The sequence below is a fragment of the Ochotona curzoniae genome, unplaced genomic scaffold (genome assembly GCF_017591425.1).
Source record: "Ochotona curzoniae isolate NIBS_2020 unplaced genomic scaffold, NIBS_Ocur_1.0 contig_1811, whole genome shotgun sequence".
Classification (NCBI taxonomy): domain Eukaryota; kingdom Metazoa; phylum Chordata; class Mammalia; order Lagomorpha; family Ochotonidae; genus Ochotona; species Ochotona curzoniae.
In genome coordinates, this window is record NW_024465203.1 from 601,936 (window position 1) to 674,024 (window position 72,089).

A 72,089-nucleotide genomic window follows, 5' to 3' on the forward strand; every position below is an offset into this window, starting at 1 on the left:
TGGGCCATCCTCTGCTGCTTTCACAGACCACAGGCAGGAAGCTGTATTGCAAATGGAGCAGCTGTGAATTGGCACTCCTATAGGAGGCCAGTGTTGCGGATTGTGGCTTCACCTCTTGTGCTATAGTGTCATTCCTTGAATATATTTTCATGAGTGGGGTGTGTGTTAAGCTAAGTGCTTGATATGAATGGAAGTAAAAACAAAAACAAAGAAACAAAAAGATGAAAAAGAAAAAGTAAAAGGAAAAAGAATATAGCAAGGGGGTCAGATGTAAGCTTCATCAGGAAGAGATTCATGTCTGGTACTGAAATATCTGGTCTGACTCCCTGCTCTGGCTTCTAATTCCAACCCTGGCAACCGAAGCACCTGTGAGGGGATGTCATAGTTCAGGTGACTGGGATCCAGAGAGCCAGGGTGAGTCCTTGATTGAGCACCTGACTCTCAGCTTCAGACTGGCATGCTCCATGTGTTCTAGACCTTTTGGGTGATTACACAGCTAATATAAATTCTCCGCTATCCTCACCTTAGCACTAAGGTGAAATATCAAACACCACCATCAAATTCCAGTCTTTCATTTTGCCTTAATATTTATTTAGTTTTATAGGCAAAGTCAGTTATACAGAGGAAGAGAGAGAGAAATATCTTCAGTTTTTTGATTCACTTCCCAAGGTGGCCTCAGTGGCTGTAGCTGAGCCGATCTGAGCCAGGATTCAGAATCATTTCTGGATCTCTCCTGTGTCTGCTGCCTCTCAAGGGTTTGCACTGTCCTAGATGGCTTTCCCGGGCCACAAGCATGGAGCTACATGGGAAAAAGGACCACCAACATTTGAACCAGAAGCTTTATGGAATCCTGGCCTATGCATACCAAGGTCTTCGGCATCTAGATTAGCGTGCCATGACCTGACTTCCAATCCTGAGTCACTATCATTAACTAGACAACTCTGCTTTGGACCTAACCCTATGGTGAACATATGAGATATTATTTTCAGTGTGAATTGATCTACTGCCTTAAAAAATCGAACTGAATTAGCACTAAAATAAAACAGGGTACAGGTCTGTAACTTCTGACATACTGATCCCAGCTTCCTGCTAATGCACAGCATGGGCAGCATCAGGTGGTTGGCACAAGTCAATGGGCCCCTGCAACCCATGTGGGAAACCTAGATGAAGCCTGGTTTTTAATTTTGTCCTGGCCCAGCTCTGACTGTTCAAGTGTCTGAGGAGTGAACCAGCAAGTGGCAGAATTCTGGCATGTCTCTCCATCCAACCAGTGGGTAATGTAGGATGTATCAGCCGTTGCTGTGACTTTCTCCATTTGTTCTTTGGGTGTTAAGAGGGTATGTAAATATTAGAATAGTAAAATGCTTTGTTAGCATAATATATTAGAATGCTATAATACAATGTTTCTGTTGGGCAGTGTGAGATTCCTTTGTGCTGAAATAGCTGCTACTTTGCTAGATCAGGAGGCTCCTGGGCTTTTGAAGGATTCCAGTTTAGCTATAAACCTGTTCTTTGTTGCCTTGCAACTTTGTGAACCCAACTATAGGCAGGTGAGGGTGTAATTCTTGTCTGGTCCCATGAGCAAGAGGAAGACAAGGATGTGAGATTGGGATGAGCCATAAACATCCTGGGTATGGCAATGGAACAGGCTGCCTGCCCTTGAAGGCCATGAAAATTAGGTTGTCTAAGGTTATTACTTTGGATGTATTTCCCATCCTAAAAGGGCCTATATGATCTTCTGTCTTGGGCTCATTCGTGGTCTGACCTGCATGCTTGGTTGGCCTGTGGGTGCCAAGTATTATCTGACCCATTCACACTAGTGTAATAAACTCTCTTTGATGTTTGCATTACCAGGGAGACCTTTGTTGTTCTTTAGGGGTTGACTAGCTCACACCATGACACCTGGGGACTTTAGCCCACTCTCTAACATTTGAGGGCCCATGAGACTCTCCAACCCTTTTAGAGTGACCAAACGGTTGACTGGCATCAGAGTTAAGTATTCTTTGAGGGCTCAGGTTAGACACATGGGGAAGCAATAATCTCCAGGGGGAGTAGTGAGGCCCGAGGTACCCTACAGGACTTGATTACCCTGGAGGGGAGAGAGAAATTCCAAGAACCTCCACAGGACTTGATCACCCTGGAGCAGAGTGAGTGATGCTCCAGGAAAGTGAGTGAAGCTTCGAGGGAGTGAGCAAGTATCCAGTGAATAGGCTTCAAGGGAGCAACTGAGGCTTCAGTGATGAGGTTTCAGGGGAGGTCCAGTGACCACGTTGGGACTTGGCCATCCCAAGTAAGAAACATAAGAAAGACCTACAGGGCAGGAGAAGGATTTCACCCTGGAGGAAGTCATTAAGCTCATTAATCATCCACAGTCCAAGTGCACACCATTTGAAGCACTCCCGATTGAGGATCCAGATCTTGAGTGTGGTGAGTGTGTGGAGGAGTGTGTGAGAAGGCACAGTTCAAGTGAGAGTTGTATTGTTATGAAACTTCGTGGGCTTGCTGTATAGCTGGTTCTAGTGTTCTACATTTTTCTACCAGGCTTGATTAATTATATTAGGGAAAAATGTGGGGCAGAGTTTAGTCAACCCCAAGCCTCTGCTCATGAGCCATGTTTCAGATACAGAAGAGGGCTTGTAACATGGGTTTGGAAATCAAGAAGGGTAAGTTGACCACTCTCTGCTTCATAGAATTGCCTAAGTTCGTGGTCAGCTGTCCCCGGGAGGAGTTATATTCCCAAGACCAGTCACAACCAGATTGGGGAGATAAGGACAGCTGGACGAGATTGCATATATTCTCCAATGACAGGATTTAGTAGGGGAACCTCCTAATTGGCTTAGATATTCCCCTTTAACATCACAGAATGTACAAGTCATGCCTACCTCAGTACTCTCAGGCCAAGAGGCTGGAGTAGGAAGAGATTGCTGCTCAAAAGCAGCCAGTCGTCCAGAAAGACCCTGGATTTTATCTTTCCCTAATAGATTTAGATTTTAATGTCAGCCTATGGGGATGTGGGTGTGCGGGAGAGAATCCCCTCCCATATGTAGTCCCACTGCTTGCCCATGTGGGTAATTCTTCCTCAGAATGGGCCCCATGCAAACCCTTGCTCTTGGGGCTGGCTGCTGCAGAGGGCAACTACAAACTCCCCCTGATGCAGATGACTCCAGAAGCGGCTGTACCCACTCTGGCACCACTGGTAGAGAAGAGGAGTTTGAGACCTTGACTCCGGAGAAGGGAAGTCTGCGAGTGACCCGATTTTTTGGGTAATTATGTTTCACTGTTGCCTGTGTGCACCATTGTGCAAGCAAGCAGGCCAGAGATGGGGTAAACTTATCAGTACTGGCTCTTTTCCTGCAGTGACTTCTAAAACTGGAAAACTGAGAACACCCCACCCCCATTTTCCAAATACCTCAGAGTGTTAACTGACCTTGTGGAATCTATTATGGACACACACTGCCCTATCTGTGATGATTGCCAGAAGGTGCTCAAGACACTGTTCACCACTGAAGAGAGCGTATCCATTCTGAAGATAGCCCCCACCCCTAAAAATGGCTAACAGAGAGAATAGCAGACCCAAAGTCCTCCACAATATCATTGACAATGCCTTCCCCTTGACATGGCTGAATTGAGACTTTGTGGCTGGAAAAGGAAGGTAGGAAGAGTCTCTGAGCTTACCGCCAGACTCTAGTGACAGGGCTCAGGCACTGGAGTGAGGACCCATGAATTTGGCCAAGGTAAAAGGTATCAGAAAGGGAGGAAAATGAATGCAGGTCCACGTTCCTCAAATACCTATAATGACACTAGTAGGCAGTGCACTCACTTAGATCCTATGGCTGAAGAAAAGCAATTGGAGGTAATTATGACCTTAATACACAAGGCAGCCCCAGATGTCAGAAGAAAACCGTACAAGCAGGAATAGCTAGGAGGGATGAGTATTAGGGATGTAATGAAGATAGCGGAGACAATCTTCAATAGCAGAGAAAGCCTGGAAGAGAAGGCAGGAAGAATCAGAAAGGAAGATCATGAGTTCCAAAGGAGAGAAAAGAGAAAGTAGCAGAGGGGTAAGAGATGGACCCAGGCCTCCAAGATCCCAGGAGAAGGGAGGGAGTACCCACTGGAACAGGTCAATTTTAAACAGGGAAAAATGCTTTCAATAACGCAGCTTAGAACATTGGAGTAATGAATGCCCACTACACAGAAGGAATCAGAAGGAATCAGAGCGAGAGGGAGGAGGCAGAGGCACTGAACACAGCCCGAGTAATACTAGCGGGTGAAGATTAGGGAAGTCAGTGTGGGCTTGGCTCCAATCCCTGAATCTTTGTTAACATTCCATGCTCCTGGATAGGTAAAATCAACATCATTAAAATGTCTATACTACCAAAAGCAATGTACACTTTCAATGCAATGCCAATCAAATTGCCCCAAACATTCTTCATGAAACTAGACACAATGATTCAAAAATTCATCTGGAAACACAAAAAACAACGAATACCTAGAATCATCCTAAAGAACAAGAAGTTAGCAGAGGGAATCACAGTTCCGGACCTCTGGACATGCTATAGAGCAGTTGTTATCAAAACAGCCTGGTACTAGCACAAAGATAGAGAGGAAGATCAATGGAATAGAATAGAAGCAACAAAAGGGAACCCACACAGATACAACCAAATAATCTTTGACAAAAAGACCAATGACAGTCTAAGCAAGTGGGAAGGCCTCTTTAGGAAATGTTGTTGGGACAACTGGCTGATAGCCTGCACACACAAAAGGATAGACCCACATCTATCACCATACACTAAGATCCAATCTGCATGGATAAAAGTCCTAAACCTACATCCAGAAACCTTCAAACTCTTGCAAGAAAAAAAATGTTGGAAATACCCTGCAAGACCTAGCAGTAGGTCCCAACTTTCTAAGAAGGACACCAAAAGCAATAGCAGTTAAGAACAGAATAAACAAATGGGAACTCATCAAGCTAAGCAACTTCTGTACAACAACGGAAACCATCAGCAAAGTAAAAAAGCAACCCACAGAATGGGAGAAGATCTTCGCACACTATGTAGGAGATAGTGGGCTAATCTCCAGGATATACAAAGAACTCTAAAACAACCAAAAAACCAAAACCAACAAGCCACTCAAGAAATGGGACCTGGGAAATGGGCAAACATTTCACAAAGGAGCAAGTCCAAATGGCAAACAAACATATGAAAAATTGCTCCAGTTCCCTGGCAATAAGGGAAATCCAAATTAAGACATCGATGACGTACCACCTAACACCAGATAGATTGGCCCACATAAACAAGAATACCAACGACACTTGCTGGCGAGGATGTGGGGAAAAGGGAACCCTACTCCACTGCTGGTGGAGCTGCAGGTTGGTACAACATTTATGGAAATCAGTCTGGAGAACACTCAAACAACTCAAAATCTGCATACCATATGACCCAGCAATAGCACTCCTAGGAATACATCCAAAACATCTGTTTCACAACAAATCAACATGCATCCCTATGTTCATAGCAGCACAATCAGTAATTGCAAAAACATGGAAGCAACCAAAATGCCCATCAGCAGAAGATTGGCTAAGAAAGCTTTGGTTCATCTACTCCATGGAATACTACTCAGCTATTAAAAATTGAAATGCTGCTCTTTGTGGCTAAATGGGCACAACTGGAAACTATAATGCTAAGGGAAATGAGTGAATCCCAAAAGGTTAGATACCACATGTTTGCCTTGATTTAACCTGTAATTTTTGTTTGGTTGGTTATTACTTTTTGAATCTGTCATTGATACTGTCTCAACCCAGGTGTTTTGAAGAATTGAACTTGCTTGTGTCAGCTCTACTTTCAGACAAGTGATGGTCTCTCCAGGAAACTATTGAATTCATCTGACAATGCATGTGATATGCTCGCATCAAGAAATCATGACTGGATATGAACTGCTCTACTGCAAAAATCTGGAGGAATCCACCATGGATTGAGGGCAAGGGTAGGGTTGGGGAGATTCCCGGAGCCTATGAAACTGTGTCATGAAATGAATATTTAAAAATTATAATAAAATTTTAAAAAATAGACAGAGGAAATAAGTCAATCAACCACTCCAGCCATATGTTGGCACTGAAAATCTAGGCAAACACAAACTCTAATGTGGACTATGTCAACCAGTGGATTTGTCAGCGATCTCATCATGGGTGGAATAGTGAGATGGGCAGCAATTAATAACTGCAGAATTCTGACTTGAGTCCTAACTCTCATTCTTAATGACCCTCAGGATCACTCCAAAAACACCTCAAAACAAACAAACAAAAAACCAGAATAGACAGAGAACAGCAAGGGAAGCTTAGAAAGAGACAGGAAATGGTCAGTGGTAATGCACTTATAACTCACTGGGTAGGACACGAACATTACTTACTACTCACTAGGGTATTGAAGATTTCTCTGCACACCCCTCCTGAAACTCTTCACCTAAAAGGTTGACATATGTTTTGTTAGAGCTATAGAGTTAGACTACCTGAAAAACAGCTAGGTTCAGCAAAATCATACTTCAACGCTATAAACCGCGAAACATTAAAAGAAAATAGATGCGAGACAGCTGATTAGTAATCTATAACCATTTTAAAGTGTATAGAAACAATTTATACATAAAGTAATAATTGAAATGTCAATGTAGAAGTTACAGGATGTGGTTCAGACTTGCATTCTTTTTCTCTCTCTCTCTCTCTTTTGAAATATTGGTTACTGAATAGCATGTTAACTAATTCCATAACGTTCTAAAATGTTACTGCTGTTATGTCAAGCCTTTGGAATGATCAGGATGATACTCTGCCGCCTCTACGTTCAGACCAGAGATGGTCTCCCAAAAAAACCAATAAACTCATCTGGAGTATAAGACGCAGCACTTTACACTTGGTACATGCTTGCAGTGAAAGAATCTCAACTGAATTTGAACTGTGGTAATGCAACAAGGTGGAGAAATCTACCATTTGGGGTTAAGGTTTGGGTCAGTAATGCCAGTGCCTATAAAACTGTGTCACATAATGCAATATAATCAATAAAAAAATAAATACATAAATACAGTGAAAGATGTGGTATAGATTGGGCTTTTTGAAATCTTTTCACACACATGGTGAATATAAATTCATATTTATAATTATACCTATATGAGTAAGAAAACTTTATTTTAAAGAAATTTCTCATTTTTAAATCATGAGTCATATAATTATATTCCTTCCTAAAAGTACAAGGGGTCCTCCAGCACATATTCTATGGCCCTGATAAAAATTTAGCATTGTTATAATTTCTATGCTCATTGTGATACTTAACACATCTCTTGAATTCAATTTTTCACTTTAGCTGAATTCTTATGAGGTTTTGACAAGGTAAACACATTGAAATTTGTAACCTTCTCTAAGTTAAGATTTCATTTTTTTTTCATTTTAGAGAATTCTCTCTATGATTTATCTTATTCAAAAGGTACACATTTAAATATTAAATATAGGTATTTCCTCTTTGATTTCTCTCCTGCAATGTTCTCACTTATTCTGTTTCACATTTTCACTTTTTCCTATCTGGCAATAAAATTTCATTTCTTTCTCATTTTAATTGTAAAGAATTGATTCATCAGAGTTCGCAAAAGTACCCATTCACTGCAACACAGATCTGCCAATGTGATTTTAATAGAGAAAATAGATTTCACAACCCATACGTGCAATTATAATACTACAAATTAATGGCTTAGAAGATGAAAATGAGATCAATACCACTGCCAGGAGGAATCCAAGTGAGAGGTATAACCTCACTCTCATAGAAAGTAACACATGCACAGTCTCCAGAATTCAAGGAAACAGGATCCACTAATTCCAAGGTTCAAAGGGAAAGTCCCTACCTCAGAGACCTGCCTCCAATAAAACAATTAACACATTGCCCCTAGCCTTTCAGAAAGCAGTATACATGGAGAGGTGCTGAACACAAAAAATATGCATTAGTTCAGATGCTGAGATTTCAGAAAATAGCACACATGTACACACTGACCACCATCACACGCATAGACACTGCCCACCAAAAACCAACCTACATGTGCTTCAGCTCAATTGAACAAAATGCACAACATGAATTTTGACTTTTCTGCTTCTACCTGGAGTTCAACTATTGAAAGCAAGTCTTCATTAGGTTCCAGAATGGTCCAGCAGGAATGCGGCATCCTGAAGTTGAAGCTTGACTTGAGCTTGACTCATGCAGGTCTTATCATTCACTGAATAGGACACAGTTTTGTTGTGCATAGTGCAAAGATTTGAGTGCTTATATGCTCAGCTCCACCCAGACCAACAGGACCCAAGGCTGAGGTGACCATGACTGATAGTCATGGCTCCTTCCTCCGCCCTGCACCATCAGTTCCTAGATAGACTGCTTTCATCACAGCATCATCAGATAGCCAGTACCACACAGAACACTCCATGGTGGCATTTTTCTGTAATACCAGGAGTGTCACAGGAGGGGCAGCAATTTCTAAAAGCACTTGGGGAGAGCAGGAATAATAGACCAGAGCCCAGCTTTTGCCTTGTACTGAGAAACCTTCAACTTTGGCCTATGCCACAGGCCCCTTCACCCTGAGCACCTAACAAATTCCTCAGGGTGATAGCTCAGGGACCCTTGACCATTCAGGGACCATGTCCACTAGCTGGAGAGAGCTCATAGGCCTCACACCTGGTGGGCTGCAAATAGCCCCACCCATCAGGTCACCAATCACACAGTTGCCCTTTGATCAATGTCCAGCACCGGTCCCAAACTGTTCAACTTGAGAGATGCCAAGCCACATCCACACAGATGCTCAGCCTAAAACAGTGCCTACACTCACCCAGGCTTCACTCACCTCAAAGTAACAAAGGCACATACTCTTCAGTAGGGTTCATAAGCTTCCCATTTTGGACTCCAGCACTGTTTTACCTGAGACCCCAAACCTTATCCACCTGTGAAGAAGCCCATCTCTCTTTAGTACAAACCTAAAGAAGAGCAAGTTGGCATGCTTGTCACCATCCCCACCCGAAGCAGCCCAAAATTCCAGCACTCTATTAACTGCCAGTCTGCCCCACATTCTGGTTTCCATGACGATGCACTGCTCTTTGTTGAGACAGCAGATGTCCAGAGCTGAAGGATATCAGTGAGAGTGGAGCCTGCCTCTTGATCACTATCCTGCAGGTGCCACAGCCCATGGCTGGGTTCCTGGTTATTGGGCCTGGCTCACAGCAAGGCCCTGCCTCTTCCTTCTCTCAGAATTCTGGCCTGATGACAGACTCAGAAGAATTAAATTGGGATGCTGGAATCACGTGTGTTGAGGTTCCTGCCAAAGCAAGCCTGGAAAAGCCTAGGTTCAACATTGGGAAATCTGGAGGTGAGAGCCTGAGGCACATTGCTATGTTGCTGAAGTTGGCATGGGTGGTGCAGGACAGATTTTACCACTGGTAGTTTAGAAAACTGCATCTAGATGAGGGACATGAATGTTCCTCTGTGGTGACTGTGATTGCACAGCAACCTCTCATGTCTTCTAACATCCCAAAATGCCTTCCAAGAAATTTCCATGTAGTTCTCCAAAGAATAGTTGTTAAATATTGGCAAGTCACAGATGACACACTATCAAATATTGAAATGGAAATATAGCATGCAGATTATATGGACCTATGCAGCATCAGCCTTTTTTAGCCTATGTGTTTCCTGTCTTGTCCCACCTCTTCAGGGATGAATATGGACAAGGAGATCGGTATTTGTGTTCTGGCTATGCAGACCTCTCTCCTATACTTGATCGTCCCAGCCCATCCTGCTTCTGAGGGCTTCGCCTTGCAGGTCTCCTAGCTGTATCCTCTGGAAGTGAAGATTTTGCTTTAATCTACCTCTGAGAGCCCACTCAACTGGCTTTTTATGAGAGCTAGCAGTCAGAGCCCTTGGACAACACTGATGCTTTTGAGAATAGAGGCCTAACAAAGAAAGAGAGGGCCAGGAGAGATAAGTAGCAACTGAAAAGCATTCTTGGGATCAGACTCAGAAATATTTGATTAACACCATTCATTATCTGGAAAACAGTGCCTGTCAGAGGCTGCTGACATGAGATCCTAGAACTGCAACAGTGGTATTAAGCAGACAAAACGTGGAAAATGTATGAACATTTGACAATAACCATGGAATAGCTAAATCAAAAATGGAAGTACAACCAAGTTTGTACATAAATGGTTTGTTTATGTTTTTGAAGTCAGAGTAAGAGAGATAAAGAGACAGAGAGATCTACCCATACATTCACCCCCCAGTCAGTGCAGCTGAACCTGGTTAACCTCAGAAAATGGAAGCTTTGATGTGGTTAGAACAATTCCAAGCATTAAGGCCATTACCTGCTGCTTCCCCAATTGCACTGGCAGGAGAGGAACTGAAAGTGTCTGGTGGAACTGAAACCAGTGCTCAGGAATGGGATTGCTGATGTTGTAGACAACTTAAGGTGTTGAACAACACTTCATCGGAAGTGTTGCCTTTGTTTCTTCCTGGTTACTATGCTCAATTTGTTTATTAACTCTCACAGGTTCTTGATGGAATATTCAGGGTTTTCCATTTGTAAGTTCATGCCAAATATGAATATAGACATCATATTTCTTCATTTCCAAATTGGATAAATAATTTCTTTGCCTCATTGTTCTGTCTAGAAAAAGTTGCAGATGAAATAAATGTAGTAAGTATGCAAAAACCATACCTTGTTTCTTATCTTAGAGAAAAGGTTTTCAATTTTTAAAAACTAAGTATGCAATTAACTATAGATTTTTCCCTAAGAGTTTTATTTTATTTTGAGGAAATCTCCTTCTATTCCTAATGTGTTCATCACTTATGTTCTGAAAATCAACTTAGTTTATTTCATTGAATACAATAGGCATAAGTAAGAGCTGAGGTGGAAATGAAGGATTTCTTTTTGATGTGGGGGTTTGTTTTAAAGAAAAAATCTTCAACACATAAGCATACATCTAAATGAGAGTTAAAACATGTTTTCATTTCACATCTAGACCACAGGTTAGAATCACTACTCTCTGATTGGAGGTTCATTTCTGGTAAGAGTTTACAAAGTTTTGAAATACTTATCAATCCTTCCTTGTCACCTTCTAGTCAAGTCTGCTCAGATGACCTGCAAAATGAAACACACCAGGCAGCAGAAGGTGAGTAGCTCTTAGATCCCATTCACTAAAAAAATTAATTACATTAAAATAAAAAATAAGGAATAATCCTGTTAAGTCCCTCACAACAAAGAGGAGAAAGGAAACCGAATACTATTCACTGTCTTCTTCCTGTCATGATCTTTCATAATAGCTGACATGATCTGTAAATCAGATAAAGGTTTTACAACACACACATTGGAACCTTTCAACAACCCTAGGACTCTTTTACTAAACCATTAAAAAGATGAGGAATGTGTGGTATAGGAATGTGAAGTGTTTAGGGAATTGATTTCAAGAAGAAAAAGTCTCCAAGTGCCTGGTGGCTAAATCCTCACCTTGCACAATCCAGGGTCCCATGTGGAAACCAGGTCATTTCCCAGCTGTTCCACTTCCTATCCAGTTCCCTGCTTATGGCCTGGAAAAGCAGTGGAGGATGGCCTCAGGACCCTGCCCCCACATGGGAGACCTTGAGGAGGCTAAAAATTCCACTCTACAGATCAGCTTGCCTCTGGCTGTTGCTGTCACTTGGGGAATGATCTATGGATTGAGGATTTTGTCTCTCCTTCTCACTGGAAATCTTCCTAGGAATATATATTGTTTTGTGTTTGAGCTTTGAAAACATGGTAAAGTGTAACAGCAGTATTACAAAAATTCTTTAACTCACATTAATGAGTATGTAATATCTAAAAAGTATGTATGCAGGGCCTGGCGCATTGGCGCAGTTGTTAAGGTCCTCGCCTTGCACGCCCGGGATCCCATATGGGCGCCGGTTCTATCCCAGCAGCCCCGCTTCCCTTCCAGCTCCCCGCCTGTGGCCCGAGAAAGCAGTTGAGGGCCCAAAGCTTTGGGACCCTGCACCCGTGTGGGAGACCCGGAAGAAGTTCCTGGCTTTGGATCGGCATAGTATCCGGCTGTTGCGCTCACTTGGGGAGTGAATCATCGGACGGAAGATCTTCCTCTCTGTCTCTCCTCTCTGTATATCTGCCTTTCCAATAAAATAATAATAATAATAATAATTTTTTTTTTAAAAAGTATGCATGCAAATTTACAGATGAGGAAGGTTAGCTGTGGAGAAGTAGCTAACAGTACACCTGGATTCAAGGAACTTGATATAGGCATCAGCCCATCCAATCCCGAAATCAAATATTCTCTGAATAAATGCTATCATTTTCAGCTTTTATCACCATCTTTCTTTTTGAACAATCATCTGATTTCACCTCTTCCTCACCTTATTTATGCAAACAAATGTTCCGGTTGCATTTCATCCTATCTGTGCTTTCCTATATTTTCCCCTTGACTGTCCACAGGTTGATAAGACATACTCTTCTAAAGAAGCCCAATTTACCTGCCTTCACATATATTGTTCTCTAGATTATCTTTCCAAATGTCCACCCCTTTTCCACTTTCATTTGTGCAGAAGAAGTTGAAAATCATCTGGAGGAAAATAGCCTCAATTGATGTGATCTATCCTCAAATACACAAGAAATACAGATAATGTTTTCCCCTCAGCATTCAAACGCCTCAGATAGTTCCCATGTTTGCTGATACATTAAAGAATGCCATGCACCTGAAAACACTTTGCAATCCCAAAGGATAACTAAACTGAATAATAAGTTTCAAACCAAAACTGTTACTTTGTCATTAAAGGGAAAGCCCAGCAGGCCTTCACATAATGAAATGAGTATGAAGGATACCTCAGGAATAGCAAATTTACTAAACACAACTGGCTCAAAGAAGGGCCGGAAAGCAGTGTTTCATCCTAAAGAATCAAACATCTCAGAAGTGGATTCTACACAAACTTCGGTAAGAAAAATAATTTCAAGAGTTGTCTCTCCAGGCCCACTAGGAAGCCCAAGGAGGGTGAGGATTGATGAGGATGGTCAAGCTGTGAGAGGTGCAATTGCATGCTTGGGTCACACTCAATGCAAAATGAATAGAGCCTCTAGAAACATGATTACATTTTAGGCTCATTGGGGGCTGATCTAAGAAACAAAATGGGATAAGGTTACTTAGGCTATATGCAAAAACTTTACAGAGAGGAAGTCAGTTTTCCTAGGAGCGAAGTTGCTACTTAATATGCCTGTTTCCCATGGGTTCCAGAATCAACCCTCTCTCTCTGACTCTACCATATTGTTAATATACAACTTAGTGTTGCTTGTTGATGAGACACATGATTCAAGTCTTACCATCCTTTAGTGAGAACTGGATAAAGCTTTCTGATCTGAGGCTGGATTGCCTGCTCTCAAAGTTACTTAATCAGTGAACATCCCTATCTCTCTCTGCGTTCCACATGCGTTGTTTCTCTCTTCTGATGTGTTGATCTCTATGTATGTCTTTCTTTGTCTTTTAAATAAAGAGCTGTTCAAATGTCAGGGGAAATGAATGACAACCAGAGATTTTTCATGAAAAAAAAATTCCATACAGAGTTTCTTGTCTTGAAAGCCCTATATTTTAATAAAACATGAAACACGAAATTACCAATAACTTCACTGACTTAGTTTCTCCATCTCAGAAGTCAGAAGAAAGGATGAGAATGAAAAATTTCAGATGTACAACTTGCAAGAAAGAATGGGACAGACATACAAAGAGTTCAGTGAGACTGAGGATGATGATTACCTGTGTAAGTGACCCTTTGGCACATCCACAAAGAGAAATCCTATAGCCTGAAATCAAATTCCACTTGTACATTTGTCTTTTATCATTCCGTCTACTGGTAACTTGGGTTGCAAAATAGAGGCTGAGTGATGTGCTTAGTTGGCTGCTTCTGTTGCTCTCTATATCCAGTACTGTTTGGTATCCTTTCCCAATCCATTCCATTCTCATCTCCAGATTGTGAGAAGTGTCAGAAGTTCTTCCTGAAAAGCTGTGCTACTCATGGACCCCCAGTGTTTCTAAAGGACAACCCAGTGGATAAGGGACATCCTAGTCGTGCTCTCCTCAGTGTGCCCACTGGGCTTCGAATTGGTCCATCCAGCATTCCTGAAGCTGGGCTTGGAGTATTTAATGAAGCATCTGATCTACCACTGGGGTTGCACTTTGGTCCTTTTGAGGGCAAGATCATAGAAGTGGAACAGGAAGCCAATAGTGGGTACAGCTGGCAGGTAAGAAGTACATCCCTTTGCAGTCTGGTGGCTTTCCACCTGCCTGCTGTGAGTTTGGCTCATGTGTCCGGTTCATGTGTCCTTCTACACATTATGGCATGAGTGGAGCCAACATGATTACATCACAGAATCCTTACTGAAGTTTAGCATTGATGAGATCACTGGGCTGTAAAAACAAAGCAGTTCGATCTCAGCTGTGGGCTTCTACTGTAAGGAAACAAATCAGATTAGGTGTGTACTAACACTATGTTATGTCTCAAGATGTGGTTGGACTCATGGAATGTCATGGAACATGATGGTAGTTGAGTTAATAATTCTGCTGAACTATCCCATTTCCAGAAACATATTAACTGATTTTTCTGAAACTCAGATAGCCAAGGGGAGAAACAGTTATGAGTACGTGGATGGAAAGGACACTTCTTTGGCCAACTGGATGAGGTAAGAACCATGGCATTTTACATCTGGAGATGATATTTCTCTCAAAGACAAGATCACTGTCCTTTCTCCTCTACTTTCCTCAGTGACTTTTACATGATATGTTCTCTTTGATATCTATTTGAATGACCTTCAAATATTATGGCCAGTTTCCTAAAGCACATTCTATATAAATACTATTTAGGAATTTAAGGATGACTAGTGAGGAAAGAAGGAAGAAAGCATGCTTGTCAGAACAAATACGGTATCTACACCTTGGACATGGGACTTCATTGATCTCATGAGAGAGATACATGTTTGCAGGGAGAGCTCTTGCAGAGTAGGGATTCAAACAGGATGGAGGCTATCAGAGAACAGATGAGATTCAAGTGTAACAGCACATGGGAACTCAGCATTTATCTCTGCACCAGGTATGTGAACTGTGCTCGGAATGATGAGGAGCAAAATTTGGTGGCCTTCCAATACCACAGACAGATATTTTACCACACCTGCCAAGTCATCAAACAGGCTGTGAACTTCTAATATGGTATGGGGATGAGTATGGCCAGAAGCTGGGTATCAAAGGAAGCAGTGGAAAGAAAAAGAAGGGAAGAAAAAGGAAGAACTCACAACAGTGAGAGGTAAGTAGCACTGTTTTTTTTTTTTTTTTTTTTTTTTAATAAGTAAAGGAGTCACCTGGGGAATATTTGCCGTTCAGCTCTGAGGAGTCAAATGGAAAGTGGTGGCTGTCAAAGTCCAATTCAAATGTGATTTCAATTTAGCAAAAACAAAGACTTACTTCTCAAAAGAAGGGAAGAGTTATAGAGAGACTCAAGCACAGAGAGAGAGAGAGAGAGCAGGAGATATCACCAGCTACTGTTTTAACCCCAAAGGCTGCAAGAGAGCCAGGCGTGGCATCCTAGTGGCTAAAGTCCTTACCTTGGACATGCTGAGATCCCATATGGACACCGCTTCATGTCCTGACTGATCCACTTGCCCTACAGCTTCCTGCTTGTGGCCTGGAGAAGCAGTTGAGGATAGCCTCAAGCCATTGGAGGCTACAGCCACAATGGGGACCAGGAAGACGTTCTTGACTCTAGAGTTTGGCTTGACACATCTCTGGCTATTGTGGCCACTTGGGAGTGAAAAAGGAGAGACAGATTTCCTCTATGTATCTCCTCCTCTCTGTATATTTGATTTCATATATACATATATATATATGAACCTCTGTATATGTATTATATTATATTGTATTGAATTGTATAACATTATATTATATCATATTAGATGATATGATATGGTATCATGTTATATTACATTATATTATATCATATTACATTACATTATATTATATTATGTATTATTTACACTATTTTTTAAAGCTGCATCTGCCAAGACTATCTCTGGCTAAAACCAGGAGCCTGGAGTGCATCTGAGTTTCCCATGCATTTCAGAACTTCAACTATTTTGTACTCATTCACTGGGTACATTAAAAGAGCAGGAGATTGGACATGGAGCAGCCAGATCTCAATCTAGTCATTCTATGTTGTACTAATGTTCCTGTCAGTGACTTGAACCAGTGTGACCTCATACTGACCCATTTTTTAATGTCTTTGACTCCTGGGAAAATTTGGTCTAAGTTTTTATTTAGTTCTTTTATCTTTTAAATACTTTGTGCACAAAAATATCCCAAAACATACCATTTTTTTTTTATTTTTCATTATATTTATCACAACTTACATAGTTAATTAGGGTAAAAATATTCAATGGCTATAGGAAAGTGGGTAAGACTATGATTTCCACGTTGTTTCCTTCATGTATCTGAGGAAAAGGGCAATATTAAGGGAGAATTCCTATCCCGTTACCCCCACCCCCACCTCAGGTCCTGGATGTTGGTTGGAGGCTGTTGTCACATGCAGTACAGGCAACCTCATCTTGGCATTTCCTATTGGACAATTTTTTTTTGTTGAGACTGAGCCTGGCTCGAAACACATTCTGTTCTGGTTCTCGGATTTGCCACTGGATGACATGAACTGATTCAGCGTGGTCTGCCCACAACCCAATGTATACCAAATATATGCCAGTGGGTAACTTTCCATGACCTGTTCTGGGCTGTTTCCTAGCAGGTTTCATGTGTTTACATGCCGGATCTGTGTCCTGCCAGATGAGTTGCCCAGGCTCTTCAATCAGTACCTTTCCCAATGCCAGATTGTGCATACCGGGGGTCCAATAGCCAGCCGTACTCAGTTCACCTCCTGTCATAGCAGGAACAGTGGCTTGTTCTGACTGGCCTTCAACCCAAACTGCTTCTTGCTGTTGGATGTTTCAGCCCAGCCATGGCTGGTCCACACCCACATATGGCTCACACATGGCCCAGTAGGTCTTGAGACCTAGCCTAGTCTGTCCCACATCTACCCTGGTCCTCAGGAAACCAGATGGTGTTGGAGTCTGGCCAGGCTTGGTGCACCCTGTCCCAGTCCATACTTGTGCCATGGGAGACTATAACCATATCCTGATGAGAACACAGCTGGCATTCTAGCCCACACACCCATTGAAGTGGAAACCTCAATCCATTAAGGGTGTCCCCTTACTTCCCATCTCAGCCTATTCCCAGCCATAGATCCTGTGTTTGCCAGTGATTGCTCTGACTCACTTTGGCACAGGCCCTCACTTGGCCCTATCTCTGCTTTAGACACTCTGGCATAGCATCCCTGGTTCACACAGACCACTAGGTGCAAGAGATCGTCATGACCTATGCTCCATCCTGGTTACTAGTTTCAATTGTGGGCTAAGGTTTGCTCTGTCTTGCCCAGTACACCCCTTTCCGTTACCAACTGACACATTAGCCAGCTGTTGGAGCTACTTTGCCCAGCTTGTCTGACCACCAGGTATGAGCTACATATTCACCAGTGAAAACTATGACTTGCCAGTGAAGTTACCCAACTTCCTCCACTTGATCCACTCCCAGATTCAGTTCTCATACATGTTTTATTCCAGGACTTGGCACAATCTGGCCTTCCATTTGGCTTTGTATGAGTTGGTGAACATTGCAACCCGAATCAGGTTATTTAAGTTACAGTTTGCACGATGGTTTACTTAGAGAGAACATATGTATATTATTTTCAGTTATATCTCTCTGATGGCTTGGGAGCCTGAGCATCTTTTCATTTGAAACTATTTTTTCAAAAAAATAAATGTCTGCTAAATCTTTTGCTCTTTTCTTCAAAGGTGGTTTACTTATTTCTTTGTTGGTTTGGTTTTTATTGTCCCTGGGATTCTGTAGCTCCTTATAAATCCTGGATATTAGTTCCCCATCACTTGTGTGTTGTGCAAGTATTTTCTCTGTTTCTGTTGTTTACCTCCTCACTTTCTTCATTTGTTTCCTTTAGTGCATAGAAGAACCTTTTCAGTTTGATGACATCCCATTTGTTCACTTTGGCTTTGATTGCCTGTGCTTTTGGTTACTTTTCTAAGAAGTCTTTCCTTGTTGCTACAATTTTGAGTGTGCTTCCAATACTTTTTCTTGAAACATTTGATGGTTTCTGGGTGTAGATTTTGGTCCTTGATCCATTTAGAGTCATTTTTTTTTTAGTTGGACAGTTGTGTTTCTTGCTTCTTACCTCTGCAGCTGCTAAACAGTTATCCGAACAGCACTTGCTGAATAGATCCGGAATTTTGCTTGGATAGTTTCCAGCTTTCTTGTCAAAGATTAGTTGACCCTACATGTGTGAACTCCCTTCTAGTGTTTGTGTTCTGTTCCACTGATCACCTTCTCTGTTTCTGTTGCAATACAAGAGTGTTTTGATGACCACTGATCTGTATCAGTCTTGAGGTTTGGAATCGTGATTTCTTTCACTTGGCTTTTTATTATTCAAGATAGCTTAGGTTATTTCTGGGCTTTCATGAATCCAAATGAACTTTCTTACAAATTGTTTCTATTTCTGAGAAAAATGTTATTGGGATTTTGATTGGGATTGCATTGGATCTGAATATCATTATTGGTAATATGCTCATTTTGATCGTGTTGATCCTGCCAATCCAGGAATGTGATATAATTTTTCCAGCTTTCAAGATCTTCCTTTATTTACATCTTAAATGTTCTATAGTGCTGGAGTCCAGCTCCAGCCAGGTTCTGAGCTTGGGAAAAGTGCGTGGGGTCGGCGATAAGAAAGACACAGGCACAGACACTTGGTGCATTCTCACCACAGCTCCAGAAAAAGCTGTCCTTTTTATTTTCTCAAAACCCCTCTCAAGCTTCTACACAAGCAACTAATTCTTCTATTTTTTACTTCAAAATTAGGGGGGCATGTACAGACATTTGGTCACTCCGTCTGCACTTCAAGGCTAAGCACGTGCCCCTAAAGATAATTCTGCAAATTACTGTATTCATATTCTTCAAAGCAAGCTATTATTTAATCTTCAGCAGTATCCATAAAGCAACAGCCAGGACTCCAAGGCCTTGGCACATGTGATTACCTGATAATTAGTAGTACTTTCCCACCACATTTCTATTTCTACAATTTACCCATCATTTAATGGAAGAATAGGTTATAAGGGAAAAAACCTAAAATCCAAAACAGGAATTTCAAATATAAAATTCCCCTAAAACTACAGATTCCTTAACCCCATAAACAATGAGACAATAATCAAAAGCATTTTTTTTAACAAAAGCATCCTCAATTCCCCCAACCATAATTATAAAAGCGGCTAAACAGTTACATGTTCTATGCTCCAAAAACTTGCAAAGACAGGCTAGCCTTGGAGATAACAATAACTATATTTACTGCCATAGCAATTTCACTTCTCACTCCCATCACTTGCATTGCTTTGTTAAATTCTTGTTAAGCCATTTCCCAGAAGGCATGCTATATGTCTGGCCTAATTTCAGGGCAATGGGTAGGTACAAAATAGGGTGTCCAGAAATGGCATGGATTTGATTGTACTCCTATGTGTCAATTGTCAAAGGCTCACTCATCAAGACATTATCAGTGACATTAACTCTCAAGCTCACATTGTTGAAAAAAGCCATTTCACAGGGGCAAACAACAACGCCTCAATAGATTACAGAAATCTTAGTGGGGTGCTTGAATGTCCATGAAAACAGGGGGTGAAACAGCATCAAAGGGGTCACAGAGAATTCTGCCAAGCTTTCTCATCTAGGATGAACACAAGACACGCTGTGCATTTCCTTTCCAGGCTATAATACTAGAGCAGAGGAATACAGATAGATCCCATGCTATATCCACCAGGCTGAGGACAGTGGCTCTAAGAAACCTGAAATGAATGGCTATATCACTGGCCATTGCAGACACTGAGAAAAGGAGCCAGGAGGTACGAGAATTTCTCTTAAACTGTATGCAATAATACCGTTCAAATAATTCAAGATAGTCTTTTAAAATAAATTAGCATAGCTTTTCCAATAAGCCTAACCAGAAAAAGTCTATCTTCAAATGGATTAATGAGGCTTCAAGTGCATATAGGCATCTCGTTGCTGGACAAATACACTAACAACTGGAATACAGGTTCTCTGGTTAGTAACTGATGCTCATTGGATGAAGCCAATCTCATTTACTCCCATGTGGGTGCAGCGTTCCAAGGCTTTGTGCATTCCTCTGCTGTTTTCCAGATCACAAGAAGGATGCTATCTGTTTGGAATGCAGGGCTTCCAGGACAGAAACAGCAATCATGGGATCTGGGTGCATGAAAGTTGAGGGATTTAACTACTATGCTATTGTGCTTGGCTCAAACTACAACAAATATTTAATCATACCATTACTCAGCATCATAGAGTCATGCTGCATGTAGCCGTTAATTTCCAGTGTGATAAAGTTTACATTTTTGTGCTCTGTTTATCAGTTGTTTCAGAGCAAAGAGTACATAGACTATTTGGCCTTGGGGACTGAAGTGTTCCTCTAAGCTTAAGGTTTCCTGCTGTGTCATTTTGTTGCAAATCCTAAGATTTTAGTATTTTTATGCTTAAATATTCCATGCAATAAATGTAGCAGTTTTTTCAATTATAAGCTGATTAACCTATGGGCTGTGTAAAAGTGGCGGCTGTTATAAATGATACTGCTAAAAGCATGGGATTGTTGGTCACCCTCTCATGGGCAGAATTGATTTCTTGTAGATATATTTTCTGTAGCAATTGGCTGGGCTCTTTATTTGCACCCTCACACTGATTTCCACCACACTTTCAATATGCTTGAAATATACTACTTTCTATTCCCACGACCATGCATCATGGTGCCTATCCCCTGTCAGGAATAACTGTCAGTCAGGTTGTTAGGAAACCTCTGTGCTTAAGCCACTCTTGCCAGGTTTTTATTTCATGTCCTTGTGCTGGAGTACATGATTGTTGCTTCATATACATACTGTCAATTTTAATTTCATTATTTGAAAAAAAATAATCTGTTAATGCTCTTAGCCATTTTCTTTTTCCAAAGTTCCATTTTAATGGGAAAGTCAGATTTACCTAGATAGGCCAAGACAGAGAGGGAGATTTTCCATCTGCTGGTTCAATCCCCAAATGGCTGCAATGGCCAGCAAGAGCCAGGAGGAAGAAGCTTCTTCAGGTCTCCTGCATGAATGCATGCTCTTATGGGTCTGGGCCATCGTCTGTTGCCATTCCAGGCCATTCCACACCAAAAGTAGGGAGCTGTAAGAGAAGTGGAGCAGTCGGAGTTCATATGGAACCCCGATGTGTTCGAGGTAAGAATTTTAGCCACAAGGCAACCATGACAAACCCAAACCCTTTTCTTGGGAACCTTATTTCGTTCATGCTGCTTTGGAGTTTCTTCATTCTTTTGTGCATGCTGGATGTTAGTCCACTCTCTGTTTTGCCAAAAAGAATGTTTTCTCCCATGCTGCTGCTGCCCATTTACGTTCTTGAACATCTACTCAAAATGCAATAACTGCTTAACCTGATGTAATCCATTTGTTCTGTTGCTTCAATTTTCTATGCCTTTAGAGTACAGTCCTTCCTAATATGTCTTTAACTACACCGTTGTCTTTGCCAAGTGCACATCCAGTACTTTGATGCTGTCATATTGTTTGTTTGCTAATTTTCTTGATTTGATTAAGGGTTGAATTTTAGTAAGATGAGAAACAGGGTGTTGTTTCTAAGTTTTGTATGTATATATCAATTTTACCAAGATGATTTGTTGAAACAACTGTGTTTGCTCCCTGGTCCTTTGTTTTCCTCTGATTTTATTTCCTCTGAGTTTGTGTGGCCACACATCTTTACGTTTCAGTACATAGCTCTATTTCACTGAGTTCCTCTATGAGTGTACATAGATATATTTTTATTTATACATATATAATTGAATAAATATATAAATAAGAATATATATATTAGTAGATAGTATATATCTACTAATATATTATATCTGCTAATATATGTATTACCTATATCTACTATATATATATATTGGATATAGCGAAATATATACATTTGCATATATATCCAGATACACATGCATGTACTTGTCAAACTATATGTAATTTTTTTGGTATTTTGCATGAATTTTATTTTATGGCAGAGACAATGTATGATATATGCGTCAGTGGGATACTGAGTATAATTGTCTTCATCTGGAAATATTTTTTTTGCAATGGTAAGATTTCAGTTTGTTTGTGGTAGTACAGTATCCCATAGATTAGATACACCACAGAGTCTTTATTACTCAACTTAATTTGGACTTTTGATAGTTTAATAACTTGATGATGAAAATTAAAATGTTTTTTAAAAGGAAATAGGAGATATATATGAAAGAGATATCTACCATGTTCTTGCATCAGCAGGATCAACATTATCAAAATGTACCTATTGCCAAAAGTAATATTTAGACTCAACACGATCAGAAACAAAATGCCAACAACATTCTTTTCAGAAGTAGGAAAAACTTACATAGTTCCTCTGGAAACACAAGAGACCACAAATAGTCAAAGCAATCCTGACTAATAAAAGACAAACTGGAGGAATCACAATTCCAGAGAGCATATTAGAGGGAAGTGGTCATCAAAATAATCTGATATTTGTACAGATAGGAAGATCAATTAGAAATCACACAAGAGAGCCCACACATGCATAGCTCTAATCTTGAACAAGAAAACTGAAAATAATTCAGGGGAAACAGCGGGTCTCTTCAGCAAATGGTGTTGGAGCGATAGGATAGCGGTCTACCTAGGTAAGAGGCAAGACCACTGTACAATACTCAGAACTAAAAGGATCAAGAAAATAAACCTACACCCTGAAATCAGCAGACCATTAGAAGAAAACGTTGGTAGCCCTCTACAAGAATCAAGCATTGACAAAGACCTCTTAGAAAAGTCACCAAAATCTTAAGCAGTCAAGGCCAAAATAAACCAATGCAATTACATTAGACTACAATGATTCTACACAGCAAAGGAAATAATTAACAAGTGGAGATGTAACGAATGAAAAGGGAAAAAACTGTTGCACACAAAACAACCGGTAGGTGTCGAATATCTAAGATTTACAAAGAAATTCTTAAGCTCAACAAAAGTGGAACAAAAAAACCTGTGAAGAAATGGGCAAAGGAAATTAATACTTTTAAAAGATTTATTTGTTTTATTACAAAGTCAGATATTCAGAGAAGAGGAGAGACAGAGAGGAAGACCTTCCATCCGATGATTCACTCCGTATGTGAACACAACCACCGGTACTTTGTGGATCCAAAGCAGGGAAACAGGAGCTAGTTCCAGGTTTCCTAGGCAGGTGCAGGGTTCCGAATTTTGGGTCATCCTTGACTGCCTGCCCAGGCCACAGGCAGGGAGCTGAATGGGAAGCAAGGCTGCCTGCATTGGAACAGGTGCCCATATGGGATCCCGGTGCTGTCAAGTTGAGGACTTTAGCAAATAGGCCACGCTGCCAGGCCCAGGAGAGAAATCAGTACAAATGACTAATTGATATATGAAAAAGATGATGCTTGCTGGCTGTCAGGGACATACAAATGAAGAGCACACTGAGGTTCCAAATAACATCACTAAGATCAGTCTGCATTCAGAACTCTACTAACAACACCTGCTGGCATGGACATTGGGAGAAAGGCATCCTCTTTCACTGCTGGTGGGAGAGTGGGCTAATATGATTACTATGGAAGTCAGGATGGACATTGCTAAGAAAACTGAAAATGGACCTGCCATATGACCCAGCTATCCCACTGATGGGAATATATTCAACAGAAATGAAATCTGCATGTGAGAAGGGAATCAGTAATCCTTTATCTGCAGCAGCAAAAACTACAATAGCAATGACAGTGAATCAGCACAGATTCGCATCCATAGAGGATTGGATTAGAAAACGATGGTTACTGTGGTTACAGAAAATAGGTGGACAACACCGTCAACTCAGTCAGAGATCTGGCACTCCCCAAATACTGCCAATTCCATGTACAGACTAATGATGGACAAAAGCCAACATTCTCTCTCCTATCAGAGCCCAAGCAGAGCTGATGCCAGCACCCTTGTCTGAGGGAGTAGAAGACCTTTGTCTCCACTACCCTGCTGGTCTTTCCACTTGCAGTCCTCTCTTTTCCTGTCTATTCCTCCACTGCACACCATAGGCCCAGGAAGTGACTTCTCTTCACATAAAAAAGGTCTGTTTCTACTTGGTTCGTATTTTCTTTTTTCAATAGAACTAACAGAAACTGTGCCACATCTACTCCATGGAACATCACTCGACCACTAGAAAGAATGAAATTCTCCCCTTTGTGACAATATGGACCCAACTAGAGACCATTATACTCAGTGAAATAAGTCAACCTTAAAAGACAAATACCATATGTTGTCTCTGGTATAAGGCAAACCACATAGAATTATAAGATCAATATCCTTTCAATATGCTGTCTGTGTTATGTGTAAGGTATTTTTGTTTTAATTTTCATTCATTCAAACGAAGTATTTACATTCCCTTACTGATTTCTTCACTGACTCAATTACACAGTAGCATCATTGCCTTCAAGAAGATTTTTGAGTTTATATGTCATTTCTTCAATGGCACTTTGATCATTCAGGACTGTGGTATTTACCTTCATGTTACAGTTAATTTTCTGTTTTACTTCCTGCTGTTGATCTTATTTTGTGGCTTTTCTATTATGGGGATGTACAATAACTTTGTGATAGAGACTAATGTTTTCAGATGTGAAGACACTAAGCCATATATATGTTTAATTCCAAAACAAAGATGTACTCTCGGTGAAAATGTTCCCAACATTGTCAAAATAGAATGCTGCCATTGTCTATGTTATGGATGCTCTTGGCTGTTTTGATTGGTGTGCAGTACTGCTGCCTTTTCTCTGTATCTTCTCCTTATGAAATGCTGTTGAGTGTTGTTTTGTGTCTTCCTGGAAAGCTGCAAATCTTGTAATTGGGTAGCTGTTTAGATATTTTCCTCTTTTTAATTTGCCTTTTCATTGTTGAATGGATAGTTTCTTTCTTTGTTTCTAAAGTGTACGTACTTATTTGAAAATCAGAAACATCCCCCAAGTGCTGCTTCATTCCCGAAATGACTGCAATGTACGGAGCAGAGCAGTTAAGAGGCTGGCATCCAGGAGCTTCTGGAGGATCTCTCACATGGCTTAAGGAGCCCAAGGGCTTGAACCATCATCTGCTGCTACCTTCCCATGCATGTTAGCAGGGAACTGATTCAGAAGTAGACTGGCAGGACACGAAAGACGAGTGTTTTCTCTATGAAATGTCGTAACAATAGGCTGAGCAAAATTTAAACATGGATGTGATATGAGCATGAAGGCTGTGTAATGACAACAAAGAATTATTTCAGAAAGAGATCATAAATAAAAATACCACAGAGTTTTTAAAAAATTACATTTAACAACATAAAGGCATTATGATAGTATTTAATAGTTACTGATTTGAAAGATATGTTCAAAATTTCGACAATCTTGCTATTGTCTTTACTACTGTGAAAATGAGAGGAGACTATCCACATTCTACATGTTCTGTTCTAAGCAAGCCCTGCTTTACTCATCCCCTCAATTTTAAATGGAGGAACATAGTTTCTTTCTGCAAATCAAAGTGTTTGAAAATTCCATTTATCACTGAAGGTATCCATGTGATTTATACTGCAAAATCATATGATATTTACTGAAAAATAATACTGAAAATTAAGGGATCCGCATTATACATACTGCAAAATCATGACAATGTATTATCAAACAAGAATATGAAAATTCATGGGAATCTTCAGCCACCTGACTCTAACATGGGTAACACACAAAGTGCACCTAGGAAAATATCTTTATGATTTATATCTTGGCAGGGTCTTAAAGCATATGAATAACAACTGAGCATTACGTTTGGAGCCATGATAAGTTACTAAGAAATTCTGCAAAAGAGTATTCATTCTGCTATCACAACATAATTGTTCCACAGGAAGATACTAGAAATGTTTCCTGTTCAGAAGATACTGGTGTGGAGAACAATTACCAGTCAAATTAAGCATCTGGTCATGTTTAATGTGCTATTGGTTCTTAATGGCACAAATTACATCTTTCTTTTCTTATTTCTGTTTCTCTCTGCCATATAAAAGTCACTGGCGAATCTTTCTTTGTTTCATTTGAATCTTCTGATGAATGCAAACTTTTACTGGTCTCCACTGGTTCTTATGTCTTGTGCAAATATCATTGGGTATTTGATCGGCATATATTTCATGGGTTAGAACAAATTGTTGTTAGAAGAAGGTAAAACTGAGCCAATACATTTGAATATGACTTCAGATTTTTGCAACCAGTCAAGTACGGATGCAACACTTTCAATTTCTGCAAGAATCGGTCCTATAGCATGGACCCTGACCATGGTTAGTGAAGTTACCGCATTTAAAGTAAAATTGCAATCCTTAAGGCGACTTTCACCTGATACCTTGGTCATAGACTTCAATTTCAAGCATGCTTTCCAACTAATGATATTTCTTGTCCTGTGGTGCACATGCTCACAACCCTGAACTACTACTCACAATAGTGAATCAGGTGATAAGTCTACTCTGTGAATCTGCACCATACAATGACTCCTACACATTTACTCAAATTACACTCCAGTTTTCTGCTCTCACACTTTGAAATCTCAATGTCATACAATCCTTGTGTTACTGTAGGGAAACTGTTCTCAAGTATCATAGGCACCCATCTCATCAGCCTAGTGCATTTCTCTCAAAATGCCACTTGATGTCTTGACTGTAACAAATTCATTGCACCACTGAAACAGGAAACTCAAGCAAATTCCAGATATTTTGAATCTATGAGATGAAAATAATCAAATTCAATTCGAGATAGATTGAGAAATGGGTTAGTAACACAGTTCCAGTTATATTCACATAACTTTGTATATGCCAGCTCAAATGATAAAATAGAGAACACTTGTAGACACTTTAACAGTAAGGATGAAAAGTTCCTGAGAGAAACGCATCTGTGTAGTAGAGAATATCACACAGGACACACAGGAAAGAAGTTGATTAAAACTTATAAATACCTGAATGATGATATAAACTAAGAACAAGTGAAACCAATCTATGTAAGTTGAATGCCAAATATACCAAATGAACTTTTCCATCTGCGGTTAATTTTCCAGTCTAACAAATCAAGAGAATGATCATTGTCTTCCTGTGTCCAATTCATTAGCTCCCAGTGAATTTCTTTCCTAACCTGGCTGCTGCTGCTGTAGATTTGCCTATCCCTGGAGTTTAGATCCCATACCTGTTTGTTGACTGCCACAGGTGCATCTGGTCTCTGTTATGCTGCTGTGCTCTGGTCACGTTCCCTGTGTCCAGGAGATTGCAGGTAACCCACTGCAACTGGTGTTGGCTCTGGCTACCATGAAAATCCCAGGGCCACACCAGAGGCTCTGAAGTTTGCAATGCATCTGAACTCAGGGCGAGCCTGGGAAAAAGTGGCAGCAGGGCAGTGGCTACCACCTCCCACTCCCCAGACCTGTAACACCTTAGTATTGGAGATTGAGTGTCTATGTGTAACCCACAGAGAGCACCCACGGCACAACCAGGGTACAAAGGACTCAGTAGTGGTACCGATTATCAGCACTGAGACTCAGGAGGGGTGCCCTGTAATTACTACATCCCAAGGGAATTAGGCCTGAGTCTTGCTGAGAGGCACCCAAATCTGCCCAGAGCAATTACAGGATTTCCCAAGGTTACAAAGTTCCTTACAAGTTCCCCAACCCTCAGAGCACACTCAAGTCAATGCAGTAGCCAACAAACCGCAGGGGAACCAGGTTTAGAGGTATAAATTCAAGGGTAAACAAAAACACCCAAAAAGTCACCAAAGCATGCTGTCTCCAACAAAGTACAGAGTATCACGTTAATGTCTTCAATCCATACAGCAGAAATAGGACCACACCCACTGTAAGCTACTGCACTGAGGTCAAAGTATGTCCAAAATGATGAGAAAGCAAAACACAATTGGGAGAAGTATCAGAAAAAGCAATGATTCAAACCAAAAAACCAGCACCTCCCCCAAAACAACCAAAATCCAACCCCTTCTTGCTGAGAAGCGAGATGAAGACATTGAGGAGATACCAGGGAAGGAATTTAAGAAAATACTCATAAAATTCATCAGAGACAGTGAGAAACACTGGAAAGAGTTCTAAGAATTCAAATATCACACAGTTGTGGGTATCAAGCAAGTCAAAAATAGATTTCTTGACTTATACTACAAAGTTGACAATCTACCAACAGAATGAATTCAGCAGAACATAGGGTATCAGAAATGGAAGACAATCAGAATGGGAACAAACAACTCATTATACAGCTGGAGAAAAACCTGAACAAAGCCAGCAGGACCATTCAGGAAATGAAAGACAACTTTAAAAAGTCAAACATCACAGTAATAGGACTTCCTGAAAGAGTGGAAAGAGAGACAGCCTTAGGACAGCTGTTCAATGAAATAATACAAGAGAACTTTCAAAATACTGGAAACGTGAATTATGTTCTTCATAGGTTATACTTTAGATTTGCCTCAAATATTCTAGGAAGAAGGATGATTTCTCTGCTCTCCCTCCCCATTACTGAGAAGCATAGGGTCTTAAGTTACATTAGATTTTACTGTTCTTTCATGAAGATCATGAGCAGTCTGCCTCACATTGATTGTAGGTTTTTGATTACATAACATTCACTTGTTACATGACATACAGGATGTTCGAGGTTGAAATAATATTACAATTGGCAGGTACCATTTTTGAGATTGACAGCAATAGCTTAAATTAAGGAAAACATGTGGTATCTAACCTTTGGGGACTGACTCATTTCCCTTAGCATGATACTTTCCAGTTGGGTCTTTTGCCCACAATTTGGTACACCTCTCTCATTTTTTTTTTTAAGCTGAATAGTGTTCCACGGAGCAAAGAAACCATAGTTTTCTTATCCAGTCTTCTGTTGATGGGCATTTGGGTTGCTTCCAAGTTTTGCAATTGTTGATTGTGCTGGTATGAACATGTGTGTTCATGTAAGTTTCTCGTGTAGCAGGTGTTTTGGATATATTCCTAAGAGTGCTATTGCTGGATCATATGCTATGCAGATTTTCATTTGTTTGAGTGTTCTCCACAGAGGCTGCACCAACCTGCATTCTCACTGGCAACGGAGAAGTCTTTCCTTTTCCCCACAACCCTGCCAGCAAGTGTTGTTGGTGGTTTTTGTATGTGTGCCATCCTTACTGTCTTTCTGTGAACTCCATTGCTGTCTTAATTTGGATTTCCCTTTATTTCCAGGGAACTTGAGCATTTTTTCATATGTTTGTTTGCCATTTGCATTTGTTCCTTTGTGAAATGTCAGCCCAATTCCCGTACCCATTTTTTGAGTCTTTTGTTTTGGTGTTTTGATTTCTCTGGAGATCTTTGTTTATTCTGGAGTTAAGCCTCCTATCACCTATGTAGTGTGCCAAGATCTTCTCCCATCCTGTGAGTTACTGTTTTCCTTTGTTGAATTTTTCCCTTGTTGTGTAGAAGCTTCTTAGTTTGATGTAGACCCATTTCTTAATTTTGGTAATTTGATTGCTATTGCTGTTGGTGTTCTATTTAGAAAGTCAGTGCCTACACCTATCTCTTGCCCGATGTGTTCATCATTTTCTTCCAAATGTTTGAAGCTTTCTGGGTTAATGTTTAGGCCTTTTATCCATTTAGCTTTGATCTTATGTATGGTGAAAGATGTGGGTCTGTGTTGTGGTTTTTAAGGCTATTAGCCAGTTGTCCCAACAGAATTTATTAAAGACACCTTCCCATTTCCATGCATTGTCGTCTGTTTTTTAGTCAAAAATTATTTGGTTGTATATGTGGGTTCCCTTCAATTGTTTCTATTCTATTTTATTGGTCTTCCTCTCTATCTCTTGCCAGTACCACACTGTTTTAATAACCACCACCCTATAGTACGTCCAGAGGTACGTAACTGTGGTTTCCCCTTTAACTTCATATTCTTCAAGATGGTCTAGCTCCTCGTGGTTGTGTGTGTGTGTGTGTGTGTGTGTTTCCAGATGAACTTTTGTATCATTTTTTTCAAGTTCTAAGAATGTTTTGGGTACTTGGATATGAATTGCATTGAATGTGTATATTACTTTTGGTAGCATAGTCATTTTTACAGTATTGATTTTACCTTTCCAAGAGCATTGGAGTTTCTCCTTCTTTTCAAGTCTTCCTCAATTTCATTTTTAGGCTTACTGTAGTTTCCTTCAAAGAGGTCTCGTGCATTTTTGTGAGGTTTATTCCTAGATACTCCATGCTCTTCTCTATTATTTTGAGTGGGACTGTGCTGGTTAGATCTTTTTCCATCTTGGCACTGTTTGTATACACTATGGCTGTTATGTTTTGTTCATGTTTGTACCTTGCCCCTTGTCCAAACTCTTGATAAGTTCTAGCAATCTCTGTAGAGTCTCTTGATTCTTCTGTGTAAAGGATCATGTCATCTGCAAATAGTGAAAGCCTGACTTCGTCCTTCCTCAGTTGGATTCCTTTAATTTCTTCTTGTTGTCTTATGGCCTCTGCAAGTACCTCTAAGACTATGTTGAATAGTAATGGTGATAGTGAACATCCTTGTCTTGTTGCAGATCTCAGTGGAAAGTGTTCCAGGTTTTCTGCATCCAGTATAATGCTAGTATTGGTTTTTTTATACATTGCTTTGATTATGTTGTGGATTGTTAATTCTACGCCTACCATGGTTTGGGTTTTTAGCACGGAGTGGTGTTGGATTTTGTCAAAAGCTTTTTTGTGTGTCAATTGATACCATTGTATGATTTCAATTCTTCAGTGTTGGAATGTGATGTATCATATGTATGGATTTTCAAATGTTGAATCATGCCTGCATGACTTTTTTTTTTTTTTTAATTCTATTGGCTAGGATTTCATTAAGAATCTTAGCATCAATGTTCATCAGGGAATTTGGTCTGGAGTTTTTCCTCTGTTAGTTCTCTACTTGGTTTTGAAATTAAGGTGATGTTGGCTTCATAGAATGAGTATGGAAGGGTGGCTTTCTTTGCTATTGTTTTAAAGAGATTGTGGAGAATTGGGGTTAGATCTGCTTGGAATGTTTTGTAGAATTCTGTAGTGAAACATCTGGACCTGGACTTCTCTTTGTTGGGAGATCTTTAATCTCTGACTCAATCAATATCTTAGTTACAGGTTTGTTCATGTCTTCTGTTGCCTCTGAGCTTGTGGTGTCATTTGTTATGTTGCTTTTTCATCCTTGATGCTACTAATTCCCGTTTTGTCTCATTTTTTTCTTTGTCAAACTTGTCAGTGGGCTGTCTATTTTGTTTACCTTCTCAAAGAATCAGCTTTTTGATTCATTGATTTTGTGATTAGTGGTTATTTTTTTTTATATAAATTTCAATTTGGTTTATTTCCTCCCTTGTTTTGATGATTTGTTCTCTTTTGCTTGAAGGGTCATTTTGTTGTTGTTTCTCTAATTTCTGGAGGTGTGCATTTAGTTCCTGTAATTGGCATCTTCCTTGGGTTTTGACGTAGGCACCGATTGCTATGAATTTACCATGAAACACTGCTTTGGTATTGCCCCACAAATTTTGGACCGTTGTATCTGAGTTTTTGTTTGTTTCCATAAATTTTTTGAACTTGTCTTTTATTTCTTCTCTGACCCATTGTTCATTTAGTAGTATATTATTCAGTCTCCAGGTGTTTACATAATTCTTTGGGAATGTTGATTCATTGATTTCCACTTTCACTCCTTTGTGGTCTGAGAAGGTGCTTGGTATGATTCCTATTTTTTTGAAGTTAGTGAGTCTCCCATTGTGCCCTATCTTCTGGTCAATTCTGAGAAGGTGCCATGCACTGCTGAAAAACATATATATTCTGCCTCTGTGGTGTGGAGGGCTCTGTAAATATTTGCGAAGTCCATTAGTTCTATGGTCTGTGTGAGTTGTACTACTTCTCTGTTAAGTTTCTGTTTCATTGTTCGGTCAGAGTTAATGAGTTGTTGAGCTCTTCCAGATTATTGTATGTGCATCTGCATCCCCTCTTAAGTCCAGCAACAATTGCTTCATGCAGCTGCATGCACCTCTGTTTGCTGTTTAGAAGTTTACAACGGTAATCATTTCCTGCTTTAGGTTCCATTCAGCAATATGAAGTGTCCATCTCTGCTGTTTGGATTTTGTCACATTGAAGTCTATGTCATCTGAGATTTGAACAGCTACTCCAGAATTATTTTCTGTTCTATTGGAGAAAATAACTTTTTCCATTGTATTTATGCAGAAACAGTGAAACTCTGGCTCAGACCTTTTACATCATGGTCAAGGAGGTGTTTCTATGGATAATTCTGCCATTTGTTTCAAGTAAAACCAGTTGAAGTTCTTGCTACAATTCTTATTCTACAACTTAATCTTGTATCACAAAGAAAAGGAGAACCTAAAAATCAAGGAAAGAATAAAACCCTAAAAATAGGTCCCTTGATTACCATGAAGTCAATGGGGACAGCCAAGACAGTATGAATAGTAAAAGGCCCTTTTGCAAGATGCTATGATTGAGATTAACCTCCAAGCTCACACTGAGTAAAAAAGCAAACTCCACAGTAGCAAACAAATGCCTGAATGGATTAGAATTCTTCCTCAGCGTGGTCCAGAGTCTATGCAAAGTAAGGTGGCACTGCATTCAGGTGGTTGTACAGATATACGCTTGGCCCTGTCACACAGTGGGAGAGTCCTTGTGGCCTGCCTGTAACGGTGTAATAGTCTTCACACCTTCATGACCCCCAAATCCACTGCACAGACCCTAAAATGTATGCATCATATAATATGACACCCAGGTCAATCTGGATATCCACCTGCTATCTTTCTTCTGTAGCTCAGTGAATCTAACTTTGACTAAGTTACACAGCAATTGCCACAGGAATTCTTAACCCAAGAAGGAGAACGCCACATTTCCCATGTCAATAGGTGAACAAAACAGAGTTGGATTAAATCCGAGTATGTAAATGCCTACTTTACAAGGCTGGTGAGGATTGTCAGCAGTGGCCTCAACAACTAAGCCTGCAAGGACTATGAAGATGAGTCCGAGGAACATGTAGATTGTTTGCATAGATTGTGCATGGACTGTGCACATAGATCCTGTGCATGAATTAGATATTTTCACCGGCTTGAGTCTTAGTGGGTCGCTGGTATGCTGTTGTGCTTTCCACGAGGTGCTGGTTTCCAGGCAAGGGATGGGAGAGTGGAGCAGCTGACTTTCAGACATGTGAGTGATGCACCCATGGTCCAATTCCATCAACATTTAGTGAAAAAAGCACAACATATGGGCCATTCCAATGTGGCAAGAGTTTTTCCTAAAGACATTGTGCCCAGACCCTGACCCCCCTGACAATACCATGCTCCAGGCTCAAATATTCATTGCTTTCATAATAAGCCTGCAGTACGATCCAAATCTCTTGTTGCACCGCAAGCAATGCCTGCATGCTGACCAAGTAATTTGGAGCCACCTTGGTCTTGTTCATAGAGAGAGCTCATTGGACAATAGGGAGCAGAGCCCTGTACATAATTTTGAATGCGGTCAATCCATGCACATAAGGAGAATTCCAAGCTCAGAAGATGGTGAAGTGAAAGAGAATCACCCAGTATTTGCCAGTCTCAAAGGCTAATTTAGATAAGGTCTTCTTAATGGTTTCTGTACATCCTTTTGACGTGCCCTGAGCTCTGTGGGTTATATTCACAATGGAGCTTCCAATCATGTGCCCCCATGGTTGGGCCAGCCCTTGCAGGACCTTATTAATGAAAGTTGGGACTTTGTCCAATCGTAGCATTACTGGAACCCCATATCGTGATATAAGTTCCTCAAGCAATGCTTTAGCCACTACCTCACTGGTTTCCTTCTTCGTAGGGAATGCTTCTACCCACTCTGAAAATGTGTCTACAAAGACTAGAAGATACTGGTACCTGAACTTTCCCAGCCTTACCTCTGCAAAGTCTACTTTCCAAGTATGTCCCGGTGTCCAGCAGTTTTCTCAACACTAGGTGGGCAGTTTAATGTAGTTGGTTTGAAATTTTTTCCCAGTTCTGCGGCAAAAGTAATCTTCCCTCCAAGTCACTCTACCAATTGTGTGACTTGGTCTCCTGACGGTGTTTACATTAGATTCACTCCAAATCTACTGAGCTATAGCTTGGCTGGGGCAATGTGGCAACAGCAATGGTAAATCTTTTTGCTTCTTTATGTGCACAGTGGTTCCCCACTGCCTCAGCAGTGTTTACTGAATGGTGACCAGGAACCTGCACCATGGCAGCTGCCTTGGGTTTCTCTATTGCTGTAAGCTGTTGTTGTACTTCTGTCAGGTTTTGCAGCTCCCTTCCATCTGTTGTCATGAAGCCTCACTCGAGGTAGATGTCTCAGTGAACATATGTAGTACTGAAGGCATAATGGCTATCTGTGTAAACAGACACTTATATCCTCCCACTTGCACATGAGCTTCAGGTAGTGCAATCAGCTCTGCCTTCTACATTGAGGATCGCAGAGGAAGGGCATGGCTCCAGACCACTTCCCCATTGTGTCGACCACTGTTGCCCCTGCCATTTGTATTCCAGTCTTCACAAAGCTACTACCATCCATGAACCCGGTTAACTAACTGTTCAGCAAGGGCAGGTCCAGGAGATCATGGCAAGCTTGAGTGACTTGTGCCAAGGTCTCATGGCAGTCATGAAGGAAGGTTTCCATGTGCATGTTAGGCAGTGTTCAAAACGACTGGTTTGAGAAATCCCATTCCAGGCGAATCTACAAAGAGCCCCTGATAGTGCATGAGCCTCACGTTGCTCATCCACTTATCAGGGGTTGTCTCGGGACTCCATCAACAGCATGAGGAGCTACAATATTCAAGTTCTTGCCAAAAGTCAGTTTGTCTGTGTCCCACACCATGAGTGTAACAGCAGCTATGACATGGAGGCACAGTGCCCACCTAGCAGCAACATGATAAAGTTTCTTTGATAGATAACCTACTGGTCATTTCCATGGGCACAACTGTTGTGTTAGGACTCCTTTTGCAATCCCCTTTCTTTCATTCCTCAAGAGGATGAAAGGATTTAATGGTTTGGAGTATCAGTGCTGCGACTTTAATGAGGGCAGCCCTCAGTTCTTTAAAGGCTTGCTCCTATCTGTCTAGCCAGGTCTAGTGCATTTGCTCTTTAGTGGCCTCATACAGGAGCCGAGCCAACTGTGCATAACTCAGTATTCAGAATCTGCAATAAACCATTGACCCTAAGAATACTCACACCTCTCATGGGGAGGTGGGCATGGGAAATCTGTGAAGTTTCTTTCATGACTGTTATTAGGCTATGGGCCCCTTCCTTAAGTTTATACACCAGGTGGATTACCAACTGTTTGCACATCTGGGCCTTCTTTGAACTGGCGCAACAACCCAACCTTCCTAGCTCTTCAACCAAGTTTCTAGTAGCTCTCTGGCAATCTTCCACAGACAGACTGGTGAGAAGTAAATCATCCACATATGGCAGCAAAATCAATGTGTGCCATTATGGTTCTAGGTCTTGGATAATTACCTCATAAAACAAGTGATTTAGGTCCAAAACAGAGTTGTCTAGTTAATGATAGTGATTCAGGCTTGGAAGTTGTGTCATGACACGCTAGTCTAGATGCTGAAGGCCTTACTTTGCGTAGGCCAGGATTCCATAAAGCTTCTGGTTCAAATGGTGGTGGTCCTTTTTCCCATGTACCTCCATGCTTGTGGCCTGGGAAAGCCATCTAGGACAGTGAAAACTCATGAGAGGCAGCAGACACATGAGAGATCTGGAAGAGTCATTGCTGTTCACCAGCACAAGCACACATGCCTTGGTGCCCACCATCCCATATCGCTGAGGCTGATGCCAGCACCCAAATCTTCAGCTGCTCTGAAATCATCTGTCCTAATATTCCCCATATAGGAGCTATTTTCCCTCCCCAAGGGTTCTTCCAGTCGGAGCTGCGAGACCACACACTCCTCTCAGGCCCATTACAACACACTATTTAAGCTTCTCTATAACTCCACCTACTGTCCTGCCCATCCTGTCATCATCATCATCAAACATCTGGTAAAAGTCCAACATGGCCTGGGCCTGGCGCGGTGGCGCAAGTGGTTAAAAGTCCTCGCCTTGCACCCCCGGGATCCCGTATGGGCGCGGATTCTAATCCCGGCAGCCCCGCTTCCCTTCCTGCTCCCTGCCTGTGGCCTGGGAAAGCAGTTGAGGACAGCCCAAAGCTTTGAGAACCTGCACCCACGTGGGAGACCCAGAAGAGACTCCTGGCTTCGGATCGGCATAGTATCCGGCTGTTGCGCTCACTTGGGGAGTGAATCATCGGATGGAAGATCTTCCTCTCTGTCTCTCCTCTCTGTATATCCGCCTTTCCAAGGAAAATAATAAAAAGAAATCTTTAAAAAAAAATCCAACATGGCCTTCCCTCAGGTCACTGCTCCAGGAGAACCCACAGATACCTGCACACTGGCGACCAGGCTGATCACTTCTATCTTGCTTTCATCCACACATAAGGAAGTAGCATTGAAAGGGTGGAGAAAGTGAATGTCTGATGCATAAGGAGGATGTCATGGTGAGAGTAGGTTAGGTGCTCTATCCATCAACTCCAATGTTTGTCTTCTGATTGGTTTCTTAAGAGAAACTGGGATCTCTTTCATGCCCTTCCAACACTTCTGAATTTTGGAATGTGTATATCTGCATATTTACAATACAAAGCTGATATGAATGATGTACATATACATTCATACTGTGTATAAATACACTTATATATTTGTGTACCCTCTCATAAAGATGAGTGGAAAGGCATAATCAGAGATCTTACATTAATACGTCCACAACACAAGTGACTTAGATAGTCAGGACTAGGCCACACTGAAGCCCAGAGCATGGAGCTTCTTCTGGTCTCCCGTGTGAGTTCAGGAGCCCAAGTACTTAGGCCATTTGATACTGCTTTCTTAGGTGCATTGTCACTAAGCTGGGTCAGAACTGGAATAGCCAGGATTCAAACCAGCACCCGTAAGTTATGGCAGAGCCACAGGTACAAATTAGATTGCTATGCAACCACTATCATTAGGTGTAGTAGTAAATGAGGGGAACCGAATAAATCTGATATTTTGTTTGTTTGTGTTTGCTTTTTCTTTTTCACAATACGAATCTATCTTTTAAAGAGATATGTATAGGAGTTTCAGTGAGTGTGAAAGTTCACATGGTAAAGAAAGTGCACATGCAAATTACAGAAAAATAACAACAACAACAACAGTAACTGGCCCAAGGTCCAACACAATAGCTCAGTGGCTAAATCCTAGCCTTACAAAGGCTTGGATCCCCTTTGGAGCCACATAAAATTGCAGATGCTCAACTTCCCATACAGATCCCAGCTTGTGGCCTGCGATAGCAGCTGAGGATGGTGCAAAGCCATGAGAGCCTGAACCCACTTGGAGACCTGAAAGAAGCTCCTGGCTCCTGCTTTTGGATCAGCTCAGCTCAGGCCCTTGTGGGCATCAGAGGAGTGAGACAGCTAATGGAAGACATATCCATCTGCTTCTCCTTCTTTCTGTAAATCTACTTTGTCAAGGAAAATATTCATCTTAAAACAGAAATCTCTTAGTGCCTGGTGTGGTATCCTGGTGTGATTAAATCTTCAGTTTGCACACGACCAGATCCCATAATGATGCAGCTTCTATCCGGGATATCTGCTTTCCATTCAACTCCCTGTTTGTGCTCTGGGAAAGCATCCAAAAGGCTCAAAGCCTTGGGATCATGAAAACACATGGGAAAACTGGAAGAACTTTTTGCTCCTGGCTTCAGATCAGTTCTGCATCATCTGCTGCAGTAGCTTGGGGGGTGGTGGTCTAAATCTCTATCCTTCCATAAAACTGTGTATTTGAATTCCAATAAAAATGAAATAAATGTTAAAACAAATATAAATTTTTAAAATATGGCTTATACCAACAAAACAGGATGGAACATCATAATGCACTCTGTTCCTGCCCACAACCCATAGAGGAAGTCCTTGTGCATAACTGTCACATTTCACTGAAAGAGCATCCCCTGAGAGTGGGAAGTCCTCAGCGCATCCAGTGAAATGAGAACCACATGGATGAACCCCAGAGTTAGGGTCCACACCCAGCGAGGAATGACAGACCATGTGAAAACACTGACTTAAAATCCTCAAAAGTGCCAAGGAGTTGGGAGCACAGACAGTTTTCATTCTATACTGTCCCTATAAGAGTAAGCATCCTGGCAAGGTCCAGATCCTGTCCTCATATGGTGGTGAGGATCAGTTTTTGTTATCCCAGAAAATGAAAATAGTCCACGGTGGATTCCTGAGAGACTTTTCCAGCAAGCTCCTTCTGCAGAGTTTTGTGAAACTTGCATACCGGCTACGCTGGTGGCATTTGAGTCAGAAGATTGACTCAAAAAGCAAATATATTAGACCCATTTATTTTATATAAGTATGTTAGTATTTGTTAAGCACTTCTCTCTCTTTACTTTCTCCTATGAGCACCTAGGACCTGATACTTCCTGCCAGTTTCTCCTTAAACCAGATGATCAGACTGTCTAATGAGCATCACTAGCTGTTGGTTGTTCTAGACCTCCCTTTGTAAATAGCTCAATTTCTGCCTGTGCTTTTTCTTATCATTCAAGTGTAATGCCACTGGGAAAATACCAACCTTTTCTATCTGACAGCTTTGTGGGGCATGGACATGCACTGGCATGTGCACTGTTGTTCCTTCTTCAGGAATGCAATTATTCCTATGGAATGTATAAGTTCCATCCCTCCTCTGGACTTTGGCACTTGCTCACGTGGGTGAACCTCGGCTCCTTGAACTTTAAGCTTGTGTCTGCCTGTGTTATCCCCATGTTTCTCTCTTACATACAGGAAACACCTCTGAAATCAATGACACCAAGTTCCAGTGCACCCTGACAGCATGCTGGAATGCTGGAGTTATATTGGATAGTAGGCAGTTAGGGTATTCGGTGTCCCCAAGTTATTATTTTTCCTCAAATATAAAATAGCATTTTCCCCATCATGTCTTGCATTCACCAGAGGAGGTCTCTTCCAAGAGACAATGGTGCTTTTAGCATATTAATTCCCCAACTGATGCATTAGCCCTTTTCTCTAGCCATTGTGTGGGAGGACATCACCCTAATCTCCTTATCATTGAAGGACTGGAGGAAGTGTTACTCATATTCCCAAGGCCAGGAATGTCCAATGTGTGACACCTGTCTGGTCTTTTGCCCCAAAGCCAGACACCAGCGTGACCAGAAATTTCCTTTTGTCCTTTCTAGAGCCTCTTTGAAGCACATCTTTAAAAACTGCTCTCCTCACCATTAATTCAGGTTTGTATCTCTTGCTTTTACTCCTGCCATGATGGCAGAGGATCTCAGAGCCCCATGTCACTAGGACAGAATCTCCTTTCTCAACTTTTCTAACAAATTTTGCTTTGAAATTTAACTGTGTCCACATGAAAATTCTTCATTCCTGCAAGACAGAAATTGAGATTGCTGCCTTATTTGGGGTAAAAAAAAAAAAAAAAAAAAAAAAACTACAACACACAGGCAGGCTGTGCCTCAGCTTATCCACAAATTGGTGATAGTTATTCTGTTGGCATTATGCAGCTTCCCAGAATCTTGCCTGTGACTGAAGGGGCTAATAGAGAATCCTCTGTTTTTCTGAAAATCTTAAAGGAGACTTTGGCATAATGGTGAACATCATAACCAGTATGTCCCCAGCCACAAACCACCAGCTACTCTGGTGACAATGAACAAGCTTGCATAACTGACTGTCTGGGCTATGGAACAACTTAACACGTGTGGTTGGCATGCTTGCTTTGTAACAGTGGGTTGATTTGTTGGCAGAGGAACAGCAGAGACTGTGTGATATAAGTCTCTTATCCTACATTATGCCTTTATATATGTTTCACTTGTGCAGTGCTTTGTTTCTCAAGCCCGTGAAATGCTGTCAGCTAATTGCTACCACATTAAAGACTTGCCTAGCCATGGAACAGGGTCATCAGCCTCCCCAAGTATATTTTCTGCAGCTGCAGCTGCAGCAGACAACACATTGAATGGTAGCCCGTTATGGGTAAGATGGACCTGGCATAGACCAAATAAGACAGGGTTTCTGTCATGCTATGGAGATTCCTGATATAGATAAGGCAGATAGCATGAGAGTTCACAACTGAGGACAGACGTATTCAAGTCTGCATTGAAACAAAACCAAGGGGTACCTGTTGTGTGCTAAGGACTTGATTAGCACTAGTTAAGCTCTGCACTGCAGGGTGTGGGCTTGTGGCTGAAAGCACCTGGTGTAATGGGACTGCTTGACATCCTATTGAAAGAGTATATAAGAAGCAATAAACTATGGGGAGATTTCCACCATCATTGGTCTCCTGTCAGTGCTTCATCCCCAGATCCTATCCATGTCCTCATTGCTGCCTCAGCTGGTTGAAATACACCTCAGGCCACTGGAGGTATAGGATGTAGCCTTCCCGGGCTTAGTGATAAAAATGTGCAGAACCACCATCCCTGCCTGGAAGGGGTGTATATCCCAGCTTGATTCCCATGGTAGAGAGCCTGAGTTTGCACTCTGGCAAGCTCGAGTTCTGGGAAGCTATGTGAGGGTGGAACAGAGGTGCCCATGCCTACCTCACTGTTATACCTGGATGAATGTCCTAGCAGGCAAGGTAGAAGCCTAGGATTATCACCATGGGAGCTCAGGTACAAGAAGTCTTCTACACAGAGTAGGTGTTCAACCAACAGTTCTAGTCAAACCAAGGCCTCCAGCCTAGAGCCACCAGTGAAAGAGTGGTGTCCCCTGGGACCCTCCAAAGTGCCTGCCTCTGAGCTGACCACCAGCAGTGGCCTCCCTAGCAGCCACAAGCCAGGAGAGGTTCATACAGGTAGGCTGTTCCTCAGCTCTGCACCCACAAATTGGTAATAGTCATATTACTAAAATATGAGTGTGATTCCAGAAATTCATGGAAAATGGAAGCAACAGAGAGGGAATTGAAAACAATTGAACTTCACAAATAGTATCTCAGAAGATGCATTTTTCACCATCTCTTAAAGAATGTCCTCTTGTTTTCCCATTACCTCCCTAAAATCTTTGCTAATTTAAGCTGCTAAATTGTGGAGCCTGTGGGCTTGGCAATGGTTGGTCTCTGGGACTGCATGTCCTCAGGTGATGCAAAGGGCTTTGCTCAACTAGAATTTTGTAGCTAGTAGTGGACAAAGTCCTGCAGAAATTTATAACATACCATGTAGAAGCCCTGGAACCCCGGGACTGAGAAACAAGCAGTGGTTTGACCAAGCACTGAGAGAGTAGGACTCAGGCCCTCTTGCTGGCTCTGTCAGTAGGCTCTGTCTCCTCAGCCCTTTGTTGATTGTGTGCCCCTGCTGCAGAGCCACACTCAGTATCACTTGTCAAGGGATGTTCTCTTCTCTTCTCCCCATTGTGCTTCAAAAAGCTTTCCCTCATTTCTGCCTGAATCAGACTTTTAGCTGGGGGGAGGGGAGGGAAAGTAGGCAGGCAAAGCCCACTCTATGGCCATGGAGAATTTCTCAAATCCAAGAAAGACAGAGATACATCTGAAGGAGCTACTTAGTTGTCCCGTCCAGCAGGACAGTCAACGGGGGTCGCAACCACCTAGGAGAGATTGGGGGACAAGAGACACGAAGAATGGACAGCAAGACAGGATGTCTGATCAAGCTGTCAGTTTATTGATTTTAATTGAGAGTTTTTATACTCCTCAGTAACTAAGGCTCAGGGAGGAAAGGAGAAACTAGGACGCAAGCCATGGTCTCCAGACTGATTGTTCTTGAGCAGCCACCATATCCACAATAGTAACCAGCATATCAACAATAGCATAGGTAATTAGTAACAAGATGTCGGCAGGTACAGCATAAATCACATTCTAAAACAGTTACTACAAACAATTGAAGCTAAGCGTGTGATTGGCTTCATAACTTCTTTCCCAAGCATCTAGCCAGCCAGGGATTTTCCACTGGCGCATAGTTCTATATTCAAAATGGCTTCAGTGTGGCTATAGTACACGACTCCTGTCACTTAGTATGGCTCAGTGCTTGTGCTCTGACAGAGGTCATCTCAGAAAGGTGTATGCCAGCACCCCATATTAGAACACTAGGCTATTACAGCCACGATGCCTGTGACCAAGTCACAGCTAATGCATCTGGGAAAGTAGGAAAAGACAGGCCAAAGGCTGGGTCCCTGCACCCACATGGAAGACCTGGTAGATTTCCTGGCTCCTGGTTTAGTCTGACCCAGGCCTGACTATTGTTGTCACTGGAAATATGAACTGGAGATGGAAGATCTCTCCATCTTGCGCTCCCTCTACCTTTTAAATTTATGTTTAACATTTTGTTCAGAATTTCACATTTACTTGAGTTCACAGAGAGCTAATGAACTTTTCCCTGATTAAAGCAGAATCTCACAAACAGTTTTCAAATTAAGCTTGGACTTGTGACTGACATTTGATATGTCTTGCAAGAATAAGTTGGTTAAAGCTGAAATGCTCCAGGGCTTTTATTGAAACGACATTGCAGGTTTCCCTAACTTCCTGTGTAGGACTTGGGCACTTGGTGTCAGGTGTCTCCACAGAGGGTGTCCAGCTAGGACTGCAGTGGACAGAAGAGCAGCAAGGGGGAACCAAGGGAGAGGAAGAGAAAAGAGAGGCCTTCCTCCTTATCGCCCCTCCATGGCCTCGGGGCAGTCAACTCCCTGGGCAATCTGCATGTGAGCATTGAGAGAGAGAGATGCAGACAGAGTGATCTTGTATGCATTCACTCATTCCCCAAAAGATTGCAATGCCTGGGCCACATATAGGCGATGGTTTTATCTGATATGCTGCTAGTCCAACTGCAAGCACAGCCAAAAAGGTGAATATCTAAGGTTCTATTCATTTCTAGCAGCCCAACTAGCTTTTCAAAGATTTATTTTTTTATAATTTTTTTTATTTGAATGACAGATATATAGAGAGGAAAGACAGAGAGGAAGATCCAACGGGCAATGGTATGCCGATCTGAATCAGGAGCCTCTTCCGGGTTTTCCCACGAGGGTGCATGGCAAAACCTGGTGGAAGGACACGTAGGGCGGGTCGCGTCTCAGGACAAGGGTCGGGTTTCAACCCTCTTCGAGGTGGCACTCGGTTGAGGCGCCTCTGCTGGACGGAACCCCGCTGTGGTCTGGGCCACAGTCCCCGGCATTTTCCAGGCCCGGGGGCACCTAAGCCCACTCGCGGGTGATTACACGTGGGGGCTGGCGGGGGCTGAGGGTAAAATCCTGGATCTCCCCTGTCCCCGCCAGCCAAAATCTGGCGGCAGGACAGGTAGGACGGGTCGCATCTCAGGACAATGGGCGGGTTTCAACCCTCATCGAAGTGGCTCTTGGTGGGGGCGCCTCTGACGGACGCAACCCCGCCGAGGTGTGGGCCACATTCCCTGGCCTTCTAATGGCCCGGGTGCACCTAAGCCCCCTCGCAGGTGAGTACATTCAGGGGCTGGCGGGGACCTGGGGGTAAAATCCTGGCTCTTCCCTGTCCCCGCCAGGCAAAAGCTGGCGGCAGGACAGGTAGGGCGGGTCGCATCTCAGGACAAGGGGTGGGTTTCAACCCTCATCATGGTGTCATTCAGTTTAGGCGCCTCTGCCGGACGAACCCAGCCTGGGTCTGTGCCACAGTCCCTGCAACAAGGCGGGGGCAGAGACCCCGGCTTTCTCCAGGCCCGGGGGCACCTAAGCATCCTCGCTGGTGAGGACCCGCGTGGGCTGGCGGGGGTCTGGGGGTAAAAGCCTGGCTCTCCCTGGTCGCCGCCAGCCAAAAGCTGTTGGCAGGAGAGGTAAGGCGAGTCGCTTCTCAGGACAAGGGTCGGGTTCCAACCCTCATTGAGGTGGCCCTAAGTGGGGCGCCTCTGCTGTACGGAACCCCGCCGGGGTCTGGACCACAGTCCCCTCCGGGTTCTGGGCTACAGTCCCCTCCGCTAGGTGGGGGCAGAGACCCAGGCCTTCTCCAGGCCTGCGGGCACCTAAGCAACCTTGCAGGTGAGTAGCATGGGTGTTGGCCGGGGGCTGGGGGTAAAATCCTGGCTCTCTCCTGTCCCCACCAGCCAAAAATTGGCGGCAGGTCAGGTAGGGCACGTCGCATCTCAGGACAAGGGGCGGGTTTCAACACTCATCGAGTGGCACTCGGTGGGGGCGCCTCTGATGGACGGATCTCCGCCAGTGTCTCAGACATAGAGCCCACCACAAGGTGGGGTCAGAGACCCCGGCATTCTCCTGGACCAAGGGCACCTAAGCACCCTCGCGGGTGAGTATTCGTGGGGGATGGCGGGGGGTTGGGTTAAAATCCTGGATCTCACCTGTCCCCGCCAGCCAAAAGCTGGCAGCAGGACAGGTAGGGCGGGTCGCGTCTCAGGACAAGGGTCGGGTTTCAACCCATATCGAGGTGGCTCTCAGTGGGCGCGCCTCTGATGGAAGGAACCCCACTGGGGTCTGGGCCACAGTCCACGCCGGTGTCTGGGCCACAGTCTTCGGCCTTCTCCTGGCCCGGGGCACCTAGACACCTCGCGCGTGGATCTCACCTGTCCCCGTCAGGCAATAACTGGCAGCAGGACAGGTAGGGCGGGTCGCGTCTCCGGACAAGGGTCGGGTTTCAACCCTCATCCAGGTGGCTCTCGGTGGGGGCGCCTCTGCTGGACGGAACTACGCCAGTGTCTAGGCCACAGTCCCCAGCCTTCTCCTGGCCGGGGGGCACCTAAGCCCCCTCGCGGGTGAGTACCCGCGGGAGCTGGCGGGGGGATAGGGGGAAAATCCTGGCTCTCCTCTGTCCCCGCCAGCCAAAAGCTGGCTGCAGGACAGGTTCGCGTCTCAGAACAAGGGGCGGGTTTCAACCCTCATCGAGGTGGCTCTCGGTTGGGGCGCCTCTGACGCACGGAACCCCGTTAGTGTCTCGACCACAGTCATCGACACAAGGCGGGGGCAGAGACCCCGGCCTTCTCCTCGCACGGAGGCACCTAATAACCCTCGCGGGTGAGTACCCGCGGGAGCTTTCGGTGGGCTGGGGGTAAAATCATGGTTCTTCCCTGTCCTCGAATGCAAAAACTGGCGGCAGGACCGGTAGGGCGGGTTACGTCTCAGGACAAGTGGCGTGTTTCAACACTCATCGAGGTGGCCCTATTTAGGGGCGCCTCTGCCGGACAGAACCCCGCCAGAATCTGCGCCACAGTTCCCGACAGTCTCCTGGCCCGAGGGCACTTTAGCCACCTGGCAGGTGAGTACCCGCAGGGACTAGTGGGGGGCGGGGGTAAAATCCTGGATCTCCCCTGTCTCCGGGAGCCAGAAGCTGGCAGCAGGACCGGTAGGGGGGGTCGCGTCTCAGGACAATGGGTGGGTTTTAACACTCATGGAGGTGGCACTCGGGTGGGGCGCCTCTTCCGGACGGAACACTGCCGGGGTATCAGATACAGTCATCACCGCAAGGGGGGGGGCAGAGACACCGGCCTTCTCCTGGCCCGGGGGCACCGAAACCCCCTCATGGTGAGTACCCGCGGGTGCTGGCGGTGGGTTGGGGGTAAAATCATGGCTCTCCCCTGTCCCCTCCAGCCAAAAATGGCAGCAGGACAGTTACAGCAGGTCGCGTATCAGGACAAGGCGCAGGTTTAAACTCTCATTGATGTGGTATTCATTGGGGGCACATCAACATGAAGGAACCCCGCCGAGTTATATACCACAGTCCCCGCCACAAGGCGGGGGCAGAGACCCCGGCCTTCTCCTGGCCCAGGGGCACTTAAGCACCCTTGCGGGTGAGTACCCGCGGGGACTTGCGGGGTTGTGGGTGGCTGGAGGTAAAATCCTGGCTCTCCCCTGTCCCTGCCAGCCAAAAGCTGGCAGCAGGACAGGTTGGTTGGGTCGCATCTCCGTACAAGGGGCGGATTTCAACACTCATGGAGGTGGCAATCTGTGACAGAGTATCTGCTGGACAGAACCCCGCCGGGTTCTCGGCCACAGTTCCCACCACAAGGCGGGGGCAGAGACCCCGGCCTTCTCTGGTCCTGGGAGCACCTAAGCCCCCTCGCGGGTGAGTACCTGCTGGCACTAGCGGGTCTTGGGGGTAAATCCTGGCTCTCCCCTGTCCCTGCCAGCCAAAAGCTGGCGGCAGGTCAGGTAGGCCAGGTCATGTCTCAGGACAAGTTCCGGGTTTCCTCCCTCATCGAGGTGGCATTCGGTTGGGGCGCCTCTGCCGGAAGGAACCCCGCCGGGGTCTCGGCCACAGTCCCTGCCGCAAGACGGGGGCAGAGACCCCGGCCTTCTTCTGGCCAGGGAGCACCTAAGCCCCCTCGTGGGTGAGTACCCACGAGGACAGGGAGTAAAATCGTGGCTCTCCCCTGTCCGAGCCATCCTAAAGCTGGCGGAAGGACAGGTAGGGTGGGTCGCGTTTCAGGACAAGGGGCGGGTTTCAACCCTCATCGAGGTGCCACTCGGTTGGGGCGCCTCTGCTGGACGGCACCCCGCCAGGTTCTCGGCCACAGTCATCGAAGCAAGGCGGGGTCAGTGACCCCGGCCTTCTCATGTCCCGGGGACAACTAAGCCCCCTCGCGGGTGAATACCCGCGGGGTCTCTGGGGGTAAAATCCTAGCTCTCCCCTTTCCCCGACAGCCAAAAGCTGGCGGCAGGACACGTAGGGCGGGTCATGTCTCAGGACAAGGGGCGGGTTTCAACCCTCATTGAGGTGGCACTCGGTGGTGGCTCCTCTGACGACGGAACCCGCCCGGGTCTGGGCAACAATCCCTGCCACTTGTCGGTGGCAGATACCCCAGCCTTCTCCTGGCCCGGTGGCACATAAGCACCCTCGCGTGTGAGTACCCGCGGGGACTGGCACGGGGCTGGGGGTAAAATCCTGGCTCTCCACTGTCCCCGACAGCCAAAAGCTGGCGGCAGGACATGTATTGCGGGTCATGTCTAAGGACAAGGAGCGGGTTTCAACCATCATTGAGGTGGCACTCTGTGGGGGCGCCTCTGCCGGACGGAACCCCGCCTGGGTCTGGGCCACATTCCCCACGGCAAAGCGGGGGCAGAGGCTCCGGCCTTTTCCTGGCCCGGGGGCACTGAAACCCCCTCGCTTGTGAGTAACCGTGGGGGCTGGTGCGGGGCAGGGTGTAAAATCCTGGCTTTCCCCTGTCACCGCCTGCAAAAAGCTGGCAGCAGGACAGGTATGGCTGTTCATGTCTGAGGACAAGGGGCGGGTTTCAACACTCATCAAGGTGGCACTCGGTTGGGGCGCCTCTGCCGGACGGAACACCGCCGTGGTCTGGGCCACAGTCATCGCTGTAAGGTGGGGGCAGAGACCCCGGTCTTCTCCAGGCCCAGGGCACCTAAACCGCCTCGCGTGTGAGTACCCGTGGGGTCTGGTGGGGTGCTGTCGGTAAAATCCTGGCTCTCCAATGTCCCCGCCAGGCATAAGCTGGCGACAGGACAGGTATGGCGGGTCGCGTCTCAGGATAATGGGCAGGTTTCAACCCTCATCGAGGTGGCACTCTCTGGGGACTCCTCTGACGACGGAACCCGCCGGGGTCTGGGCAACAATCCCTGCCACTTGTCGGTGGCAGATACCCCGGCCTTCTCCTGGCCCGGGGGCACCTAAGCACCCTTGCGGGTGAGTACCCGCAGGTGCTTGCAGGGGGCTGATGGTAAAATCCTGGCTCTCTCCTGTCCTCGACAGCCAAAAGCTGGTGGCAGGACACGTAGGGCGGGTCATATCTCAGGACAAGGGGCGGGTTTCAACCCTCATCGAGGTGGCACTCGGTGGTGGCTCCTCTGCCGGACGGAACCCCGCCGGGGTATCGGAGACAGTCCTTGTCACAAGGCGGGGGCCGAGAGCACGGCCTTCTCCTGGCTCGTGGGCAACTAAGTCCCCTCGCTTGTAAGTACACGCGAGGACTGGAGGGTCACTGGGGTTAAAATCCAGGCTATCAACTGTCCCCGTGTGCCAAAAGCTGGCGGCAGGACAGGTAGGGTGGGTCGCGCTTCAGGACAAGGGGCGGGTCTCAACCCTCATCGAGCTGGCACTCTCTGGGGACTCCTCTGAAGACAGAACCTGTCGGGGTCTGGGCCACAGTCCCTGCCACTTGGCGGGGGCAGAGACACCCGCCTTCTCCTTTCCCGGGGGCACCTAAGCCCCCTCGCTGGTGAGTACCCGCGGGGACTGGCGCGGGGCTGGGGGTAAAATCCTGGCTCTTCCATGTCAACGCCAGCCAATATCTGGCAGCAGGACAGGTAGGGCGGATTGCGTCTCAGGACAAGGGGCGGGTTTCTACCCTCATCAAGATGGCACTCGGTTGGGGCGCCTCTGCCGGACGGAACACCGCCGTGGTCTGGGCCACAGTTATCGCCACAAGGCATGGGCAGAGACACCGGCCTTCTCCTGTCCCGGGGCCACGTAAGCCGCCTCGCAGGTGAGTACCCGTGGGCGCTGGCGGGGTGCTGGGGGTAAAATCCAGGCTCTCCATGTCCCCGCCATTCAAAAGCTTGCGGTAGGACAGGTATGGCGGGTCGCGTCTCAGAATAATGGGCTCCTTTCAACCCTCATTGAGGTGGCACTCTGTGGGGACTCCTCTGACGGACGGAACCCCGCCTGTGTCTCGGCCACAGTTATCGCCGCAAGGCGGGGTCAGAGACCCCGGCCTTCTCCTGGCCCGGGGGCACATAAGCACCCTCGCGGGTGAGTACCTGCAGGGGCTTGCGGCGGACTTTGGGTAAAATTCTGGCTCTCACCTGTTCCCGACAGCCAAAAGCTGGTGGCAGGACATGTAGGGCGGGTCATGTCTCAGGACAAGGCGCAGGTTTCAACCCTCATCAAGGTGGCAGTCGGTTGGGGCGACTCTGCCGGACGGAACCCCGCCGGGTTCGTGGCCACAGTCATTGCCGCAAGGCGGGGGCAGACACACCGCCCTTCTCCCGTCCGGGGTCACATAAGCCCCCTCACGGGTGAGTACCCGCGGGGTTGGTGGGGGCTAGGGTTAAAATCCTGGCTCCCAACTGCCCACGCCTGCAAAAAGCTGGCAGCAGGACAGGTAGGGCGGATCATGTCTGAGGACAAGGGACGGGTTTCAACCCTCATTGAGGTGGCCCTCGATGGGGGCGCCTCTGTTGGACGGAACACGCAAGGGTCTGGGCCACAGTCCCTGCCACTTGGCCGGGTCAGTTACCCCGGCATTCTCCTTGCCCGGGGGCCCCTAATCCACATCACGAGTGAGTACCTGAGGGGGCTGGCGGGGAGCTGGGGGTAAAATTCTGGCTCTCCCCTGTCCCCGACAACCAAAAGCTGGCGGCAGAACAGGTAGGGCGGTTCGCGTCTCAGGACAATTGGCGGGTTTCAACCCTCATCAAGGTGGCACTCTGTGGCGGCGCCTCTGCTGGACGGAACCCCGCCGGTATCTGGGTTACAGTCATCGGCGAAAGGCGGGGGCAAAGACCCCAGCCTTCTCCAGGCCAGAAGGCACCGAAACCCCCTCGCTTGTGAGTACCCGTGGCGGTTGGCGGGGGGTAGGTTGTAAAATCCTGTCTCACCGCTGTACCCGCCAGCAAAAAGCTGGCAGCAGGACAGGTAGGGCGGGTCACGTCTCAGGACAACAGGAGTGTTTCAACCCTCATTGTAGTGGCACTCTGGGGGGCGCTTCTGCCAGACGGAACCCGGCCAGTGTCTCGGCCACATGCACGCTGCAAGGCAGGGTTAGAGACGCTGGCTTTCTCCTGTCGCGGGGACACCAAAGCCCCCTCGCGGGTGAGTAACCGCGGGGACTGGCGGGTGGCTGGGCGTAAAATTCTGACTCTCCCCTCTCCCGGCCAGGCGAAAGCTGGCGGCAGGACATGTAGGGTGGGTCACGTCTCAGGACAATGGGCGGGTTTCAGCCCTCATTGAGGTGGCACTCTGTGGTTGCGCCTCTGCCGGATGGAACCCGTCCAGGGTCTCGGCCACAGTGCACGCTGCAAGGCAGGGTTAGAGACCCCCGCCTTCTTTAGTCGCGGGGGCACCAAAGCCCCCTCACGGGTGAGTATACGCGGGGGCTAGCGGGGGGCTGGGGGTAAAATCCTGGCTCGCCCCTGTCCCCGCTGGCCAAAATCTGGCAGCAGGACAGGTAGGGCGGGTCGCCTCTCAGGACAATGTGCGGGTTTCAGCCCTCATCAAGGTGGCACTCGGTGGGGGCGGCTTTGCCGGACGGATCCCAGCCTGTGTCTGGGCCACAGTCATCGCCGCAAGGCGGGGTCAGAGACCCTGGCCTTCTCCTGGCCCGGGGTCACCAAATCCCCCTCGCGGGTGAGTACTTGCAGGGCTGGCGGGGGGCTGGGCATAAAATCCTGGCTCTCCCCTGTCCCCGCCAGGCGAAAGCTGGCAGCAGGACATGTAGGGTGTGTCGCGTCTCAGGACAAGGGTCCTGTTTCAACTCTCATTGAGGTGGCACTCTGCGGTGGCACCTCTGCCGGATGGAACGCTGTCGGGGTCTCGGCCACAGTGCACGCTGCAAGGCAGGGTTAGATACCCCGGCCTTCTCCTGTCCCCGGGGTCACCTAAGCCCCCTCGCGGGTGAATACCCGCAAGGGCTGGCGGCGGGCTGGGGGTAAAATCCTGGCTCGCCCCTGTCCCCGCTGGCCAAAATCTGGCGTCAGGACAGGGAGGGCGGGTCGCGTATCAGGACAATGGGCGGGTTTCAGCCCTCATCGAGGTGGCACTCGGTTTGGGCGCCTCTGCCGGACGGAACACCGCCGGGTTCTCGGCCACAATCATCACCGCGAGGCGGGGTCAGAGACCCCGGCCTTCTCCTGTACCGGGGTCACCAAAGCCCCCTTGCGTGTGAGTACTCGGAGGGGCTGGCGGGGGTTGGGGGTAAAATCCTGGCTTGCCCCTGTCCTCGCCAGGCGAAAGCTGGCTGCTGGACATGTATGGCGGTTCGCGTCTCAGGACAAGGGGCGGGTTTCAACCCTCATCAAGGTGGCACTCTGTGGCGGCGCCTCTGCTGGACGGAACCCCGCCGGTATCTGGGTTACAGTCATCGGCGAAAGGCGGGGGCAAAGACCCCAGCCTTCTCCAGGCCAGAAGGCACCGAAACCCCCTCGCTTGTGAGTACCCGTGGCGGTTGGCGGGGGGTAGGTTGTAAAATCCTGTCTCACCGCTGTACCCGCCAGCAAAAAGCTGGCAGCAGGACAGGTAGGGCGGGTCACGTCTCAGGACAACAGGAGTGTTTCAACCCTCATTGTAGTGGCACTCTGGGGGGCGCTTCTGCCAGACGGAACCCGGCCAGTGTCTCAGCCACATGCACTCCTCAAGGCGTGGGCAGAGACCCTGGCCTTTTTCTGGCCCGGGGGTACCAAAACCCCCTCACGGGTGAATACCCGCGGGGACTGGCTGGGGGATGGGTTTAAAATCCTGGCTCTCCTCTGTCCCCGCCAGGCAAACCTGGTAGCAGGACAGGTATGTCGGGTCGCGTCTCAAGTCAAGGGCGGGTTTCAACCCTCATCGAGGTGGCAATTTGTGGGTGATCCTCTGCCGGACACAACCCGCTGCGGTCTGGGCCACAGTCCCTGCCACTTGGCGGGGGCAGATTCCCCGGCCTTCTCCTGGACCGGTGGCAACTAAGCCGCCTCGCGGATGAGTACCCGTGTGGCTGGCCGGGTCCTGGGGGTAAAATCCTTGCTCTGCAATGTCCCCGCCTACAAAAAGCTGGCGGCAGGACAGGTATGGCGGGTCATGTCTCAGGATAATGGGCAGGTTTCAACCCTCATCGAGGTGGCACTCTCTGGGGACTCCTCTGACGACGGAACACGCTGGGGTCTTGGCCACAGTCCCTGCCACTTGGCGAAGGCAGAGACCCCGGCCTTCTCCTGGCCCGGGGGCACCTAAGCACCCTCACGTGTGAGTAATTGCAGGGGCTTTCGGCGGGCTGCGGGTAAAATCCTGGCTCTCCCCTGTCCCCGATAGCCAAACGCTTGTGGCAGGACACGTAGGGCGGGTCATGTCTCAGGACAAGGGGCGGGTTTCTCCTGGCCCAGGGCAACTAAGTCCCCTCGCGTGTGAAGTACACGTGGGGACTGGAGAGCTGCTGGGGTTAAAATCCAGACTATCACCTGTTCCCGAGAGCCAAATGCTGGCGGCAGGACAGGTAGGGCGGGTCGCGTCTCAGGACAAGGGGCGTGTTTCAACCCTCATCGAGGTGGCACTCTCTGGGGACTCCTGTGACGACGGAACCCGCCGGGGTCTGGGCCAAAGTCCCTGCCACTTGGCGGGTGTAGAGACACCGGCCTTCTCCTGTCCCGGGGGCACCTAAGCTCCCTCGCTTGTGAGTACCCGCGGGGACTGGCGGGGGGCTGGGGGTAAAATCCAGGCTCTCCTCTGTCCCCGCCAGGCGAAAGCTTGCGGCAGGACAGGTAGGGCGGGCCGTGTCTCACGACAATGGGCGGGTTTCAACCCTCATTGAGGTGGCACACTGTGGGGATGCCTTTGCCGGACGGAACCCCGCTGGGTCTGGGCCACAGTCCCCGCCGCAAGGCGTGGGTAGAGACCCCGGCCTTCTCCTGGCCCGGGGGCACTGAAACCCAGTCGCGAGTGAGTACCCGCTGGGGCTGGCGGGGGACTGGGTGTAAATCCTGGCTCTCCCCTGTCAACGCCAGCCAAAATCGGGCAGCAGGACAGGTAGGGCGGATCGCGTCTCAGGACAAGGGGCGGGTTTCTACCCTCATCAAGGTAGCACTCGGTTGGGGCGCCTCTGCCGGACGGAACACCGCCGTGGTCTGGGCCACAGTTATCGCCGCAAGGCGGGGGCAGAGACACCGGTCTTCTCCTGTCCCGGGGCCACGTAAGCCGCCTCGCAGGTGTGTACCCGTGGGCGCTGGCGGGGGGATGGGGGTAACATCCAGGCTCTCCAATATCCCCGCCAGCCAAAAGCTGGCGGCAGGTCATGCATGGTGGGTCGCGTCTCAGCACAAGGGTCGGGTTTCAACCCTCATTGAGGTGTCACTCGTTTGGGGTGTCTCTGCCAGAATGAACCCAGCCAGGGTCTGCGCCACAATCCCCAGCCTTCTCCTTGCCCGGGATTACCTAATCCCCTTGCGGGTGAGTACCTGTGGGGGATGTCGGGGGGCTGTGTGTAAAATCCTGGCTCTTCCCTGTCCCCTTCAGCCAAAAGCTGGCTGCAGGACAGGTATGGCGGTTTGCTTCTCAGTACAAGTTGCGGGTTCCAACCCTCATTGAGGTGGCCCTAGGTGGGGGCGCCTCTGCTGTACGGAACCCAGCTGGGATCTGGACCACAGTCGCCTCCGGGTTCTGGGTTACAGTCCCCTCCGCTAGGTGGGGGCAGAGACGCGGGCCTTCTCCAGGCCTGCAGGCACCTAAGCAACCTTGTAGGTGAATAGCACGGGTGTTGGCGGGGAGCTGGCGGTAAAATCCTGGCTCTCTCCTGTCCCCGCCAGCCAAAAACTGGTGGCAGGTCAGGTAGGGCGCGTCGCATCTCAGGACAAGGTGCGGGTTTCAACACTCATCGAGGTGGCACTCGGTGGGGGCAGCTTTGCTGGACGGAACTCCGCCAGTGTCTCAGACATAGAGCCCGCCACAAGGTGGGGGCAGAGACCCCGGCCTTCTCCTGGTCCAGGGGCACTGAAGCCCCCTTGCGGGTGAGTACCCGCGGGCACTAGCGGTGTCTTGGGTGTAAATCCTGGCTCTCCCCTGTCCCTGCCAGCCTAAAGCTGGCGGCAGGACAGGTAGGCCCGGTCATGTCTCAGGAAAAGTTACGGGTTTGAACCCTCATCGAGGTGGCACTATGTGGGGGCGCCTCTGCCGGACGGAACCCCGCCAGGGTCTGGGCCACAGTCCCCGCCGCAAGACGGGGGCAGAGACCCCGGCCTACTTTGGCCCGGGGGCACCTAAGCCCCCTCGCGGGTGAGTACCCGCGAGGACTGGGAGTAAAATCGTGGCTCTCCCCTGTATGAGCCAGCCTAAAGCTGGCAGCAGGACTGGTAGGGCGGGTCGCGTCTCAGGACAAGGGGCGGGTTTCCTCCCTCATCGAGGTGGCACTTGGTTGGGGCGCCTCTGCCGGAAGGAACCCCGCCAGGTTCTCGGCCACAGTCATCGCCGCAAGGCGGGGTCAGTGACCCCAGCCTTCTCATGTCCTGGGGTCACCTAAGTCCCCACGCGGGTGTTAACCTGCGGGGTCTCTGGGGGTAAAATCCTGGCTCTCCCCTGTCCCCGCCAGCCAAAAGCTGGCGGTAGGACAATTAGGCGGGTCGCGTTTCAGGACAAGGGGCGGGTTTCAACCCTCATTGAGGTGGCTCTCGGTGGGGGCCCCTCTGACGACGGAACCCGCCCGGGTCTGGGCAACAATCCCTGCCACTTGTCGTGGCAGATACCCAGCCTTCTCCTGGCCCGGTAGCACCTAAGCCCCCTCGCGTGTGAGTACCCGCGGGGACTGGCGGGGGACTGGTGGTAAAATCCTGGCTCTCCACTGTCCCTGACAGCCAAAAGCTGGTGGCAGAACAGGTAGGGCGGGTTGCGTCTCAGGACAAGGGGCGGGTTTCAACCCTCATTGAGGTGGCTCTCGGTGGGGGCGCCTCTGCCGGACGGAATCCCGCCTGGGTCTGGGCCACAGTCCCCACGGCAAAGCGGGGGCAGAGACTCCGGCCTTTTCCTGGCCCGGGGGCACTGAAACCCCTCGCTTGTGAGTAACCGTGGGGGCTGGTGCGGGGCAGGGTGTAAAATCCTGGCTTTCCCCTGTCACCGCCTGCAAAAAGCTGGCAGCAGGACAGGTATGGCTGTTCATGTCTGAGGACAAGGGGCGGGTTTCAACCCTCATCAAGGTGGCACTCGGTTGGGGCGCCTCTGCCGGACGGAACACCGCCGTGGTCTGGGCCACAGTCATCGCTGTAAGGTGGGGGCAGAGACCCCGGTCTTCTCCAGGCCCAGGGCACCTAAACCGCCTCGCGTGTGAGTACCCGTGGGGTCTGGTGGGGTGCTGTCGGTAAAATCCTGGCTCTCCAATGTCCCCGCCAGGCATAAGCTGGCGACAGGACAGGTATGGCGGGTCGCGTCTCAGGATAATGGGCAGGTTTCAACCCTCATCGAGGTGGCACTCGGTGGTGGCTCCTCTGACGACGGAACCCGCCGGGGTCTGGGCAACAATCCCTGCCACTTGTCGGTGGCAGATACCCCGGCCTTCTCCTGGCCCAGTGGCACCTAAGCACCCTCGCGGGTGAGTACCCGCAGGTGCTTGCAGGGGGCTGATGGTAAAATCCTGGCTCTCTCCTGTCCTCGACAGCCAAAAGCTGGTGGCAGGACACGTAGGGCGGGTCATATCTCAGGACAAGGGGCGGGTTTCAACCCTCATCGAGGTGGCACTCGGTGGTGGCTCCTCTGCCGGACGGAACCCCGCCGGGGTATCGGAGACAGTCCTTGTCACAAGGCGGGGGCGAGAGCACGGCCTTCTCCTGGCTCGTGGGCAACTAAGTCCCCTCGCTTGTAAGTACACGCGAGGACTGGAGGGTCACTGGGGTTAAAATCCAGGCTATCAACTGTCCCCGTGTGCCAAAAGCTGGCGGCAGGACAGGTAGGGTGGGTCGCGCTTCAGGACAAGGGGCGGGTCTCAACCCTCATCGAGCTGGCACTCTCTGGGGACTCCTCTGAAGACAGAACCTGTCGGGGTCTGGGCCACAGTCCCTGCCACTTGGCGGGGGCAGAGACACCCGCCTTCTCCTTTCCGGGGGCACCTAAGCCCCCTCGCTGGTGAGTACCCGCGGGGACTGGCGCGGGGCTGGGGGTAAAATCCTGGCTCTTCCATGTCAACGCCAGCCAATATCTGGCAGCAGGACAGGTAGGGCGGATTGCGTCTCAGGACAAGGGGCGGGTTTCTACCCTCATCAAGATGGCACTCGGTTGGGGCGCCTCTGCCGGACGGAACACCGCCGTGGTCTGGGCCACAGTTATCGCCACAAGGCATGGGCAGAGACACCGGCCTTCTCCTGTCCCGGGGCCACGTAAGCCGCCTCGCAGGTGAGTACCCGTGGGCGCTGGCGGGGTGCTGGGGGTAAAATCCAGGCTCTCCATGTCCCCGCCATTCAAAAGCTTGCGGTAGGACAGGTATGGCGGGTCGCGTCTCAGAATAATGGGCTCCTTTCAACCCTCATTGAGGTGGCACTCTGTGGGGACTCCTCTGACGGACGGAACCCACGCCTGTGTCTCGGCCACAGTTCACGCTGCAAGGCGGGTTCAGAGACCCCTGCCTTCTCTTAGTCGCGGGGGCACATAAGCACCCTCGCGGGTGAGTACCTGCGGGGGCTGGCGGCGGACTTTGGTGTAAAATTCTAGCTCGCACCTGTACCCGACAGGGAAAAGCTGGCAGCAGGACAGGTAAGGCGAGTCGCGTCTCAGGACAAGGGGCCTGTTTCAACTCTCATCGAGGTGGCACTCTGTGGGGGCGCCTCTTCCGGACTGAACACCGCCGGGGTCTCAGCCACAGTGCACTCTACAAGGCAGGGGCAGAGACCCCGGCCTTCTCCTGTCCGGGGGCACCTAAGCTTCCTCGCGTGTGAGTACCCGTGGGGCTTGCGGGGTGCTGGGATTAAAATCCTGGCTCTCCACTGTCCCCGCCAGCCAAAAGCTGGCGGCAGCACAGGTATGGCGGGTCACGTCTCAGGATAATGGGCAGGTTTAAAACCTCATCGAGGTGGCACTCTCTGGGGACTCCTCTGACGACGGAACCCGCCGGGGTTTGGGCCACAATTCTTGCCAATGGCGGGGGCAGCTACCCCGGCCTTCTCCTGGCCCGGGGGCATCTAAGCCACCTCGAGGGTGAGTACCCGCAGGGGCTGGCTGGGGGCTGGGGTAAAATCCTGGCTCCCCCTGCACGGCCGGGTCTCCCAAGGGTTAACTCCACAGCACAGCTTGTTTCTCCAAGGTGTAACAGGAAGGGCAATCATGGCCTGATACATTTAGCCCGTGGCTTGACTGCAATTTCCCTCCTTCCTGCCTCCCATTCTTGCACGTCCTGACTGCAATTTCCCTCCTTCCTGCTTCCCCTTTTTGCATGTCCTTGGGGGAGCTTAGGTGTTGCTTAACCATTGGGAAGATCCTGGGAGGGGCCAAGCAAACTATATAAGAGAGTTTGACTTTGAATAAAGACTTCACTTCACAGGAACAAGTCTCAGTGTGTTGTGTGTTGTCTGTCTTGTCTGTCTCATAACCCTAGTCCCTCCGCTCGACTCGGGGCTTGGGGTACTTGGCAACGCGGGCGTTGCCAACATCTGGAGGTTCCACCGAGATCGAGAAAGAGAGGATACACGACGAAGGGTCGTCCCGGGAAGCTGGCCAGCAGGTAAGTGGGACGTATTGTAAGACTTTCCTAAACTGGTAGGAGAGGGAGTTTTCTTTTGAAATACAGTTTGGTTTAAGATTTATTGTGAAATATAGTAGGTTTTAGTCTTGTTTTGAAACACAGTTTGGTTTAAGATTTGTTGTGAAATACAGTAAGGTTTTACCTTTGTTTTGAAGTATTGTTGGATCTTGGTGTTTCATTTACCTTGCAAAAAAGATGGGTTCTGCCTTCTCCAAGGATAAATTGACTGCTGAGCTTGAAGAACTTTTACATCAACTGGGGAAGCCAGTTAAAACTAGGATGATTAGAAATTTTGTTAAAGCCGTTCAATCCAGTAGTCCTTGGTTTATTGTTTCAGGGAGCTTGAGTGTCCCCGATTGGGAACAGGTTAAGGCTAATTTGCAATCCTGCTTGCAAAAGGACCCAGAGAATTTCCCTATTGCCAACTTTTCTTTGTGGCGCTTAGTCCGTGATTCTTTATTTAGTGATAAGATGGAAGTTAAAAAACAGTTAAAAGAAGTGCAGAATACTTTTGAAGAAATCCAGGAAAGGGAGGTTTTGCTGTCTGTGGAAGCCTCAACTGAGTTCTCAAGTGAGGCCACCTCGAGTGAGGCCACCCTGAATGAGACCTCTTCTTTAGAGGAGAGTGAAGCTGGCTCTTTGGAGAACGAAGCCTCTTCTTCAGAAGAGAATGAGGCCTCTTCTTCAGTAGTGAGTGAGAACAAAAGAGATGAGGAGAAGATTTTCTTAAAGCAAGAAATTAGGGAAATTAAAAGAAAATTAAAGAAGGCGGGAATAGATAAACATTTCTCTGGCAAGTTGTCCAATTCATGGCAACCACCATATGCCCCTAATTTTGTGACCCCTACCGCTCCTCCTGAGGAGGAAGCTGTGGGCCATTCACCCAATAAGTATCCCATGCGGCCCTGGAGTGATAGCCCCACTGATCAGCCAGTAGGCGGGGTTCGATGTTTCCCAGTCATAGAGGTCCCAGTTCGAGGGGGTCCCCCTCGCCGGGAGCATCAGCCCCTTCAATTTAAAGACCTCAAAAATATAAAGCAGGCTGTTAAAGATTATGGTGCCCAGGCACCCTTTACTCTGGCACTGGTAGAATCCTTTTCAAGTTTGAATCTTACTCCTAGTGATTGGATGCAATTGTGTCGTTCCGCTCTGGATGGTGGTGACTTTCTCCTATGGAAAGCGGACTTTCAGGATAGGTGCAGAAATTTTGCTGAGCAGAACGCAGCTGTGGGACATGCAGATCGAAGCTTTGAAATGCTTACTGGCACTGGACCTTTTGAGGGCATCCAACAACAGGTTAATTATGATCTAGGAGTTTATGCACAGATAACAAATGCAGCCCTTGGAGCCTGGAAGGCTTTACCTAATGCTAATACAGGAGACCAGCTTTCTAAGGTCTTGCAAGGCCCTGCAGAACCTTTTCAAGAATTTGTGGACCGTATTATGCAGATTGCTACTAAGATCTTTGGTAACCTAGAACCAGCTATGCCAGTAATTAAACATATAGCTTTTGAGAATGCTAATAAATATTGCCAGGATGCTCTTCGGTCCCATAGAGATAAGTCTCTGCATGATTACCTTAAAATTTGCAGACATATTGATTCCACCCATGCCCTTGGACAAGTGATAGCAGCTGCTGTTCAACGCCCTCAGCCTCAACCTAGGGCATATCCTAAAGCCTGTTTTGCATGTGGACAGTCCGGACATTTTAAAAAACAGTGTCCTAATGTCCCCCAACAAGGAAGGCGACCCCCACAATCCTTGCCGGCCCCAGATCTCTGTCGGAGATGCCATAAAGGCTATCATTGGGACAGTAATTGTAGGTCCAGGTATGATGCCCAAGGCAATCCCTTATCGGGAAACGGGGTCAGGGGCCCGCTCCGGGCCCCCCAACCTCAGGTGTACGGAGCCCAGCAGACACCTGTAGCTTCTGGAACAGTACCAACTTTCAGAGTCCCGCTCCCACGGCAAGGAATGCAGACATCTCAACTCTCCTCAGAGCAACACCAGGTAGCGCAGGACTGGACCTCTGTGCCGCCTCCGGAGAGGTATTGACCCCACTCCTGGGGCCCCAGCGGATAAAGACAGGAGTCAGGGGCCCCTTGCCTAAGAATACCTTGGGCCTGATCCTAGGAAGAAGCAGTGCTACCATGCATGGAATCAGAGTACTCCCAGGAGTGATAGATGAGGATACCCCCGCAGAAATAGAAGTCATGGTAGAATCAGCCAAAGGCACTATCATCATTCCACCAGGAGCGAGATTTGCCCAGCTGATCTTGATCCCTAAGGTTCCAACAGACAACCCTATTCATAAAAGAGATAGACAAGGAGGCTTTGGTGATTCCGGCCCCTTGGCATGTTGGGTCTCCGACATGCAAACCCGACCTACCTTGCAGTTAGAGATAGAAGGGAGAAAATTCACAGGATTACTTGATACTGGGGCAGATACTACAGTTATATCCCAGGCAATGTGGCCAAGCTCCTGGCCGTTAGAGGCCACCCCAACCGTTCTCCAAGGGATAGGAACTTCTCAACCACAGAAAAGTGCTAGGTTGTTAAGGTGGAAGGATCAAGAGGGTCATTCAGGAATTTTCCAGCCATATGTTTTACCACATATTCCTATTAACCTGTGGGGACGAGATTTGCTGAGTGCCATGAATGTTGTGTTGACCTCTCAGCCTGTGCCAAATATGCTTAATAGACAAGGATACTTTCCTGGAAAGGGCTTGGGCAGACATCTTCAAGGTGACCCCCAACCAGTCTGTGATAAAAAGATTGAAGTTCGTAGCCCAGGGGATAGAACAGGCTTAGGACATTTTTTGCAGGGGCCATTGTAGAGCAGCCTCGTCAGTTAGAGGAGCCCATTAAATTAACATGGAAAACAGATGAACCTGTTTGGGTTGAACAATGGCCCCTTTCAAGCAAAAAATTAGAGGCTGCAATTGAATTGGTAAAGGAGCAGCTTGAGGCTGGACATATTGTTCCATCCACCTCTCCTTGGAACACCCCAATTTTCGTTATTAAAAAGAAAAATGGCAACTGGAGGCTTTTGCAAGATTTACGTGCAGTAAATGCTGTCATGTCCCCTATGGGGGCCACGCAACCTGGTTTGCCATCTCCTGTGGGAATACCAAAAGATTGGCATATGCTTGTGTTAGATTTAAAAGACTGCTTTTTCTCCATTCCCTTGCACCTGGAAGATGCTCCGCGTTTTGCCTTTACCTTACCGTCCATCAATCTAAAAGCCCCTTCCCAACGTTTCCATTGGGTTGTCCTCCCTCAGGGGATGATGAACAGTTCTACTATTTGTCAGATCTATGTGGATAAGGCCTTAAAAGGAATTAGATCACAATTTCCAAATATCTATTTGATTCATTATATGGATGATCTTTTGATCGCGGCTGAAACTCGTTCCATCCTATGGTTAGCAGCACAATGTATTTATCAGGCCTTAGCCACAGCCGGATTGGTTGTTGCCCCGGATAAAATTCAGACAGATTTTCCTTATCAGTATTTAGGCCATCAGCTTTTGCCAACTGGTGTCACCCCTCAGAATTTGACCATCAGATTAAGTGATGTGAAAACCTTGAATGATTTGCAGAGTTTGTTAGGTGATATCAATTGGATCCGGCCAATTTTGCACATTTCTACTGGGCAACTCAAGCCCCTTTTTGATATTCTTAAAGGTGATCCAGATCCTTCCTCACCCCGACAACTGTCCAAAGAAGGCAGGGAATGTCTGCAGCTAGTCCAGCATGCCATTCAGAATGCTCATGTTAGTTATGTGGATTATAAGGCGCCAATGCGGTTGTTGGTTTTTCCTTCCAATCACGCGCCTACAGCAGTGTTTTGGCAAACTGGACCTATATATTGGGTCCACTCCCCAGCATCCACTAGACAAATTGTGCAATCCTATCCCACTGCTGTTATATCTTTGTTGTATAAGGCATGCAAGATCAGCCTGCAGATTTTTGGGAAATATCCTGATTTCATCTCCATTCCCTATGATTCCCAACAGGTGACATGGCTACAAAATAATATTGATGATTGGTCTGTCTTTTGTGCCACGGTTTCTTCTCAGTTAATTAATCATTATCCTTCCCATCCCTTAGTACAGTTTTTCAAAAGACATCCGGTTGTTTTTCCCAAAATAATTAGACAACAACCCATATTAGGAGCCCGTGTAGTTTTTACTGATGGGTCAGCTAAAGGCAAGGCTGCTATAGTTTCTGGACATGAAGAACGGGCTGTTTCCATCTCCCACAAATCAGCTCAAGCCGCTGAAATAGCTGCTATGCTTTTTGCCATTCAAATTTACCATAATGAGCCCCTGAATGTATACACAGACAGCTGCTATGTAGCTCATGTTATTTTACCTTTAGAAACCACAGCCTATATAGCCCCGACCTCCTCAGTTTATTTTCTTCTTTTACAATTACAGCAGCAGATTTGGCAGCGCACTCATCCCTTATTTATTGGGCATATAAGAGCGCACACCTCCTTGCCTGGCCCCCTGAGTGAGGGTAATGCGCGGGCAGATGCACTGACTCAGGTGTTGCACATATCTCTGACTATGGACCCTTATGAACAGGCAGTGCACCTTCATAAAAGGTTCCATCTCAATGCAGCTTCTCTAAGACTACATGCTAAGGTGACTAGAGAACAAGCCACCCAGATTGTCACCAATTGTGAAGTCTGTGCTCAATATTGCTCTGTCCCATCCCTAGGGGTTAATCCCAGAGGGTTATTGCCCAATCATGTGTGGCAAATGGACGTTACCCATGTCCCTTCCTTTGGAAAACTTCAATATGTGCATGTTTCTGTTGACACCTATTCCCATATAATATATGCCTCTGCTCATTCAGGAGAGAAATTAAAAGACGTTAAATCCCATTGCTTACAGGCCTTTGCCTATATGGGGATCCCCAAACAAATTAAGACTGATAATGGACCGGCTTATGTTAGCCAAGGCTTTGAAAAATTCTGCAAAGATTTTAATATAACTCACAAAACAGGCATCCCTTACAATCCTCAGGGTCAAGCCATTGTTGAACGTGCCAATCACACCCTTAAAGTTTATCTAGAAAAAATAAAGAAAGGGGATGTGGCCGAACATTGCAGCTCTCCCCATTCCCTACTGGCATCCGCCATCTATGTGTTAAATTTTTTAACTGTCACCAATGATGTAGTTCCTGCAGAGCGCATTGGCTACGCTCTGCTAATGAGAATAAAGGCCAAGTAAAATGGAAAAGATCTGGCCACAAATAAATGGCGGGGACCAGATCCAGTACTAACATGGGGGCGAGGCTCTGTTTGTGTTTTTCCTCAGGATGAAGAATCACCGAGATGGGTTCCCGAGAGACTTACACGACAAATCTCCTTGGCTCCAACTCAGCATGATCCCACTCCGAATGATGTTCTTGCAAAATGAAGGCATTGGGAGGAAGACACCCTGACAGCAGTGGTGCAACTTCCTGGCATCCTGCCCATGAGAAATGCAGATCTCCAGCTACTCCCTCAATTTAACATCATATATGTGTTACCCCCATGAAATGGCATTAACTGAGAGCAGGGATGTTAAAGGAATGGAGCGGAGTCTTAGCCATGGGGCTGATGTTACAGCCATGATTGCAGTACTGTTTACACCTCTTTGCCACCTATGCAGGCAACAAGCCCCGGAGCAGGTCATCATTTGACAAACTGTGATGACTTTAGCTGTGGAAAATCCTAGAGCTCAATTCTGGTTGAGCATGATGTGTAACGGGCAGCCAGAGACGGGTAAGATCTGGCAGAGCTGATGACCAACCTAAGACAGGGATCCCACATGCCCCGGGTGGGGCTCCCCATGACGGGTAAGGCATCAACTGACTGCTGGACAACCTAAAACAGGTGTCCATTAAAAACAAAAAAAGGGGGACATGCACGGCCGGGTCTCCCAAGGGTTAACTCCACAGCACAGCTTGTTTCTCCAAGGTGTAACAGGAAGGGCAATCATGGCCTGATACATTTAGCCCGTGGCTTGACTGCAATTTCCCTCCTTCCTGCCTCCCATTCTTGCACGTCCTGACTGCAATTTCCCTCCTTCCTGCTTCCCCTTTTTGCATGTCCTTGGGGGAGCTTAGGTGTTGCTTAACCATTGGGAAGATCCTGGGAGGGGCCAAGCAAACTATATAAGAGAGTTTGACTTTGAATAAAGACTTCACTTCACAGGAACAAGTCTCAGTGTGTTGTGTGTTGTCTGTCTTGTCTGTCTCATAACCCTAGTCCCTCCGCTCGACTCGGGGCTCGGGGTACTTGGCAACGCGGGCGTTGCCAACACCCCCCTGTACCCGCCAGCCAAAAGCTGGCAGCAGGACAGGTAAGGCGGGTCGTGTCTCAGGACAATGGGCGTGTTTTAACCTTCATCGAGGTGGCACCATGTGGGGGCGCCTCTGCCGGATGGAACCCGTCCAGGGTCTCGGCCACATTGCACACTACAAGGCAGGGTTAGAGACCCCGGCCTTCTCCTCTCCAGGGGGCACCAAAGAATCCTCACGAATGAGTACCCACGGGCACTGGCGGGGGGCTGGTAGTAAAATCCTGGCTCTCCCCTGTCCCCGCCAGGCGAAAGCTGGCGGCAGGACATGTAGGGCGGGTTGCGTATCAGGACAAGGGGCGGGTTTCTACCCTCATCGAGGTGGCACTATGTGGGGGCGACTTTGCCCAACGGATACCGGCCTGGGTCTGGGCCACAGTCCCCGCTGCGCGGCGTGGGCAGAGACCCTGGCCTTTTCCTGGCCCGGGGGCACCGAAACACCCTCACGGGTGAATACCCGCGGGGAATGGAGGGGGGCTGGGGGTAAAATCCTGGCTCACCCCTGTCCCCGCCAGGCAAAAGCTGGCGGCAGGACAGGTAGGGCGGGTCGCGTCTCAGGACAAGAGGCGGGTTTCAACCCTCATCAAGGTGGCTCTCGGTGGGGGCGCCTCCGCTGGACGGAACCCCTCCAGGTTCTCTGGGCCACACTCATCGCCAAAAGGCGGGGTCAGAGATCCCGGCCTTCTCCTGTCCCGTGGTCACATAAGCCCCCTCGCGGGTGAGTACCCGCAGGGGCGGCAGGGGCCTGGGGGTCAAATCCTGGCTCTTCCCTGTCCCCGCCAGCTAAAGCTGGCAGCAGGACAGGCTGGGCGGGTCGAGTCTCAGGACAAGGGGCGGGTTTCAACCCTCATCGAGGTGGCTCTCGGTGGGGGCGCCTCTGCTGGATGGAACCCCGCCAGGGTCTCAGTCACAGTCATCGCCGCAAGGCGGGGGGCGGAGACCCCAGCCTTCTCCTGGCCCGGGAGCACCTAAGCCCCCTCGCGGGTGAGTACCCGTGGGGGCTGGCGGGGTGCTGGGGGCAAAATCCTGGCTCTCCCCTGTCCCCGACAGCCAAAAGCTGGCCGCAGGACACGTAGGGCGGGTCGCATCTCAGGACAAGGGGCCGGTTTAAACCCTCATCGAGGTGGCACTCAGTGGTGGCGCCTCTGCCAAACGGAATCCCGCTGGTGTATCGGACATAGTCTTTGTCATAAGGCAGTGGCAAAAACCCTGGCCTTCTACTGGCCCAGGGGCAACTAGGTCCCCTCGCGCCTGAGTACACGCGGGGACTGGTGGGTGCTGGCGTTAAAATCCTGGCTATCCCCTGTTCCCGAGAGCCAAAAGCTGGCGGCAGGAAAGGTAGGGTGATTCGCGTCTCAGGACAAGGGGCGGGTTTCAACTCTCATCGAGGTGGCACTTTCTGGGGACTCATCTCACGGACGGAACCGGCCGGGTCTGGGCCATAGTCCTTGCCACATGGCAGAAGAAGAGACCCCGGCCTTCTCCTGGTCCGGGGGCACCTAAGCCCCCTCGCGGGCGAGTACCCGCAGGGGCTGACTGGGGGCTGGGGATAAAATGCTTGCTCGCCCCTCTACTCATCAGTCAAAAGCTGGCAGCAGGACAGGTAAGGCGGGTCGCGTCTCAGGACAAGGGGCGTGTTTCAACCCTTATCCAGGTGGCACTCTGTGGGGGCACCTCTGCCGGAAGGAACCCTGCTGGGGTCTCGGCCACAGTGCATGCTGCTAGGCAGGGACAGAGACCCCGGCCTTCTCCTCTCCCGGGGGCACCTAAGCACCCTCGAGGGTGAGTACCTGCAGGGGCTTGCGGAGGGCTGGGGGTAAAATCCTGGCTCTCTACTGTCTCTGACAGCCAAAAGCTGGCGGCAGGACACGTAGGGTGGGCCATGTCTCAGGACAAGGCGTGGGTTACAACACTCATCGATGTGGCACACGATTGCGGCGACTCTGCCAAACGCAACCCCGCGGGGTTCGCGGCCACAATCCCTGCCACAAGGTGGGGGCAGAGACTCCGTCCTTCTCCTGGCCCGGGGGCACCGAAACGCCCTTCTGGTGAGTACCGGGGGGCTAATGGGGGCAGGGTGTAAAATCCTGGCTCTCCTCTGTCCCCGCTTGCAAAAAGCTGGCAGCAGGACAGGTATGGCTGGTCATGTGTGAGGACAAGGGTCGGGTTTCAACACTCATCAAGGTGGCACTCGGTTGGGGCGCCACTGCCGGACGGAACACCGCCGGGGTCTGGGCCTGAGTAATCGCCACAAGGCGGGGGCAGAGACACCGGTCTTCTCCTGTCCCGGGGACACATATGCCGCCTCGCATGTGAGTACCCGTGTGGCTGGCGGGGTGCTGGGGGTAAAATCCTGGCTCTCCAATGTCCACGCCAGGAAAAAGCTGGCAGCAGGACAGGTATGGCGGGTCGAGTCTCAGGACAAGGGGCGGGTTTCAAACCTCATCGAGGTGGCCCTCTCTGGGAAACATCTGACGAAGGAACCCGCCGGGGTCTGGGCCACAGTCCCTGCCACATGGTGGGGGCAGATGCCCCAGGCTTCTCCTGGCGTGGGGGCACCTAAGCACCCTCGCTGGTGTGTACCCGCAGGGGATTGCGGCGGGTTGGTAGTAAAATCCTGGCTCTCCCCTGTCCCCGCCAGAAAAAAGCTGGCAGCAGGACAGGTAGGGCTTGTCGCGTCACAGGACAAGGGGTGGGTTTCAACACTCATCGAGGTGGCAATCTGTGGGGAAGCCTCTGCCGGATGGAACCTCGCTGGGGTCTGGGCCACAATCCCCGCTGGAGTCTGGGCCACAGTCCTCGGCCTTCTCCTGGCCCGGTGGCACCTAAGCCCGGCCGCACGTGGGTACTCTAGCCGCTAGCCCACCACGCTGGGACGACCAAATGTATTTTCTCCTCAGCACTTTATTGCCAAACTTTCCATGGTGACATGGCAAGGAAAGTCCCTCAATTTTAGAGATGTGCGCCTAGTCTACATTCACGGGACATCAAACAAGACCTACAGCCGATGACACATTCAAACCAAATGCCATGTCAGAAAGGAGGGACATAATGCTGTAATTGAAAGAATGAAATTGCACACAGGATTGGTAGTTTTCAATAAAAGCTCACTTATCAATGAAGCCAAAATAATAGCGTCCCTAAGAAACAGAAGTGGATAGAAACATCAAAACCCAGCAGCTATACAAAAGCTGTTTATAGATATACTGAATAAGGACACAGATATACTGAATAATCACTGGCATCATAAGCTAATGCTGATGTAGATTATCTTTAAGTATAGGTACGAGGGTCATAGGAAGGAAAGAGTAGGAATGTTATGGACGAAGGTGAAGACCACATTGTTTCACTTCAATGATATAGCAGAGTGCAACCCCAAGAGGCATATTGGCTCAATTGGTTGAACAACACCAAATACGTGTTTGCTGTGCACAAAAAGAAAAGTGCACACAACTGAAAGCGAAGTAGAGAGTAGATCTCTTATGCTCACTTGAAGGGAAATGAGCAGGGTAAGTAGCCTCTGTAGCCAAAGGCAAAACAGACTGCCATACAACAATCTCCTAGCAGAAATATTGAATTAATGACAAACCCATTCATGGTTTTTAGGTGACCTACGTAACTGCATCTGCATCAATCTATGCTGCCTTTGGACAACTACCACAATGGTGACGTTCCCGGCATCTGCTGCACCTGAAAACCCAATCGTGTAGATTGAGACACTGTGGAAGAACTTAGATGTGCCAAAGAGAATATGTGAAGCTCAACGATGCAGATTACAAAATTCTACCCACTACGAATAACAGATGTTAAATTATTGGCAATGCCAATAAGCCAACTCATGCATATTCAGCCAGAGCACATGCACTTTGACTTTTCTCAATGCAGTGGCTGTCCAGAAGATACTGTCCACCACTCCTTTGTCTCAGTTGATGGCAGCACAGCAGGAGTTGCATTTCGTCACTGGTGTGTAGTAATAATAAATACTTTAGAAGACACGGTATGGATGCCTATGTGTTTGGATACATATTTGCATGTGTCTTCTTCTTATTTATTTCACCTGCCAGATGACTTTAAATTTAAGCATTGCTTAATTTAAACAACAATGCCTTCATGAATCCTTTTCCGTATAATTGAAAAAGAAATGAAGTCTTCTGCTGCTCTCAAGGACATGCCAGACGTGGCTTTTTCCATGCATTTTCTTTCAAGAAAATTTAGGGTGAAAAAATACCCAGTTACAACACAAAGCTTCTACAATGCAAATGGTATAGAGCCATGAGTTCACAAACATGCTCTGAATGAACGAAGGGGATTATTCCCCAATGATCAGAAAGCTTTACATGGGGTAGCACATGTTGCCAAATGAATGACACAACTGCAGAAACCTTCTATTTTGTGAAATAACCAGTGGTGCTTTCACAATATTCCTGAAAACTCTGAACTCCCATACAGCTGATTCAGGCTAATGCATCACACTGACTTGCTTTACAATATAATCATCGACTCGAGGCAGTGACTTAAAATAGCCACCAATTTTACGTGTGTGTGTGTGTGTGTGTTTGGATTCTATTTAAATTGTGTCCCCTAAATACGTATATGTATGAAAGTATGTGTAGATGCAAATATTCTCTGGCACAAAACAAGACTGGGGTCTTGAAAATATCAAAACCTACCAGCTTCTCAGAGCAGCATGGATTCAAACTGGAGACAGTTAAGTACAAACAAAAAATATCACAGCATACAAAGGTTCAGAATCTAAACCTCATGCTGATGAATGAAAACTGAGTTACAAAAATTGTGAGGTAATATATGAAGAAATATTCCTGGAATAAGTAAAGTCATCAATATCAATAGATCATATAAAACCTGAGAGACGAATTTAGGGTAGTGCAAAAATACATATGTAATCATAGCCCAGAACCAAACCTAGGACATGTCTATGATATTAAGCCATCTCTTCATCTGAAAGTGCCTAACAAGGCTAGTAAATAGAATCAATACATGGATGACTTTGATCCGGCCAGCTGTGATACAAACAGAGGGACAAAAGCTCTTATACTATCAATGGGACAATGAGACAGGTCTCATGAAAATGTACAATCCTTACTCCATGAGGGACACACTTCAGAGTGCGAGAAGAAACACGAAACTGTAAAACAGGCCAGCAGCAAGGAAATGGCGGCCAAGACATTCATCAAACCATCAGGAATGATTACAAGCAGGTACATGGCTCAATTCAGAAGAGATTTCTGGAAAGGAAAATTCTCCTCATCATACTCAAGGCATAACTAAAAACATCAATGGCTCTCTTGTCAAGGAAGCGTGCAAATTGAATCCTCCCTGCAACAACAAGCAAAACTCAAGGCCTGGATGAGCACACTGCTGAATTCTTACAAATGGGTCAGGAAGAAACTAGTCTGAAGCCTGCATAAGACCAGAAAACAGCAGTCAGAAAGACAAAATCCTTCAAAATGCCTTCCATCATCACCTTCATATCAAAACTGGAAAGAAGGACAACATCACAACAAATATACACCAATATTCCTTATGAACACAAGTGCAAAATCCTCCAGAAGACATCACATTCTCCACCTGAACATACAACAGAAGGTGGATTCAGCAGATCCAGGTGGGATCTCTAAATTTCACGCAGGGATGCCTAAACTTTACAAATTCCCAGAATTTGAAACACATTGCAGTATGCATAGTTACTCCTCATGAGAAGTAGACAAAAAAAGGAACATTTCAATCTACCTTCTCAATATGGTAGTAGACTACAATGCCATGATACCCTTAGAGCAGAAAGCTAAGGTTGTATCTGCTATCAGACTTCTCCACCTTGCCGAGACATTAGAGAAAAAACATTTGAACAGTAAAATGGGGCAGACAGAAGTGGGAAAATTGTTGGGCATTGATTTCTCTCATAACAACTGCATTATACAGGATATTATCACCAAAAATTATATATTTCATGCCACTTTCAGCCAATGCTTACCACACATGTCTCTGTGCTCCTCAGATGCTGAGCAGGGCTCACTCTACTGTGTGCTCGAGGATACTGCACACAAGGAACTGTAGCAGTGTGTCTCTACTGAGAACCTGAAATACTATAGTCAAGGCTGTCTTGGTGCAACTATGCCCTCCCCACACCTTGTTTTCTGAGACACATTGCTTCCTCTCAGTGACCCTGGCCTTGCCCTTAACTTAGCAAAGCTGTACATGGATGAGAGTGAATGCATCACTAGACCCGTGATACGGCTTCACCATCTGAATTGACTGGACAATAATGAGTGCCTGAAGCCAGGCTCTCTCCACAGAAGAGAGTTATGCACACTCTGACTCTTGCCTTGCAGAATTTGTGAAGGAAAATTGAAAAGGATGAGCTCCTTTGGCACTTGATTCTTCTCCAGTTACTCCAGCAGTAGAAATGAATGAGCTGGAGTATCAGATCATTCCATTCCACTTTCCCAAAATTATCTCGAGGCTGAAAGAACGAGTACAACATCCACACTGGGATGCACCTGTCCACTCCAGTCTCCGCAGAATCTGTGAATTAGTCAGATAGGGCAGGCGTAACATAGAAGCAGGCAGGGCAGGAGGGGCAGCTTGCCTGAGCCAAGGATCATGATGGACCCATTCCCTGCCCCCTCACAGCTTTGGCTGATACCTAACCACAATGCTCAACAACCAGTGTCCTCCTTCTTACTTTGACAAAGGACGTACTCATCTGATTTCTGTAAGAAGTGTCACATCTGTAACAAGTATGGAAGGGGTTACTTTGTCACTTAGCACTCTTGAGCACTCAGCATGAATTTCAGCCTACTCCCTGGCAATATGCCATTTTGTTGCATCCCAAAAGCACGCTGAGAATGAAACACATAAGCCATGAAGCACAGGTAGTGATGCTTTTATTTGCAACATTATGCAAGCATATTCTTTGCAGCATTCACCCACTGGCTACATTTTATGAAATGCTTCCACAGAGGAAATGCAAAGGTGTAATAGCAGTTTTCATGGTCATTTTGTAGTGTGAGTGGGGTCATTTTGGAAATGAGTAAGAGGGCAAGCAAAAGATGGCTGTGCCATCATTCTCCTGGGGATGTGTGGATTGCCTACAAGGAAAGAGGGATGAGATGATTGCTGATGGGACCAGAATTTCACGTATGTGAGGGGAAACCCAGATGGATGTGGCAAAATTGGGTAAGAATGAGTGCAGGGTGGCATCCTTGTGTAGTTCTGCAAATAAGAATGTGTGGTTGAAACAACCTTCATGACAGAGGCTCTAGAATGAGGATGTTGACCAGATGAGACCAACTGACTTGATGTCAACTGAAGAGGAGTCTCAAGTGTGAGTGTGTCCTTGATGGCTGATGGTATGGCAGAAGATGATGATGGAGCTGATGAGGCTCCTCTTATTGCGTCAGTTCTAGGAGCCAAGGTGTCAGCTACAGATGAACTGCATCTGCGAGGTGATGCACCAAAGCATGCATAGTTTTGAGGATTGATGTTGTTCCGTGGAACAACACTTGCATTTCCATTACTCTTTGCTAAAATTTCCCCTGCTCGATGTGACTCCTTGGGCAGTTTTTGAAGTGAGGATTCCAGGGCCTGGTATTTCTTTTTAATGCCCACTCTTCTTAGAATATGTCGTAAGAGCTGAGGACAGCCTTGTTTGAAATGTGGGTGATGGAAGAACTGCACCTGCAACAAAATTAAACATGCATCAGCAATATTTCTAGCCAGGAGGCAAGTGGCCACATGGCAAAAACAAACTCTACTAACTAGAGAATGAATGGACACATGGCAGCTACACTTGGCTTTCCTACTGATGTGGAATCATGGTTAAAATTATGTGGCTGAATATATGCATAAGTACAGGTGTTTCATCCTCTGAAAAACAGACATGCCCTGGCAAGGAGCTAAGATATTTGGTAACTGGAAAATTTTGCCAAACAATCTGTATCACCATTTCATAAGCCAGGTCTTGAATGTTCTGAGTGTAATATTGGTATTTCACCATGTGCTCATAAAGCCTTTTTTTTTAATTTTCCAAAATCTCATTACACCAACTATGCACACACACCCAGTCTCTCTCTCTCTCTCACACACACACACACATATTGGATAGGGAGAACTAGAGAGAAAGAGAAAATGAAAGAAAGAGAGAT

The 72,089-nt window shown here is 47.0% G+C and overlaps 1 pseudogene; it reads left to right on the forward strand.

Moving 5' to 3' along the window:
* The first annotated feature begins 13,714 nt into the window (after positions 1 to 13,714).
* On the forward strand, positions 13,715 to 45,232 carry LOC121148769 (annotated as a pseudogene).
* The last annotated feature ends 26,857 nt before the right edge of the window (positions 45,233 to 72,089 follow it).